This window comes from Gorilla gorilla, chromosome 17 (assembly GCF_029281585.2).
Source record: "Gorilla gorilla gorilla isolate KB3781 chromosome 17, NHGRI_mGorGor1-v2.1_pri, whole genome shotgun sequence".
In the NCBI taxonomy this organism is placed as follows: Eukaryota; Metazoa; Chordata; class Mammalia; order Primates; family Hominidae; genus Gorilla; species Gorilla gorilla.
This window is the reverse complement of record NC_073241.2, coordinates 17,454,736-17,526,824: the sequence shown is the minus strand read 5'-3', so window position 1 is coordinate 17,526,824 and position 72,089 is coordinate 17,454,736.

Below are 72,089 nucleotides of genomic sequence, written 5' to 3'. Positions count from 1 at the left end.
GGAATGGAATGGAATGGAATGGAATGGAATGGAATCGAAAGGAATGGAATGGAATGGAATGGAATGGAATGGAATGGAATGGAATGGAATGGAATCAACCCGAGTAGAATGGAATGGATTGGAATGGACTGGAATGGAATGGAATGGAATTGAATGGAATGGAATGGAATGGAATGGAATCAAATCAACCCGAGTAGAATGGAATGGATTGGAATGGAATGGAATAGAATGGAATGGAATGGAATGGAATGAAATGGAATGGAGTGGAATAGAATGGAATGGAATGGAATGGAATCAACCCGAGTAGAACGGAATGGATTGGAATGGAATGGAATGGAATGGAATGGAATGGAATGGAATCAACCCGAGTAGAATGGAATGGATTGGAATGGACTGGACTGGACTGGAATGGAATGGAATGGAATGGAATGGAATCAAATCAACCCGAGTAGAATGGAATGGATTGGAATGGAATGGAATGGAATCGAATGGAATGGAATGGAATGGAATGGAATGGAATGGAATGGAATGGAATGGAATGGAATGGAATGGAATGGAATGGAATGGAATGGAATCAACCCGAGTAGAATGGAATGGATTGGAATGGGATGGAATGGAATGGAATCGAATGGAATCGAATGGAATGGAATGGAATGGAATGGAATGGAATGGAATGGAATGGAATCAACGCGAGTAGAACGGAATGGAATGGAATGCAATGGAATGGAATTTAATGGAATGGAATGGAATGGAAGGGAATTTAAAGGAATGGAATGGAATGGAATGGAATGGAATGGAATGGAATGGAATGGAATGGAATGGAATGGAATGTAACGGAATGGAATGTAATGGAATAGATTAGAATCAACCCGAGTAGAACGGAATGGAATGTAATGGAATGGAATGCAATAGAATGGAATGGAATGGAATGGAATGGAATGGAATGGAATGGAATGGAATGGAATGGAATGGAATCGAAAGGAATGGAATGGAATGGAATGGAATGGAATGGAATGGAACAGAATGGAATCAACCCGAGTAGAATGGAATGGATAGGAATGGACTGGAATGGAATGGAATGGAATGGAATGGAATGGAATGGAATGGAATCAACCCGAGTAGAATGGAATGGATTGAAATGGAATGGAATGGAATGGAATGGAATGGAATGGAATGGAATGGAATCAACCCGAGTAGAACGGAATGGATTGGAATGGAATGGAATGGAATGGAATCGTATGGAATCGAAAGGAATGGAATGGAATGGAATGGAATGGAATGGAATGGAATGGAATGGAATGGAATGGAATGGAATGGAATGCTATCAACCCAAGTAGAATGGAATGGATTGGAATGGAATGTAATGGAATGGAATGGAATGGAATGGAATCAACCCGAGTAGAATGGAATGGATTGGAATGGACTGGAATGCAATGGAATGGAATGGAACGGAATGGAATGGAATGGAATGGAATGGAATGTAACGGAATAGAATGGAATGGAATAGATTGGAATCAACCCGAGTAGAACGGAATGGAATGGAATGGAATGGAATGCAATAGAATGGAATGGAATGGAATGGAACGGAATGGAATGGAATGGAATGGAATGGAATGGAATGGAATGGAATCGAAAGGAATGGAATGGAATGGAATGGAATGGAATGGAATGGAATGGAATCAACCCGAGTAGAATGGAATGGATTGGAATGGACTGGAATGGAATGGAATGGAATTGAATGGAATGGAATGGAATGGAATGGAATGGAATCAACCCGAGTAGAATGGAATGGATTGAAATGGAATGGAATGGAATCGAGTGGAATGGAATGGAATGGAATGGAATCAACCCGAGTAGAACGGAATTGATTGGAATGGAATGGAATGGAATGGAATCGTATGGAATCTAAAGGAATGGAATGGAATGGAATGGAATGGAATGGAATGGAATGGAATGGAATGGAATGGAATGAAATCAACCCGATTAGAACGTAATGGAATGGAATGGAATGGAAAGGAATGGAATGGAATGGAATGGAATAAAATTTAATGGAATGGAATGGAATGGAATGGAATTGAATGGAATCAACCCGAGTTGAATGGAATGGATTGGAACGGAATGGAATGGAATGGAATTGAATGGAATGGAATGGAATGGAATCAACCCGAGTAGAATGGAATGGATTGGAATGGAATGGAATGGAATGGAATGAAATGGAATGGAATCAACCCGAGTAGAATGGAATGGATTGGAATGGAACGGAATGGAATGGAATGGAATGGAATGGAATGGAATGGAATGGAATCAACCCGAGTAGAATGGAATGGATTGGATTGGAATGGAATGGAATGGAATCGAACGGAATGGAATGGAATGGAATGGAATGGAATGGAATGGAGTGGAATGAAATTTAATGGAATGGAATGGAATGGAATAGAATGGAATCGAATGGAATCGAATGGAATGGAATGGAATAGAATGGAATCAACCCGAGTAGAACGGAATGGAATGGAATGGAATGGAAAGGAATGGAATGGAATGGAATGGAATGGAATGGAATGGAATGGAATCCAATGGAATGGAAAGGAATGGAATGGAATGGAATGGAATGGAATGGATTGGAATGGAATGGAATCGAATCGAATGGAACGGAATGGAATGGAATGGAATGGAATGGAATCCAATGGAATGGAATGGAATCGAATGGAATCAACCCGAGTAGAATGGAATGCATTGGAATGGACTGGAATGGAATGGAATGGAATGGAATGGAATGGAATGGAATGGAATGGAATGGAATCAACCCGAGTAGAACGGAATTGATTGAAATGGAATGGAATGGAATCGAATGGCATAGAATGGAATGGAATGGAATGGAATTGAATGCAATGGAAAGGAATGAATTCAACCAGAGTAGAACGGAATGGAATGGAATGGAATGGAATGGAATGGAATGGAATCAACCCGAGAAGAATGGAATGGATTGGAATGGAATGTATTGTAATGGAATGGAATGGAATGGAATGGAATGGAATGGAATCAACCCGAGTAGAATGGAATGGATTGGAATGGAAAGTAATGGAATGGAATGGAATGGAATGGAATGGAATGGAATCAACCCGAGTAGAATGGAATGGATTGGAATGGACTGGAATGGAATGGAATGGAATGGAACGGAATGGAATGGAATGGAATGGAATGGAATGGAATGGAATGGAATGTAACGGAATGGAATGGAATGGAATAGATTGGAATCAACCCGAGTAGAACGGAATGGAATGGAATGGAATGGAATGCAATAGAATGGAAAGGAATGGAATGGAATGGAATGGAATGGAATGGAATGGAATGGAATGGAATGGAATCGAAAGGAATGGAATGGAATGGAATGGAATGGAATGGAATGGAACGGAATGGAATCAACCCGAGTAGAATGGAATGGATAGGAATGGACTGGAATGGAATGGAATGGAATGGAATGGAATGGAATGGAATGGAATGGAATGGAATGGAATGGAATGGAATGGAATCAACCCGAGTAGAATGGAATGGATTGAAATGGAATGGAATGGAATGGAATGGAATGGAATGGAATGGAATGGAATGGAATCAACCCGAGTAGAACGGAATGGATTGGAATGGAATGGAATGGAATGGAATCGTATGGAATCGAAAGGAATGGAATGGAATGGAATGGAATGGAATGGAATGGAATGAAATCAACCCGAGTAGAACGTAAAGGAATGGAATGGAATGGAAAGGAATGGAATGGAATGGAATGGAATAAAATTTAATGGAATGGAATGGAATGGAATGGAATCGAATGGAATGGAATGGAATGGAATGGAATGGAATGGAATGGAATGGAATGGAATGGTATCAACCCAAGTAGAATGGAATGGATTGGAATGGAATGTAATGGAATGGAATGGAATGGAATGGAATCAACCCGAGTAGAATGGAATGGATTGGAATGGACTGGAATGGAATGGAATGGAATGGAACGGAACGGAATGGAATGGAATGGAATGGAATGTAACGGAATAGAATGGAATGGAGTAGATTGGAATCAACCCGAGTAGAATGGAATGGAATGGAATGGAATGGAATGCAATAGAATGGAATGGAATGGAATGGAATGGAATGGAATGGAATGGAATGGAATGGAATGGAATGGAATGGAATCGAAAGGAATGGAATGGAATGGAATGGAATGGAATGGAATGGAATGGAATGGAATGGAATGGAATGGAATGGAAAGGAATGGAATCAACCCGAGTGGAATGGAAAGGATAGGAATGGACTGGAATGGAATGGAATGGAATTGAATGGAATGGAATGGAATGGAATGGAATGGAATCAACCCGAGTAGAATGGAATGGATTGAAATGGAATGGAATGGAATCGAGTGGAATGGAATGGAATGGAATGGAATCAACCCGAGTAGAACGGAATTGATTGGAATGGAATGGAATGGAATGGAATCGTATGGAATCGAAAGGAATGGAATGGAATGGAATGGAATGGAATGGAATGGAATGGAATGGAATGGAATGGAATGGAATGGAATGAAATCAACCCGAGTAGAACGTAATGGAATGGAATGGAATGGAAAGGAATGGAGTGGAATGGAATGGAATAAAATTTAATGGAATGGAATGGAATGGAATGGAATGGAATGGAATTGAATGGAATCAACCCGAGTTGAATGGAATGGAATGGAATGGAATGGAATGCAATAGAATGGAATGGAATGGAATGGAATGGAATGGAATGGAATGGAATGGAATGGAATGGAATGAAATGGAATGGAATGGAATGGAATGGAATGCAATGGAATGGAATGGAATGGAATGGAATCGAAAGGAATGGAATGGAATGGAATGGAATGGAATGGAATGGAATGGAATGGAATCAAACCGAGTAGAATGGAATGGATTGGAATGGACTGGAATCGAATGGAATGGAATGGAATGCAATGGAATGGAATGGAATGGAATGGAATGGAATAGAATCAACCCGAGTAGAACGGAATGGAATGGAATGGAATGGAATGGAATGGAATGGAATGGAATGGAATGGAATGGAATGGAATGGAATGGAATCAACCCGAGTAGAATGGAATGTATTGAAATGGAATGGAATGGAATCGAATAGAATGGAATGGAATGGAATGGAATGGAATGGAATGGAATGGAATGGAATCAACCCGAGTAGAACGGAATGGATTGGAATGGAATGGAATGGAATGGCATGGAATGAAATCAACCCGAGTAGAACGTAATGGAATGGAATGGAATCTAATGGAAAGGAAAGGAATGGAATGGAATGGAATGGAATAAAATTTAATGGAATGGAATGGAATGGAATCGAATGGAATGGAATGGAATGGAATGGAATGGAATGGAATGGAATGGTATCAACCCAAGTAGAATGGAATGGATTGGAATGGAATGTAATGAAATGGAATGGAATGGAATGGAATCAACCCGAGTAGAATGGAATGGATTGGAATGGACTGGAATGGAATGGAATGGAATGGAACGGAATGGAATGGAATGGAATGGAATGGAATGTAACGGAATAGAATGGAATGGAATAGATTGGAATCAACCCGAGTAGAACGGAATGGAATGGAATGGAATGGAATGCAATAGAATGGAATGGAATGGAATGGAATGGAATGGAATGGAATGGAATGGAATGGAATGGAATGGAATGGAATCGAAAGGAATGGAATGGAATGGAATGGAATGGAATGGAATGGAATGGAATGGAATGGAATCAACCCGAGTAGAATGGAATGGATTGGAATGGACTGGAATGGAATGGAATGGAATTGAATGGAATGGAATGGAATGGAATGGAATCAAATCAACCCGAGTAGAATGGAATGGATTGGAATGGAATGGAATGGAATGGAATGGAATGGAATGGAATGGAATGGAATGGAATGGAATGGAATGGAATGGAATCAACCCGAGTAGAATGGAATGGATTGGAATGGACTGGAATGGAATGGAGTGGAATAGAATGGAATGGAATGGAATGGAATCAACCCGAGTAGAATGGAATGGATTGGAATGGTATGGAATGGAATGGAATGGAATGGAATGGAATGGAATGGAATCAACCCGAGTAGAATGGAATGGATTGGAATGGACTGGACTGGACTGGAATGGAATGGAATGGAATGGAATGGAATCAAATGAACCCGAGTAGAATGGAATGGATTGGAATGGAATGGAATGGAATCGAATGGAATGGAATGGAATGGAATTGAATGGAATGGAATGGAATGGAATGGAATGGAATGGAATGGAATGGAATGGAATGGAATGGAATGGAATGGAATGGAATCGAAAGGAATGGAATGGAATGGAATGGAATGGAATGGAATGGAACGGAATGGAATCAACCCTAGTAGAATGGAATGGATAGGAATGGACTGGAATGGAATGGAATGGAATGGAATGGAATGGAATGGAATCAACCCGAGTAGAATGGAATGGATTGAAATGGAATGGAATGGAATGGAATGGAATGGAATGGAATGGAATGAAATCAACCCGAGTAGAACGGAATGGATTGGAATGGAATGGAATGGAATGGAATCGTATGGAATCGAAAGGAATGGAATGGAATGGAATGGAATGGAATGGAATGGAATGGAATGGAATGAAATCAACCCGAGTAGAACGTAATGGAATGCAATGGAATGGAATGGAATGGAAAGGAATGGAATGGAATGGAATGGAATAAAATTTAATGGAATGGAATGGAATGGAATGGAATCGAATGGAATGGAATGGAATGGAATGGAATGGAATGGAATGGAATGGAATGGAATGGAATGGTATCAACCCAAGTAGAATGGAATCGATTGGAATGGAATGTAATGTAATGGAATGGAATGGAATGGAATCAACCCGAGTAGAATGGAATGGATTGGAATGGACTGGAATGGAATGGAATGGAATGGAACGGAATGGAATGGAATGGAATGGAATGGAATGGAATGGAATGGAATGGAATGGAATCGAAAGGAATGGAATGGAATGGAATGGAATGGAATGGAATTGAATGGAATGGAATCAACCCGAGTAGAATGGAATGGATTGGAATGGACTGGAATGGAATGGAATGGAATTGAATGGAATGGAATGGAATGGAATGGAATCGAAAGGAATGGAATGGAATGGAATGGAATGGAATGGATTGGAATGGAATGGAATGGAATGGAAAGGAATGGAATCAACCCGAGTGGAATGGAAAGGATAGGAATGGACTGGAATGGAATGGAATGGAATTGAATGGAATGGAATGGAATGGAATGGAATGGAATCAACCCGAGTAGAATGGAATGGATTGAAATGGAATGGAATGGAATCGAGTGGAATGGAATGGAATGGAATGGAATCAACCCGAGTAGAACGGAATTGATTGGAATGGAATGGAATGGAATGGAATCGTATGGAATCGAAAGGAATGGAATGGAATGGAATGGAATGGAATGGAATGGAATGGAATGGAATGGAATGAAATCAACCCGAGTAGAACGTAATGGAATGGAATGGAATGGAAAGGAATGGAGTGGAATGGAATGGAATAAAATTTAATGGAATGGAATGGAATGGAATGGAATGGAATGGAATTGAATGGAATCAACCCGAGTTGAATGGAATGGAATGGAATGGAATGGAATGCAATAGAATGGAATGGAATGGAATGGAATGGAATGGAATGGAATGGAATGGAATGGAATGGAATGGAATGGAATGGAATGGAATGGAATGGAATGCAATGGAATGGAATGGAATGGAATGGAATGGAATCGAAAGGAATGGAATGGAATGGAATGGAATGGAATGGAATGGAATGGAATGGAATCAAACCGAGTAGAATGGAATGGATTGGAATGGACTGGAATCGAATGGAATGGAATGGAATGCAATGGAATGGAATGGAATGGAATGGAATGGAATAGAATCAACCCGAGTAGAACGGAATGGAATGGAATGGAATGGAATGGAATGGAATGGAATCAACCCGAGTAGAATGGAATGTATTGAAATGGAATGGAATGGAATCGAATGGAATGGAATGGAATGGAATGGAATGGAATGGAATGGAATCAACCCGAGTAGAACGGAATGGATTGGAATGGAATGGAATGGAATGGCATGGAATGAAATCAACCCGAGTAGAACGTAATGGAATGGAATGGAATCTAATGGAAAGGAAAGGAATGGAATGGAATGGAATGGAATAAAATTTAATGGAATGGAATGGAATGGAATCGAATGGAATGGAATGGAATGGAATGGAATGGAATGGAATGGAATGGAATGGTATCAACCCAAGTAGAATGGAATGGATTGGAATGGAATGTAATGAAATGGAATGGAATGGAATGGAATCAACCCGAGTAGAATGGAATGGATTGGAATGGACTGGAATGGAATGGAATGGAATGGAACGGAATGGAATGGAATGGAATGGAATGGAATGGAATGTAACGGAATAGAATGGAATGGAATAGATTGGAATCAACCCGAGTAGAACGGAATGGAATGGAATGGAATGGAATGCAATAGAATGGAATGGAATGGAATGGAATGGAATGGAATGGAATGGAATGGAATGGAATGGAATCGAAAGGAATGGAATGGAATGGAATGGAATGGAATGGAATGGAATGGAATGGAATGGAATGGAATGGAATCAACCCGAGTAGAATGGAATGGATTGGAATGGACTGGAATGGAATGGAATGGAATTGAATGGAATGGAATGGAATGGAATGGAATCAAATCAACCCGAGTAGAATGGAATGGATTGGAATGGAATGGAATGGAATGGAATGGAATGGAATGTAATGGAATGGAGTGGAATAGAATGGAATGGAATGGAATGGAATCAACCGGAGTAGAATGGAATGGATTGGAATGGACTGGACTGGACTGGAATGGAATGGAATGGAATGGAATGGAATCAAATGAACCCGAGTAGAATGGAATGGATTGGAATGGAATGGAATGGAATCGAATGGAATGGAATGGAATGGAATTGAATGGAATGGAATGGAATGGAATGGAATGGAATGGAATGGAATGGAATGGAATGGAATGGAATGGAATCGAAAGGAATGGAATGGAATGGAATGGAATGGAATGGAATGGAACGGAATGGAATCAACCCTAGTAGAATGCAATGGATAGGAATGGACTGGAATGGAATGGAATGGAATGGAATGGAATGGAATGGAATCAACCCGAGTAGAATGGAATGGATTGAAATGGAATGGAATGGAATGGAATGGAATGGAATGGAATGGAATGGAATGAAATCAACCCGAGTAGAACGGAATGGATTGGAATGGATTGGAATGGAATGGAATCGTATGGAATCGAAAGGAATGGAATGGAATGGAATGGAACGGAATGGAATGGAATGGAATGGAATGAAATCAACCCGAGTAGAACGTAATGGAATGCAATGGAATGGAATGGAATGGAAAGGAATGGAATGGAATGGAATGGAATAAAATTTAATGGAATGGAATGGAATGGAATGGAATCGAATGGAATGGAATGGAATGGAATGGAATGGAATGGAATGGAATGGAATGGAATGGAATGGTATCAACCCAAGTAGAATGGAATGGATTGGAATGGAATGTAATGGAATGGAATGGAATGGAATGGAATCAACCCGAGTAGAATGGAATGGATTGGAATGGACTGGAATGGAATGGAATGGAATGGAACGGAATGGAATGGAATGGAATGGAATGGAATAGAATGGAATGGAATAGAATGGAATGGAATAGATTGGAATCAACCCGAGTAGAACGGAATGGAATGGAATGGAATGGAATGGAATGCAATAGAATGGAATGGAATGGAATGGAATGGAATGGAATGGAATGGAATGGAATGGAATGGAATGGAATCGAAAGGAAAGGAATGGAATGGAATGGAATGGAATGGAATTGAATGGAATGGAATCAACCCGAGTAGAATGGAATGGATTGGAATGGACTGGAATGGAATGGAATGGAATTGAATGGAATGGAATGGAATGGAATGGAATGGAATCAACCCGAGTAGAATGGAATGGATTGAAATGGAATGGAATGGAATCGAGTGGAATGGAATGGAATGGAATGGAATCAACCCGAGTAGAACGGAATTGATTGGAATGGAATGGAATGGAATGGAATCGTATGGAATCGAAAGGAATGGAATGGAATGGAATGGAATGGAATGGAATCAAATCAACCCGAGTTGAATGGAATGGAATGGAATGGAATGGAATGGAATGGAATGGAATGGAATGGAATGGAATGGAATGGAATGGAATCGTATGGAATCGAATGGAATGGAATGGAATGGAATGGAATGGAATGGAATGGAATGGAATGGAATGGAATGGAATGAAATCAACCCGAGTAGAACGTAATGGAATGGAATGGAATGGAAAGGAATGGAATGGAATGGAATGGAATGGAATGGAAAGGAATTGAATTGAATGGAATCAACCCGAGTAGAATGGAATGGATTGGAATGGAATGGAATGGAATGGAATGGAATGGAATGGAATGGAATCAACCTGAGTAGAATGGAATGGATTGGAATGGAATGGAATGGAATGGAATGGAATGGAATGGAATCAACCCGACTAGAATGGAATGGATTGGAATGGAACGGAATGGAATGGAATGGAATGGAATGGAATGGAATGGAATGGAATGGAATGGAATCAACCCGAGTAGAACGGAATGGATTGGAATGGAATGGAATGGAATGGAATCGAATGGAATGGAATGGAATGGAATGGAATGGAATGGAAAGGAAAGGAAAGGAATGGAATCAACCCGAGTAGAATGGAATGGATTGGAATGGACTGGAATGGAATGAAATGGAATGGAACGGAATGGAATGGAATGGAATGGAATGGAATGGAATGGAATGGAATGTAACGGAATGGAATGGAATGGAATAGATTGGAATCAAGCCGAGTAGAACTGAATGGAATGGAATGGAATGGAATGCAATAGAATGGAATGGAATGGAATGGAATGGAATGGAATGGAATGGAGTGGAATGGAATGGAATGGAATCGAAAGGAATGGAATGGAATGGAATGGAATGGAATGGAATGGAACGGAATGGAATCAACCCGAGTAGAATGGAATGGATAGGAATGGACTGGAATGGAATGGAATGGAATGGAATGGAATGGAATGGAATGGAATCAACCCGAGTAGAATGGAATGGATTGAAATGGAATGGAATGGAATGGAATGGAATGGAATGGAATGGAATGAAATCAACCCGAGTAGAACGGAATGGATTGGAATGGAATGGAATGGAATGGAATCGTATGGAATCGAAAGGAATGGATTGGAATGGAATGGAATGGAATGGAATGGAATGGAATGAAATCAACCCGAGTAGAACGTAATGGAATGGAATGGAATGGAATGGAATGGAAAGGAATGGAATGGAATGGAATGGAATAAAATTTAATGGAATGGAATGGAATGGAATGGAATCGAATGGAATGGAATGGAATGGAATGGAATGGAATGGAATGGAATGGTATCAACCCAAGTAGAATGGAATGGATTGGAATGGAATGTAATGGAATGGAATGGAATGGAATGGAATCAACCCGAGTAGAATGGAATGGATTGCAATGGACTGGAATGGAATGGAATGGAATGGAACGGAATGGAATGGAATGGTATGGAATGGAATGGAATAGAATGGAATGGAATAGATTGGAATCAACCCGAGTAGAACGGAATGGAATGGAATGGAATGGAATGCAATAGAATGGAATGGAATGGAATGGAATGGAATGGAATGGAATGGAATGGAATGGAATGGAATAGAATCGAAAGGAATGGAATGGAATGGAATGGAATGGAATGGAATGGAATGGAATGGAATCAACCCGAGTAGAATGGAATGGATTGGAATGGACTGGAATGGAATGGAATGGAATTGAATGGAATGGAATGGAATGGAATGGAATGGAATCAACCCGAGTAGAATGGAATGGATTGAAATGGAATGGAATGGAATCGAGTGGAATGGAATGGAATGGAATGGAATCAACCCGAGTAGAACGGAATTGATTGGAATGGAATGGAATGGAATGGAATCGTATGGAATCGAAAGGAATGGAATGGAATGGAATGGAATGGAATGGAATGGAATGGAATGGAATGGAATGGAATGGAATGGAATGGAATGGAATGGAATGAAATCAACCCGAGTAGAACGTAATGGAATGGAATGGAATGGAATGGAATGGAATGGAATGGAATGGAATAAAATTTAATGGAATGGAATGGAATGGAATGGAATCGTATGGAATCGAAAGGAATGGAATGGAATGGAATGGAATGGAATGGAATGGAATGGAATGGAATGGAATGGAATGAAATCAACCCGAGTAGAACGTAATGGAATGGAATGGAATGGAAAGGAATGGAGTGGAATGGAATGGAATAAAATTTAATGGAATGGAATGGAATGGAATGGAATGGAATGGAATTGAATGGAATCAACCCGAGTTGAATGGAATGGAATGGAATGGAATGGAATGCAATAGAATGGAATGGAATGGAATGGAATGGAATGGAATGGAATGGAATGGAATGGAATGGAATGGAATGGAATGGAATGGAATGGAATGCAATGGAATGGAATGGAATGGAATGGAATGGAATCGAAAGGAATGGAATGGAATGGAATGGAATGGAATGGAATGGAATGGAATGGAATCAAACCGAGTAGAATGGAATGGATTGGAATGGACTGGAATCGAATGGAATGGAATGGAATGCAATGGAATGGAATGGAATGGAATGGAATGGAATAGAATCAACCCGAGTAGAACGGAATGGAATGGAATGGAATGGAATGGAATGGAATGGAATGGAATGGAATGGAATGGAATCAACCCGAGTAGAATGGAATGTATTGAAATGGAATGGAATGGAATCGAATGGAATGGAATGGAATGGAATGGAATGGAATGGAATGGAATCAACCCGAGTAGAACGGAATGGATTGGAATGGAATGGAATGGAATGGCATGGAATGAAATCAACCCGAGTAGAACGTAATGGAATGGAATGGAATCTAATGGAAAGGAAAGGAATGGAATGGAATGGAATGGAATAAAATTTAATGGAATGGAATGGAATGGAATCGAATGGAATGGAATGGAATGGAATGGAATGGAATGGAATGGAATGGAATGGTATCAACCCAAGTAGAATGGAATGGATTGGAATGGAATGTAATGAAATGGAATGGAATGGAATGGAATCAACCCGAGTAGAATGGAATGGATTGGAATGGACTGGAATGGAATGGAATGGAATGGAACGGAATGGAATGGAATGGAATGGAATGGAATGGAATGTAACGGAATAGAATGGAATGGAATAGATTGGAATCAACCCGAGTAGAACGGAATGGAATGGAATGGAATGGAATGCAATAGAATGGAATGGAATGGAATGGAATGGAATGGAATGGAATGGAATGGAATGGAATGGAATCGAAAGGAATGGAATGGAATGGAATGGAATGGAATGGAATGGAATGGAATGGAATGGAATGGAATCAACCCGAGTAGAATGGAATGGATTGGAATGGACTGGAATGGAATGGAATGGAATTGAATGGAATGGAATGGAATGGAATGGAATCAAATCAACCCGAGTAGAATGGAATGGATTGGAATGGAATGGAATGGAATGGAATGGAATGGAATGGAATGTAATGGAATGGAGTGGAATAGAATGGAATGGAATGGAATGGAATCAACCGGAGTAGAATGGAATGGATTGGAATGGAATGGAATGGAATGGAATGGAATGGAATGGAATGGAATGGAATCAACCCGAGTAGAATGGAATGGATTGGAATGGACTGGACTGGACTGGAATGGAATGAAATGGAATGGAATGGAATCAAATGAACCCGAGTAGAATGGAATGGATTGGAATGGAATGGAATGGAATCGAATGGAATGGAATGGAATGGAATTGAATGGAATGGAATGGAATGGAATGGAATGGAATGGAATGGAATGGAATGGAATGGAATGGAATGGAATCGAAAGGAATGGAATGGAATGGAATGGAATGGAATGGAATGGAACGGAATGGAATCAACCCTAGTAGAATGCAATGGATAGGAATGGACTGGAATGGAATGGAATGGAATGGAATGGAATGGAATGGAATCAACCCGAGTAGAATGGAATGGATTGAAATGGAATGGAATGGAATGGAATGGAATGGAATGGAATGAAATCAACCCGAGTAGAACGGAATGGATTGGAATGGAATGGAATGGAATGGAATCGTATGGAATCGAAAGGAATGGAATGGAATGGAATGGAACGGAATGGAATGGAATGGAATGGAATGAAATCAACCCGAGTAGAACGTAATGGAATGCAATGGAATGGAATGGAATGGAAAGGAATGGAATGGAATGGAATGGAATAAAATTTAATGGAATGGAATGGAATGGAATGGAATCGAATGGAATGGAATGGAATGGAATGGAATGGAATGGAATGGAATGGAATGGAATGGAATGGAATGGTATCAACCCAAGTAGAATGGAATGGATTGGAATGGAATGTAATGGAATGGAATGGAATGGAATGGAATCAACCCGAGTAGAATGGAATGGATTGGAATGGACTGGAATGGAATGGAATGGAATGGAACGGAATGGAATGGAATGGAATGGAATGGAATAGAATGGAATGGAATAGAATGGAATGGAATAGATTGGAATCAACCCGAGTAGAACGGAATGGAATGGAATGGAATGGAATGGAATGCAATAGAATGGAATGGAATGGAATGGAATGGAATGGAATGGAATGGAATGGAATGGAATGGAATCGAAAGGAATGGAATGGAATGGAATGGAATGGAATGGAATTGAATGGAATGGAATCAACCCGAGTAGAATGGAATGGATTGGAATGGACTGGAATGGAATGGAATGGAATTGAATGGAATGGAATGGAATGGAATGGAATGGAATGGAATCAACCCGAGTAGAATGGAATGGATTGAAATGGAATGGAATGGAATCGAGTGGAATGGAATGGAATGGAATGGAATCAACCCGAGTAGAACGGAATTGATTGGAATGGAATGGAATGGAATGGAATCGTATGGAATCGAAAGGAATGGAATGGAATGGAATGGAATGGAATGGAATCAAATCAACCCGAGTTGAATGGAATGGAATGGAATGGAATGGAATGGAATGGAATGGAATGGAATGGAATGGAATGGAATGGAATCGTATGGAATCGAATGGAATGGAATGGAATGGAATGGAATGGAATGGAATGGAATGGAATGGAATGGAATGGAATGAAATCAACCCGAGTAGAACGTAATGGAATGGAATGGAATGGAAAGGAATGGAATGGAATGGAATGGAATGGAATGGAAAGGAATTGAATTGAATGGAATCAACCCGAGTAGAATGGAATGGATTGGAATGGAATGGAATGGAATGGAATGGAATGGAATGGAATGGAATCAACCTGAGTAGAATGGAATGGATTGGAATGGAATGGAATGGAATGGAATGGAATGGAATGGAATCAACCCGACTAGAATGGAATGGATTGGAATGGAACGGAATGGAATGGAATGGAATGGAATGGAATGGAATGGAATGGAATGGAATGGAATCAACCCGAGTAGAACGGAATGGATTGGAATGGAATGGAATGGAATGGAATCGAATGGAATGGAATGGAATGGAATGGAATGGAATGGAAAGGAAAGGAAAGGAATGGAATCAACCCGAGTAGAATGGAATGGATTGGAATGGACTGGAATGGAATGAAATGGAATGGAACGGAATGGAATGGAATGGAATGGAATGGAATGGAATGGAATGTAACGGAATGGAATGGAATGGAATAGATTGGAATCAAGCCGAGTAGAACTGAATGGAATGGAATGGAATGGAATGCAATAGAATGGAATGGAATGGAATGGAATGGAATGGAATGGAATGGAATGGAATGGAATGGAATGGAATGGAATGGAATCGAAAGGAATGGAATGGAATGGAATGGAATGGAATGGAATGGAACGGAATGGAATCAACCCGAGTAGAATGGAATGGATAGGAATGGACTGGAATGGAATGGAATGGAATGGAATGGAATGGAATGGAATGGAATCAACCCGAGTAGAATGGAATGGATTGAAATGGAATGGAATGGAATGGAATGGAATGGAATGGAATGGAATGAAATCAACCCGAGTAGAACGGAATGGATTGGAATGGAATGGAATGGAATGGAATCGTATGGAATCGAAAGGAATGGATTGGAATGGAATGGAATGGAATGGAATGGAATGGAATGAAATCAACCCGAGTAGAACGTAATGGAATGGAATGGAATGGAATGGAATGGAAAGGAATGGAATGGAATGGAATGGAATAAAATTTAATGGAATGGAATGGAATGGAATGGAATCGAATGGAATGGAATGGAATGGAATGGAATGGAATGGAATGGAATGGTATCAACCCAAGTAGAATGGAATGGATTGGAATGGAATGTAATGGAATGGAATGGAATGGAATGGAATCAACCCGAGTAGAATGGAATGGATTGCAATGGACTGGAATGGAATGGAATGGAATGGAACGGAATGGAATGGAATGGTATGGAATGGAATGGAATAGAATGGAATGGAATAGATTGGAATCAACCCGAGTAGAACGGAATGGAATGGAATGGAATGGAATGCAATAGAATGGAATGGAATGGAATGGAATGGAATGGAATGGAATGGAATGGAATGGAATGGAATGGAATGGAATAGAATCGAAAGGAATGGAATGGAATGGAATGGAATGGAATGGAATGGAATGGAATGGAATCAACCCGAGTTGAATGGAATGGATTGGAATGGACTGGAATGGAATGGAATGGAATTGAATGGAATGGAATGGAATGGAATGGAATGGAATCAACCCGAGTAGAATGGAATGGATTGAAATGGAATGGAATGGAATCGAGTGGAATGGAATGGAATGGAATGGAATCAACCCGAGTAGAACGGAATTGATTGGAATGGAATGGAATGGAATGGAATCGTATGGAATCGAAAGGAATGGAATGGAATGGAATGGAATGGAATGGAATGGAATGGAATGGAATGGAATGGAATGGAATGGAATGGAATGGAATGGAATGAAATCAACCCGAGTAGAACGTAATGGAATGGAATGGAATGGAATGGAATGGAATGGAATGGAATGGAATGGAATAAAATTTAATGGAATGGAATGGAATGGAATGGAATTGAATGGAATCAACCCGAGTTGAATGGAATGGATTGGAACGGAATGGAATGGAATGGAATGGAATGGAATGGAATGGAATGGAATCAAATCAACCCGAGTTGAATGGAATGGATTGGAATGGAATGGAATGGAATGGAATGGAATGGAATGGAATGGAATGGAATGGAATGGAATCGTATGGAATCGAATGGAATGGAATGGAATGGAATGGAATGGAATGGAATGGAATGGAATGGAATGGAATGGAATGAAATCAACCCGAGTAGAACGTAATGGAATGGAATGGAATGGAAAGGAATGGAATGGAATGGAATGGAATAAAATTTAATGGAATGGAATGGAATGGAATGGAATGGAATGGAATTGAATGGAATGGAATCAACCCGAGTAGAATGGAATGGATTGGAATGGAATGGAATGGAATGGAATGGAATGGAATGGAATGGAATGGAATGGAATCAACCCGAGTAGAATGGAATGGATTGGAATGGAATGGAATGGAATGGAATGGAATGGAATGGAATCAACCCGACTAGAATGGAATGGATTGGAATGGAACGGAATGGAATGGAATGGAATGGAATGGAATGGAATGGAATGGAATCAACCCGAGTAGAATGGAATGGATTGGATTGGAATGGAATGGAATGGAATCGAACGGAATGGAATGGAATGGAATGGATTGGATTGGAATGGAATGGAATGGAATCGAATGGAATGGAATGGAATAGAACGGAATCAACCCGAGTAGAACGGAATGGAATGGAATGGAATGGAAAGGAATGGAATGGAATGGAATGGAATGGAATGGAATGGAATGGAATGGAATCCAATGGAATGGAAAGGAATGGAATGGAATGGAATGGAATGGAATGGAATGGAATGGAATGGAATGGAATGGAATGGAATCAACCCGAGTAGAATGGAATGGATTGGAATGGAATGGAATGGAATGGAATCGAATGGAATCAAATGGAATGGAATGGAATGGAATGGAATGGAATGGAATGGAATGGAATGGAATGGAATGGAATGGAATGGAATCTACCCGATTAGAATGGAATGGATTGGAATGGAATGGATTGGAATGGAATCGAATGGAATGGAATGGAATGGAATGGAATGGAATGGAATCAACCCGAGTAGAACGGAATGGAATGGAATGGAATGGAATGGAATGGAATGGAACGGAACGTAACGGAATGGAATGGAATGGAATGGAATGGAATGGAATGGAATGGAATGGAAAGGAATGGAATGGAATCAACCCGAGTAGAATGGAATGGATTGGAATGGAATGGAATGGAATGGAATGGAATGGAATGGAATGGAATGGAATCAACCCGAGTAGAATGGAATGGATTGAAATGGAATGGATTGGAATGGAATGGAATGGAATGGAATGGAATGGAATGGAATGAACCCGACTAGAATGGAATGGATTGGAATGGAACGGAATGGAATGGAATGGAATGGAATGGAATGGAATGGAATGGAATCAACCCGAGTAGAATGGAATGGATTGGATTGGAATGGAATGGAATGGAATCGAACGGAATGGAATGGAATGGAATGGATTGGATTGGAATGGAATGGAATGGAATCGAATGGAATGGAATGGAATAGAATGGAATCAACCCGAGTAGAACGGAATGGAATGGAATGGAATGGAAAGGAATGGAATGGAATGGAATGGAATGGAATGGAATGGAATGGAATCCAATGGAATGGAAAGGAATGGAATGGAATGGAATGGAATGGAATGGAATGGAATGGAATGGAATGGAATGTAATGTAATGGAATGGAATGGAATGGAATCAACCCGAGTAGAATGGAATGGATTGGAATGGAATGGAATGGAATGGAATCGAATGGAATCAAATGGAATGGAATGGAATGGAATGGAATGGAATGGAATGGAATGGAATGGAATGGAATGGAATGGAATCTACCCGATTAGAATGGAATGGATTGGAATGGAATGGATTGGAATGGAATCGAATGGAGTGGAATGGAATGGAATGGAATGGAATGGAATCAACCCGAGTAGAACGGAATGGAATGGAATGTAATGGAATGGAATGGAATGGAACGGAACGGAACAGAATGGAATGGAATGGAATGGAATGGAATGGAATGGAAAGGAATGGAATGGAATCAACCCGAGTAGAATGGAATGGATTGGAATGGAATGGAATGGAATGGAATGGAATGGAATGGAATGGAATGGAATGGAATGGAATCAACCCGAGTAGAATGGAATGGATTGAAATGCAATGAAATGGAATGGAATGGAAAGGAATGGAATGGAGTGGAACGGAATGGAATGGAATGGAATCAACCCGAGTAGAAAGGAATGGATTGGAATACAATGGAATGGAATGGAATGGAATGGAATTCAATAGAATAGAGTGGAATGGAATGGAATGGAATCGAATGGAAACCAATGGAATCGAATGGAATGGAGTGGAATAGAATGGAATCAACCCGAATAGAACGGAACGAACGAAACGGAACGGAACGGAAAGGAATGGAATGGAATGGATTGAAATGGAATGTAATCGAATGGAACCGAATGAAACCGAATGGAATGGAATGGAATGGAATGGAATGGAATGGAATGGAATGGAATGGAATGGAATGAACCCGAGTAGAATGGAGTGGATTGGAATGGAATGGAATGGAATGGAATGGAATCGAATGGAATGGAATGGAATGGAATGGAATGGAATGGAATGGAATGGAATGGAATGGAATGGAATCAACCCGAGTAGAACGGAATGGAATGGAATGGAATGGAATGGAATAGAAAGGAAGGGAATTCAATGGAATAGAATGCAATGGAATGGAATGGAATGGAATGAACCCCAGTAGAACGGAATGGAATGGAATGGAATGGAATGGAATGGAATGGAATGGAATGGAATGGAATGGAATGGAATCGAATAGAAAGGAATGGAACGGAATGGAATGGAATGGAATCGAATCGAATGGAATGGAATGGAATGGAATGAAATGGAATGGAATGGAATGGAAAGGATTGGAATGGAATGGAATCGAATGGAATGGAATGAAATGGAATGGAATGGAATGGAATGGAATCAAATCAACCCGAGTAGAATGGAATGGATTGGAATGCAATGGAATGGAATGGAATGGAATGGAAGGGAATGGAATGGAATGGAATAGAATGAAATCAACCCGAGTAGAACAGAATGGAATGGAATGGAATGGAATGGAATGGAATGGAATGGAATGGAATGGAATCAAATGGAATGGAATGGAATCAACCCGAGTAGAATGGAATGGATTGAAATGGAATGGAATGGAATCGAATGGAATGGAATGGAATGGAATGGAATGGAATGGAATGAAATCAACCCGAGTCGAACGTAATGGAATGGAATGGAATGGAATGGAAAGGAAAGGAATGGAATGGAATGGAATGGAATAAAATTTAATGGAATGGAATGGAATGGAATGGAATGGAATGGAAAGAATGGAATGGAATGGAATGGAATGGAATCAACCCGAGTAGAATGGAATGGATTGGAATGGAATGTAATGGAATCAACCCGAGTAGAATGGAATGGTTTGGAATGGACTGGAATGGAATGGAATGGAATGGAACGGAATGGAATGGAATGGAATGGAATGGAATGTAACGGAATGGAATGGAATGGAATACATTGGAATCAACCCGAGTAGAAGGGAATGGAATGGAATGGAATGGAATGCAATAGAATGGAATGGAATGGAATGGAATGGAATGGAATGGAATGGAATAAAATTTAATGGAATGGAATGGAATGGAATGGAATGGAATGGAATGGAATGGAATGGAATCGAATGGAATGGAATGGAATGGAATGGAATGGAATGGAATGGAATGGAATGGAATGGAATGGAATGGAATGGAATGGAATGGAATGGTATGGAATGGAATCAAACCGAGTAGAATGGAATGGATTGGAATGGAATGGAATGGAATGGAAAGGAAAGGAATGGAATGGAATGGAATGGAATAAAATTTAATGGAATGGAATGGAATGGAATGGAATGGAATGGAATGGAATGGAATCGAATGGAATGGAATGGAATGGAATGGAATGGAATGGAATGGAATGGAATGGAATGGATTGGAATGGAATCAACCCGAGTAGAATGGAATGGATTGGAATGGAATGTAATGGAATCAACCCGAGTAGAATGGAATGGATTGGAATGGACTGGATTGGAATGGAATGGAATGGAACGGAATGGAATGGAATGGAATGGAATGGAATGTAACGGAATGGTATGGAATGGAATAGATTGGAATCAACCCGAGTAGAACGGAATGGAATGGATTGGAATGGAATGCAATGGAATGGAATGGAATGGAATGGAATGGAATGGAATGGAATGGAATGGAATGGAATGCTATGGAATGGAATGGAATGGAATGGAATCGAAAGGAATGGAATGGAATGGAATGGAATGGAATGGAATGGAATGGAATGGAATGGAATCAAACCGAGTAGAATGGAATGGATTGGAATGGACTGGAATCGAATGGAATGGAATGGAATGCAATGGAATGGAATGGAATGGAATGGAATGGAATAGAATCAACCCGAGTAGAACGGAATGGAATGGAATGGAATGGAATGGAATGGAATGGAATGGAATGGAATGGAATGGAATGGAATGGAATGGAATGGAATGGAATCAACCCGAGTAGAATGGAATGTATTGAAATGGAATGGAATGGAATCGAATGGAATGGAATGGAATGGAATGGAATCAACCCGAGTAGAACGGAGTGGATTGGAATGGAATGGAATAGAATGGCATGGAATGAAATCAACCCGAGTAGAACGTAATGGAATGGAATGGAATCTAATGGAAAGGAAAGGAATGGAATGGAATGGAATGGAATAAAATTTAATGGAATGGAATGGAATGCAATCGAATGGAATGGAATGGAATGGAATGGAATGGAATGGAATGGAATGGAATGGAATGGTATCAACCCATGTAGAATGGAATGGATTGGAATGGAATGTAATGAAATGGAATGGAATGGAATGGAATCAACCAGAGTAGAATGGAATGCATTGGAATGGACTGGAATGGAATGGAATGGAATGGAACGGAATGGAATGGAATGGAATGGAATGGAATATAACGGAATAGAATGGAATGGAATAGATTGGAATCAACCCGAGTAGAACGGAATGGAATGGAATGGAATGGAATGCAATAGAATGGAATGGAATGGAATGGAATGGAATGGAATGGAATGGAATGGAATGGAATGGAATGGAATGGAATGGAATGGAATGGAATGGAATCGAAAGGAATGGAATGGAATGGAATGGAATGGAATGGAATGGAATGGAATGGAATGGAATGGAATCAACCCGAGTAGAATGGAATGGATTGGAATGGACTGGAATGGAATGGAATGGAATTGAATGGAATGGAATGGAATGGAATGGAATCAAATCAACCCGAGTAGAATGGAATGGATTGGAATGGAATGGAATGGAATGGAATGGAATGGAATGGAATGGAATGAAATGGAATGGAGTGGAATAGAATGGAATGGAATGGAATGGAATCAACCCGAGTAGAATGGAATGGATTGGAATGGAATGGAATGGAATGGAATGGAATGGAATGGAATCAACCCGAGTAGAATGGAATGGATTGGAATGGACTGGACTGGACTGGAATGGAATGGAATGGAATGGAATTGAATCAAATCAACCCGAGTAGAATGGAATGGATTGGAATGGAATGGAATGGAATCGAATGGAATGGAATGGAATGGAATGGAATGGAATGGAATGGAATGGAATGGAATGGAATGGAATGGAATGGAATGGAATGGAATCAACCCGAGTAGAATGGAATGGATTGGAATGGAATGGAATGGAATGGAATCGAATGGAATCGAATGGAATGGAATGGAATGGAATGGAATGGAATGGAATGGAATGGAATGGAATGGAATGGAATGCAATGGAATGGAATGGAATGCAATGGAATGGAATGGAATGGAATGGAATCGAAAGGAATGGAATGGAATGGAATGGAATGGAATGGAATGGAATGGAATGGTATGGAATGGAATCAAACCGAGTAGAATGGAATGGATTGGAATGGAATGGAATGGAATGGAAAGGAAAGGAATGGAATGGAATGGAATGGAATAAAATTTAATGGAATGGAATGGAATGGAATGGATTGGAATGGAATGGAATGGAATGGAATCGAATGGAATGGAATGGAATGGAATGGAATGGAATGGAATGGATTGGAATGGAATCAACCCGAGTAGAATGGAATGGATTGGAATGGAATGTAATGGAATCAACCCGAGTAGAATGGAATGGATTGGAATGGACTGGACTGGAATGGAATGGAATAGAACGGAATGGAATGGAATGGAATGGAATGGAATGTAACGGAATGGTATGGAATGGAATAGATTGGAATCAACCCGAGTAGAACGGAATGGAATGGAATGGAATGGAATGCAATGCAATGGAATGGAATGGAATGGAATGGAATGGAATGGAATGGAATGGAATGGAATGCTATGGAATGGAATGGAATGGAATGGAATCGAAAGGAATGGAATGGAATGGAATGGAATGGAATGGAATGGAATGGAATGGAATGGAATGGAATCAAACCGAGTAGAATGGAATGGATTGGAATGGACTGGAATCGAATGGAATGGAATGGAATGCAATGGAATGGAATGGAATGGAATGGAATGGAATAGAATCAACCCGAGTAGAACGGAATGGAATGGAATCGAATGGAATGGAATGGAATGGAATGGAATGGAATGGAATGGAATGGAATGGAATGGAATGGAATCAACCCGAGTAGAATGGAATGTATTGAAATGGAATGGAATGGAATCGAATGGAATGGAATGGAATGGAATGGAATCAACCCGAGTAGAACGGAGTGGATTGGAATGGAATGGAATAGAATGGCATGGAATGAAATCAACCCGAGTAGAACGTAATGGAATGGAATGGAATCTAATGGAAAGGAAAGGAATGGAATGGAATGGAATGGAATAAAATTTAATGGAATGGAATGGAATGCAATCGAATGGAATGGAATGGAATGGAATGGAATGGAATGGAATGGAATGGAATGGAATGGTATCAACCCATGTAGAATGGAATGGATTGGAATGGAATGTAATGAAATGGAATGGAATGGAATGGAATCAACCAGAGTAGAATGGAATGCATTGGAATGGACTGGAATGGAATGGAATGGAATGGAACGGAATGGAATGGAATGGAATGGAATGGAATATAACGGAATAGAATGGAATGGAATAGATTGGAATCAACCCGAGTAGAACGGAATGGAATGGAATGGAATGGAATGCAATAGAATGGGATGGAATGGAATGGAATGGAATGGAATGGAATGGAATGGAATGGAATGGAATGGAATGGAATGGAATGGAATGGAATGGAATGGAATGGAATCGAAAGGAATGGAATGGAATGGAATGGAATGGAATGGAATGGAATGGAATGGAATGGAATGGAATCAACCCGAGTAGAATGGAATGGATTGGAATGGACTGGAATGGAATGGAATGGAATTGAATGGAATGGAATGGAATGGAATGGAATCAAATCAACCCGAGTAGAATGGAATGGATTGGAATGGAATGGAATGGAATGGAATGGAATGGAATGGAATGGAATGAAATGGAATGGAGTGGAATAGAATGGAATGGAATGGAATGGAATCAACCCGAGTAGAATGGAATGGATTGGAATGGAATGGAATGGAATGGAATGGAATAGAATGGAATCAACCCGAGTAGAATGGAATGGATTGGAATGGACTGGACTGGACTGGAATGGAATGGAATGGAATGGAATTGAATCAAATCAACCCGAGTAGAATGGAATGGATTGGAATGGAATGGAATGGAATCGAATGGAATGGAATGGAATGGAATGGCATGGAATGGAATGGAATGGAATGGAATGGAATGGAATGGAATGGAATCAACCCGAGTAGAATGGAATGGATTGGAATGGACTGGAATGGAATGGAATGGAATGGAACGGAATGGAACGGAATGGAATGGAATGGAATGGAATGGAATGTAACGGAATGGAATGGAATGGAATAGATTGGAATCAACCCGAGTAGAACGGAATGGAATGGAATGGAATGGAATGCAATAGAATGGAATGGAATGGAATGGAATGGAATGGAATGGAATGGAATGGAATGGAATGGAATTGAAAGGAATGGAATGGAATGGAATGGAATGGAATGGAATGGAATCAACCCGAGTAGAATGGAATGGATTGGAATGGACTGGAATGGAATGGAATGGAATTGAATGGAATGGAATGGAATGGAATGGAATGGAATCGAATGGAATCGAATGGAATCGAATGGAATGGAATGGAATGGAATGGAATGGAATGGAATCAACGCGAGTAGAACGGAATGGAATGGAATGCAATGGAATGGAATTTAATGGAATGGAATGGAATGGAAGGGAATTTAAAGGAATGGAATGGAATGGAATGGAATGGAATGGAATGGAATGGAATGGAATGGAATCAACCCGAGTAGAACGGAATGGATTGGAATAGAATGGAATGGAATGGAATCGAAAGGAATGGAATGGAATGGAATGGAATGGAATGGAATGGAATGGAAAGGAAAGGAATGGAATGGAATCAACCCGAGTAGAATGGAATGGATTGGAATGGACTGGAATGGAATGGAATGGAATGGAACGGAATGGAACGGAATGGAATGGAATGGAATGGAATGGAATGTAACGGAATGGAATGGAATGGAATAGATTGGAATCAACCCGAGTAGAACGGAATGGAATGTAATGGAATGGAATGCAATAGAATGGAATGGAATGGAATGGAATGGAATGGAATGGAATGGAATGGAATGGAATGGAATGGAATGGAACGGAATGGAATCAACCCGAGTAGAATGGAATGGATAGGAATGGACTGGAATGGAATGGAATGGAATGGAATGGAATGGAATGGAATGGAATGGAATCAACCCGAGTAGAATGGAATGGATTGAAATGGAATGGAATGGAATGGAATGGAATGGAATGGAATGGAATGGAATGGAATCAACCCGAGTAGAATGGAATGGATTGGAATGGACTGGAATGGAATGGAATGGAATGGAACGGAATGGAATGGAATGGAATGGAATGGAATGTAACGGAATAGAATGGAATGGAATAGATTGGAATCAACACGAGTAGAACGGAATGGAATGGAATGGAATGGAATGCAATAGAATGGAATGGAATGGAATGGAATGGAATGGAATGGAATGGAATGGAATGGAATGGAATGGAATTGAAAGGAATGGAATGGAATGGAATGGAATGGAATGGAATGGAATCAACCCGAGTAGAATGGAATGGATTGGAATGGACTGGAATGGAATGGAATGGAATTGAATGGAATGGAATGGAATGGAATGGAATGGAATCAACCCGAGTAGAATGGAATGGATTGAAATGGAATGGAATGGAATCGAGTGGAATGGAATGGAATGGAATGGAATCAACCCGAGTAGAACGGAATTGATTGGAATGGAATGGAATGGAATGGAATCGTATGGAATCGAAAGGAATGGAATGGAATGGAATGGAATGGAATGGAATGGAATGGAATGGAATGGAATGGAATGGAATGGAATGGAATGAAATCAACCCGAGTAGAACGTAATGGAATGGAATGGAATGGAAAGGAATGGAATGGAATGGAATGGAATAAAATTTAATGGAATGGAATGGAATGGAATGGAATTGAATGGAATCAACCCGAGTTGAATGGAATGGATTGGAACGGAATGGAATGGAATGGAATTGAATGGAATGGAATGGAATGGAATCAACCCGAGTAGAATGGAATGGATTGGAATGGAATGGAATGGAATGGAATGAAATGGAATGGAATCAACCCGAGTAGAATGGAATGGATTGGAATGGAACGGAATGGAATGGAATGGAATGGAATGGAATGGAATGGAATCAACCCGAGTAGAATGGAATGGATTGGATTGGAATGGAATGGAATGGAATCGAACGGAATGGAATGGAATGGAATGGAATGGAATGGAATGGAATGGAATGAAATTTAATGGAATGGAATGGAATGGAATAGAATGGAATCGAATGGAATCGAATGGAATGGAATGGAATAGAATGGAATCAACCCGAGTAGAACGGAATGGAATGGAATGGAATGGAAAGGAATGGAATGGAATGGAATGGAATGGAATGGAATGGAATGGAATCCAATGGAATGGAAAGGAATGGAATGGAATGGAATGGAATGGAATGGATTGGAATGGAATGGAATCGAATCGAATGGAACGGAATGGAATGGAATGGAATGGAATGGAATCCAATGGAATGGAATGGAATCGAATGGAATCAACCCGAGTAGAATGGAATGCATTGGAATGGACTGGAATGGAATGGAATGGAATGGAATGGAATGGAATGGAATGGAATGGAATGGAATGGAATGGAATCAACCCGAGTAGAACGGAATTGATTTAAATGGAATGGAATGGAATCGAATGGCATAGAATGGAATGGAATGGAATGGAATGCAATGGAAAGGAATGAATTCAACCAGAGTAGAACGGAATGGAATGGAATGGAATGGAATGGAATGGAATGGAATCAACCCGAGAAGAATGGAATGGATTGGAATGGAATGTAATGTAATGGAATGGAATGGAATGGAATGGAATGGAATGGAATCAACCCGAGTAGAATGGAATGGATTGGAATGGAAAGTAATGGAATGGAATGGAATGGAATGGAATGGAATGGAATGGAATCAACCCGAGTAGAATGGAATGGATTGGAATGGACTGGAATGGAATGGAATGGAATGGAACGGAATGGAATGGAATGGAATGGAATGGAATGTAATGGAATGGAATGTAACGGAATGGAATGGAATGGAATAGATTGGAATCAACCCGAGTAGAACGGAATGGAATGGAATGGAATGGAATGCAATAGAATGGTAAGGAATGGAATGGAATGGAATGGAATGGAATGGAATGGAATGGAATGGAATGGAATGGAATCGAAAGGAATGGAATGGAATGGAATGGAATGGAACGGAATGGAATCAACCCGAGTAGAATGGAATGGATAGGAATGGACTGGAATGGAATGGAATGGAATGGAATGGAATGGAATGGAATGGAATGGAATGGAATGGAATCAACCCGAGTAGAATGGAATGGATTGAAATGGAATGGAATGGAATGGAATGGAATGGAATGGAATGGAATGGAATGGAATCAACCCGAGTAGAACGGAATGGATTGGAATGGAATGGAATGGAATGGAATCGTATGGAATCGAAAGGAATGGAATGGAATGGAATGGAATGGAATGGAATGGAATGAAATCAACCCGAGTAGAACGTAATGGAATGGAATGGAATGGAAAGGAATGGAATGGAATGGAATGGAATAAAATTTAATGGAATGGAATGGAATGGAATGGAATCGAATGGAATGGAATGGAATGGAATGGAATGGAATGGAATGGAATGGAATGGTATCAACCCAAGTAGAATGGAATGGATTGGAATGGAATGTAATGGAATGGAATGGAATGGAATGGAATCAACCCGAGTAGAATGGAATGGATTGGAATGGACTGGAATGGAATGGAATGGAATGGAACGGAATGGAATGGAATGGAATGGAATGGAATGTAACGGAATAGAATGGAATGGAGTAGATTGGAATCAACCCGAGTAGAATGGAATGGAATGGAATGGAATGGAATGCAATAGAATGGAATGGAATGGAATGGAATGGAATGGAATGGAATGGAATGGAATGGAATGGAATGGAATCGAAAGGAATGGAATGGAATGGAATGGAATGGAATGGAATGGAATGGAATGGAATGGAATGGAATGGAATGGAAAGGAATGGAATCAACCCGAGTGGAATGGAAAGGATTGGAATGGACTGGAATGGAATGGAATGGAATTGAATGGAATGGAATGGAATGGAATGGAATGGAATCAACCCGAGTAGAATGGAATGGATTGAAATGGAATGGAATGGAATCGAGTGGAATGGAATGGAATGGAATGGAATTAACCCGAGTAGAACGGAATTGATTGGAATGGAATGGAATGGAATGGAATCGTATGGAATCGAAAGGAATGGAATGGAATGGAATGGAATGGAATGGAATGGAATGGAATGGAATGGAATGAAATCAACCCGAGTAGAACGTAATGGAATGGAATGGAATGGAAAGGAATGGAGTGGAATGGAATGGAATAAAATTTAATGGAATGGAATGGAATGGAATGGAATGGAATGGAATGGAATGGAATTGAATGGAATCAACCCGAGTTGAATGGAATGGATTGGAACGGAATGGAATGGAATGGAATGGAATGGAATGGAATGGAATGGAATGGAATGGAATGGAATCAACCCGAGTAGAATGGAATGGATTGGAATGGAATGGAATGGAATGGAATGAAATGGAATGGAATCAACCCGAGTAGAATGGAATGGATTGGAATGGAACGGAATGGAATGGAATGGAATGGAATGGAATGGAATGGAATCAACCCGAGTAGAATGGAATGGATTGGATTGGAATGGAATGGAATGGAATCGAACGGAATGGAATGGAATGGAATGGAATGGAATGGAATGGAATGGAATCAACCCGAGTAGAACGGAATTGATTGAAATGGAATGGAATGGAATCGAATGGCATAGAATGGAATGGAATGGAATGGAATGCAATGGAAAGGAATGAATTCAACCAGAGTAGAACGGAATGGAATGGAATGGAATGGAATGGAATGGAATGGAATCAACCCGAGAAGAATGGAATGGATTGGAATGGAATGTAATGCAATGGAATGGAATGGAATGGAATGGAATGGAATGGAATCAACCCGAGTAGAATGGAATGGATTGGAATGGAAAGTAATGGAATGGAATGGAATGGAATGGAATGGAATGGAATGGAATGGAATCTACCCGAGTAGAATGGAATGGATTGGAATGGACTGGAATGGAATGGAATGGAATGGAACGGAATGGAATGGAATGGAATGGAATGGAATGGAATGGAATGGAATGTAACGGAATGGAATGGAATGGAATAGATTGGAATCAACCCGAGTAGAACGGAATGGAATGGAATGGAATGGAATGCAATAGAATGGAAAGGAATGGAATGGAATGGAATGGAATGGAATGGAATGGAATGGAATGGAATCGAAAGGAATGGAATGGAATGGAATGGAATGGAACGGAATGGAATCAACCCGAGTAGAATGGAATGGATAGGAATGGACTGGAATGGAATGGAATGGAATGGAATGGAATGGAATGGAATGGAATGGAATGGAATGGAATGGAATGGAATGGAATCAACCCGAGTAGAATGGAATGGATTGAAATGGAATGGAATGGAATGGAATGGAATGGAATGGAATGGAATGGAATGGAATCAACCCGAGTAGAACGGAATGGATTGGAATGGAATGGAATGGAATGGAATCGTATGGAATCGAAAGGAATGGAATGGAATGGAATGGAATGGAATGGAATGGAATGGAATGAAATCAACCCGAGTAGAACGTAATGGAATGGAATGGAATGGAAAGGAATGGAATGGAATGGAATGGAATAAAATTTAATGGAATGGAATGGAATGGAATGGAATCGAATGGAATGGAATGGAATGGAATGGAATGGAATGGAATGGAATGGAATGGTATCAACCCAAGTAGAATGGAATGGATTGGAATGGAATGTAATGGAATGGAATGGAATGGAATGGAATCAACCCGAGTAGAATGGAATGGATTGGAATGGACTGGAATGGAATGGAATGGAATGGAACGGAATGGAATGGAATGGAATGGAATGGAATGTAACGGAATAGAATGGAATGGAGTAGATTGGAATCAACCCGAGTAGAATGGAATGGAATGGAATGGAATGGAATGCAATAGAATGGAATGGAATGGAATGGAATGGAATGGAATGGAATGGAATGGAATGGAATGGAATGGAATGGAATGGAATGGAATGGAATGGAATGGAATCGAAAGGAATGGAATGGAATGGAATGGAATGGAATGGAATGGAATGGAATGGAAAGGAATGGAATCAACCCGAGTGGAATGGAAAGGATTGGAATGGACTGGAATGGAATGGAATGGAATTGAATGGAATGGAATGGAATGGAATGGAATGGAATCAACCCGAGTAGAATGGAATGGATTGAAATGGAATGGAATGGAATCGAGTGGAATGGAATGGAATGGAATGGAATCAACCCGAGTAGAACGGAATTGATTGGAATGGAATGGAATGGAATGGAATCGTATGGAATCGAAAGGAATGGAATGGAATGGAATGGAATGGAATGGAATGGAATGGAATGAAATCAACCCGAGTAGAACGTAATGGAATGGAATGGAATGGAAAGGAATGGAGTGGAATGGAATGGAATAAAGTTTAATGGAATGGAATGGAATGGAATGGAATGGAATGGAATGGAATTGAATGGAATCAACCCGAGTTGAATGGAATGGATTGGAACGGAATGGAATGGAATGGAATGGAATGGAATGGAATGGAATGGAATGGAATGGAATGGAATCAACCCGAGTAGAATGGAATGGATTAGAATGGAATGGAATGGAATGGAATGAAATGGAATGGAATCAACCCGAGTAGAATGGAATGGATTGGAATGGAACGGAATGGAATGGAATGGAATGGAATGGAATGGAATGGAATCAACCCGAGTAGAATGGAATGGATTGGATTGGAATGGAATGGAATGGAATCGAACGGAATGGAATGGAATGGAATGGAATGGAATGGAATGAAATTTAATGGAATGGAATGGAATGGAATAGAATGGAATCGAATGGAATCGAATGGAATGGAATGGAATAGAATGGAATCAACCCGAGTAGAACGGAATGGAATGGAATGGAATGGAAAGGAATGGAATGGAATGGAATGGAATGGAATGGAATGGAATGGAATCCAATGGAATGGAAAGGAATGGAATGGAATGGAATGGAATGGAATGGAATGGATTGGAATGGAATGGAATCGAATCGAATGGAACGGAATGGAATGGAATGGAATGGAATGGAATCCAATGGAAAGGAATGGAATCGAATGGAATCAACCCGAGTAGAATGGAATGGATTGGAATGGACTGGAATGGAATGGAATGGAATGGAATGGAATGGAATGGAATGGAATCAACCCGAATAGAACGGAATTGATTGAAATGGAATGGAATGGAATCGAATGGCATAGAATGGAATGGAATGGAATGGAATGCAATGGAAAGGAATGAATTCAACCAGAGTAGAACGGAATGGAATGGAATGGAATGGAATGGAATCAACCCGAGTAGAATGGAATGGATTTGAATGGAATGGAATGGAATGGAATGGAATGGAATGGAATCAACCCGAGTATAATGGAATTGATTGGAATGGACTGGACTGGACTGGAATGGAATGGAATGGAATGGAATGGAATCAAATCAACCCGAGTAGAATGGAATGGATTGGAATGGAATGGAATGGAATCGAATGGAATGGAAAGGAATGGAATGGAATGGAATGGAATGGAATGGAATGGAATGGAATGGAATGGAATGGAAACAACCCGAGTAGAACGGAATGGAATGGAATGGAATGGAATGGAATGGAATGGAATGGAATGGAATGGAATGGTATCAACACAAGTAGAATGGAATGGATTGGAATGGAATGTAATGGAATGGAATGGAATGGAATGGAATCAACCCGAGTAGAATGGAATGGATTGGAATGGACTGGAATGGAATGGAATGGAATGGAACGGAATGGAATGGAATGGAATGGAATGGAATGTAACGGAATAGAATGGAATGGAATAGATTGGAATCAACCCGAGTAGAACGGAATGGAATGGAATGGAATGGAATGCAATAGAATGGAATGGAATGGAATGGAATGGAATGGAATGGAATGGAATGGAATCGAAAGGAATGGAATGGAATGGAATGGAATGGAATGGAATGGAATCAACCCGAGTAGAATGGAATGGATTGGAATGGACTGGAATGGAATGGAATGGAATTGAATGGAATGGAATGGAATGGAATGGAATGGAATGGAATGGAATGGAATGGAATGAAATCAACCCGAGTAGAACGTAATGGAATGGAATGGAATGGAAAGGAATGGAATGGAATGGAATGGAATAAAATTTAATGGAATGGAATGGAATGGAATGGAATGGAATGGAATGGAATCAACCCGAGTTGAATGGAATGGATTGGAATGGAATGGAATGAAATGGAATGGAATGGAATGGAATGGAATGGAATGGAATGGAATGGAATGGAATGGAATGGAATGGAATGGAATGGAATGGAATGGAATGGAATGGAATGGAATGGAATGGAATCAACACGAGTAGAATGGAATGGATTGGAATGGAATGGAATGGAATGGAATGGAATGGAATGGAATGGAATGGAATGGAATCAACCCGAGTAGAATGGAATGGATTGAAATGGAATGCAATGGAATCGAATGGAATGGAATGGAATGGAATGGAATCAACCCGAGTAGAACGGAATGGATTGGAATGTAATGGAATGGAATGGAATCGAATGGAATGGAATGGAATGGAATCGAATGGAACGGAATGGAATGGAATGGAATGGAATGGAATGGAATGGAATGGAATGAAATCAACCCGAGTACAACGTAATGGAATGGAATGGAATGGAATGGAAAGGAAAGGAATGGAATGGAATGGAATGGAATAAAATTTAATGGAATGGAATGGAATGGATTGGAATGGAATGGAACCGAATGGAATGGAATGGAATGGAATGGAATGGAATGGAATGGAATGGAATGGAATGGAATCAACACAAGTAGAATGGAATGGATTGGAATGGAATGTAATGGAATGGAATGGAATGGAATGGAATCAACCCGAGTAGAATGGAATGGATTGGAATGGACTGGAATGGAATGGAATGGAATGGAACGGAATGGAATGGAATGGACTGGAATGGTATGGAATGGAATGGAATGGAATGGAATGGAATGTAATGGAATCAACCCGAGGAGAAGGGAATGGATTGAAATGGAATGGAATGGAATGGAATGGAATGGAATGGAATGGAATGGAATGGGATGGAATGGAATGGAATGGAATGGAATGGAATGGAATCGAAAGGAATGGAATGGAATGGAATGGAATGTAACGGAATAGAATGGAATGGAATAGATTGGAATCAACCCGAGTAGAACGGAATGGAATGGAATGGAATGGAATGCAATAGAATGGAATGGAATGGAATGGAATGGAATGGAATGGAATGGAATGGAATGGAATGGAATGGAATGGAATGGAATGGAATGGAATCGAAAGGAATGGAATGGAATGGAATGGAATGGAATGGAATGGAATCAACCCGAGTAGAATGGAATGGATTGGAATGGACTGGAATGGAATGGAATGGAATTGAATGGAATGGAATGGAATGGAATGGAATGGAATCAACCCGAGTAGAATGGAATGGATTGAAATGGAATGGAATGGAATCGAGTGGAATGGAATGGAATGGAATGGAATCAACCCGAGTAGAACGGAATTGATTGGAATGGAATGGAATGGAATGGAATCGTATGGAATCGAAAGGAATGGAATGGAATGGAATGGAATGGAAAGGAATGGAATGGAATGGAATGGAATAAAATTTAATGGAATGGAATGGAATTGAATGGAATCAACCCGAGTTGAATGGAATGGATTGGAACGGAATGGAATGGAATGGAATGGAACGGAATGGAATGGAATGGAATGGAATAAACCCGAGTAGAATGGAATGGATTGGAATGGAATGGAATGGAATGGAATGAAATGGAATGGAATCAACCCGAGTAGAATGGAATGGATTGGAATGGAACGGAATGGAATGGAATGGAATGGAATGGAATGGAATGGAATGGAATCAACCCGAGTAGAATGGAATGGATTGGATTGGAATGGAATGGAATGGAATCAAACGGAATGGAATGGAATGGAATGGAATGGACTGGAATGGAATGGAATGAAATTTAATGGAATGGAATGGAATGGAATAGAATGGAATCGAATGGAATGGAATGGAATGGAATGGAATGGAATGGAATGGAATGGAATGGAATGGAATCAACCCGAGTAGAATGGAATGGATTGAAATGGAATGGAATGGAATGGAATGGAATGGAATGGAATGGAATGGAATCAACCCGAGTAGAACGGAATGGATTGGAATGGAATGGAATGGAATGGAATCGTATGGAATCGAAAGGAATGGAATGGAATGGAATGGAATGGAATGGAATGGAATGGAATGGAATGGTATCAACACAAGTAGAATGGAATGGATTGGAATGGAATGTAATGGAATGGAATGGAATGGAATGGAATCAACCCGAGTAGAATGGAATGGATTGGAATGGACTGGAATGGAATGGAATGGAATGGAACGGAATGGAATGGAATGGAATGGAATGGAATGTAACGGAATAGAATGGAATGGAATAGATTGGAATCAACCCGAGTAGAACGGAATGGAATGGAATGGAATGGAATGCAATAGAATGGAATGGAATGGAATGGAATGGAATGGAATGGAATGGAATGGAATCGAAAGGAATGGAATGGAATGGAATGGAATGGAATGGAATGGAATCAACCCGAGTAGAATGGAATGGATTGGAATGGACTGGAATGGAATGGAATGGAATTGAATGGAATGGAATGGAATGGAATGGAATGGAATGGAATGGAATGGAATGAAATCAACCCGAGTAGAACGTAATGGAATGGAATGGAATGGAAAGGAATGGAATGGAATGGAATGGAATAAAATTTAATGGAATGGAATGGAATGGAATGGAATTGAATGGAATCAACCCGAGTTGAATGGAATGGATTGGAACGGAATGGAATGGAATGGAATTGAATGGAATGGAATGGAATGGAATCAACCCGAGTAGAATGGAATGGATTGGAATGGAATGGAATGGAATGGAATGAAATGGAATGGAATCAACCCGAGTAGAATGGAATGGATTGGAATGGAACGGAATGGAATGGAATGGAATGGAATGGAATGGAATGGAATCAACCCGAGTAGAATGGAATGGATTGGATTGGAATGGAATGGAATGGAATCGAACGGAATGGAATGGAATGGAATGGAATGGAATGGAATGAAATTTAATGGAATGGAATGGAATGGAATAGAATGGAATCGAATGGAATCGAATGGAATGGAATGGAATAGAATGGAATCAACCCGAGTTGAACGGAATGGAATGGAATGGAATGGAAAGGAATGGAATGGAATGGAATGGAATGGAATGGAATGGAATGGAATCCAATGGAATGGAAAGGAATGGAATGGAATGGAATGGAATGGAATGGATTGGAATGGAATGGAATCGAATCGAATGGAACGGAATGGAATGGAATGGAATGGAATGGAATCCAATGGAATGGAATGGAATCGAATGGAATCAACCCGAGTAGAATGGAATGCATTGGAATGGACTGGAATGGAATGGAATGGAATGGAATGGAATGGAATGGAATGGAATGGAATGGAATGGAATCAACCCGAGTAGAACGGAATTGATTGAAATGGAATGGAATGGAATCGAATGGCATAGAATGGAATGGAATGGAATGGAATGCAATGGAAAGGAATGAATTCAACCAGAGTAGAACGGAATGGAATGGAATGGAATGGAATGGAATGGAATCAACCCGAGAAGAATGGAATGGATTGGAATGGAATGTAATGTAATGGAATGGAATGGAATGGAATGGAATGGAATGGAATCAACCCGAGTAGAATGGAATGGATTGGAATGGAAAGTAATGGAATGGAATGGAATGGAATGGAATGGAATGGAATGGAATCAACCCGAGTAGAATGGAATGGATTGGAATGGACTGGAATGGAATGGAATGGAATGGAACGGAATGGAATGGAATGGAATGGAATGGAATGGAATGGAATGGAATGGAATGGAATGGAATGTAACGGAATGGAATGGAATGGAATAGATTGGAATCAACCCGAGTAGAACGGAATGGAATGGAATGGAATGGAATGCAATAGAATGGAATGGAATGGAATGGAATGGAATGGAATGGAATGGAATGGAATGGAATGGAATGGAATCGAAAGGAATGGAATGGAATGGAATGGAATGGAATGGAATGGAATGGAACGGAATGGAATCAACCCGAGTAGAATGGAATGGATAGGAATGGACTTGAATGGAATGGAATGGAATGGAATGGAATGGAATGGAATGGAATCAACCCGAGTAGAATGGAATGGATTGAAATGGAATGGAATGGAATGGAATGGAATGGAATGGAATGGAATGGAATGGAATGGAATGGAATGGAATCAACCCGAGTAGAACGGAATGGATTGGAATGGAATGGAATGGAATGGAATCGTATGGAATCGAAAGGAATGGAATGGAATGGAATGGAATGGAATGGAATGAAATCAACCCGAGTAGAACGTAATGGAATGGAATGGAATGGAATGGAATGGAATGGAAAGGAATGGAATGGAATGGAATGGAATAAAATTTAATGGAATGGAATGGAATGGAATGGAATCGAATGGAATGGAATGGAATGGAATGGAATGGAATGGAATGGAATGGAATGGTATAAACCCAAGTAGAATGGAATGGATTGGAATGGAATGTAATGGAATGGAATGTAATGGAATGGAATCAACCCGAGTAGAATGGAATGGATTGGAATGGACTGGAATGGAATGGAATGGAATGGAACGGAATGGAATGGAATGGAATGGAATGGAATGTAACGGAATAGAATGGAATGGAGTAGATTGGAATCAACCCAAGTAGAATGGAATGGAATGGAATGGAATGGAATGCAATAGAATGGAATGGAATGGAATGGAATGGAATGGAATGGAATGGAATGGAATGGAATCGAAAGGAATGGAATGGAATGGAATGGAATGGAATGGAATGGAATGGAATGGAATGGAATGGAATGGAATGGAATGGAAAGGAATGGAATCAACCCGAGTGGAATGGAAAGGATTGGAATGGACTGGAATGGAATGGAATGGAATTGAATGGAATGGAATGGAATGGAATGGAATGGAATCAACCCGAGTAGAATGGAATGGATTGAAATGGAATGGAATGGAATCGAGTGGAATGGAATGGAATGGAATGGAATCAACCCGAGTAGAACGGAATTGATTGGAATGGAATGGAATGGAATGGAATCGTATGGAATCGAAAGGAATGGAATGGAATGGAATGGAAAGGAATGGAATGGAATGGAATGGAATGGAATGGAATGAAATCAACCCGAGTAGAACGTAATGGAATGGAATGGAATGGAAAGGAATGGAATGGAATGGAATGGAATAAAATTTAATGGAATGGAATGGAATGGAATGGAATGGAATGGAATTGAATGGAATCAACCCGAGTTGAATGGAATGGATTGGAACGGAATGGAATGGAATGGAATGGAATGGAATGGAATGGAATGGAATGGAATGGAATCAACCCGAGTTGAATGGAATGGATTGGAACGGAATGGAATGGAATGGAATGGAATGGAATGGAATGGAATGGAATGGAATGGAATGGAATCAACCCGAGTAGAATGGAATGGATTGGATTGGAATGGAATGGAATGGAATCGAACGGAATGGAATGGAATGGAATGGAATGGAATGGAATGGAATGGAATGGAATCCAATGGAATGGAAAGGAATGGAATGGAATGGAATGGAATGGAATGGATTGGAATGGAATGGAATCGAATCGAATGGAACGGAATGGAATGGAATGGAATGGAATGGAATCCAATGGAATGGAATGGAATCGAATGGAATCAACCCGAGTAGAATGGAATGGATTGGAATGGACTGGAATGGAATGGAATGGAATGGAATGGAATGGAATGGAATGGAATGGAATCAACCCGAGTAGAACGGAATTCATTGAAATGGAATGGAATGGAATCGAATGGCATAGAATGGAATGGAATGGAATGGAATGCAATGGAAAGGAATGAATTCAACCAGAGTAGAACGGAATGGAATGGAATGGAATGGAATGGAATGGAATGGAATCAACCCGAGAAGAATGGAATGGATTGGAATGGACTGGAATGGAATGGAATGGAATGGAATGGAATCAAATCAAGCCGAGTAGAATGGAATGGATTGGAATGGAATGGAATGGAATGGAATGGAATGGAATGGAATGGAATCAAATCAACCCGAGTAGAATGGAATGGATTGGAATGGAATGGAATGGAATGGAATAGAATGGAATGAAATGGAATGGAGTGGAATAGAATGGAATGGAATGGAATGGAATCAACCCGAGTAGAATGGAATGGATTTGAATGGAATGGAATGGAATGGAATGGAATGGAATGGAATGGAATGGAATGGAATGGAATGGAATGGAAACAACCCGAGTAGAATGGAATGGATTGGAATGGAATGGAATGGAATGGAATCGAATGGAATGGAATGGAATGGAATGGAATGGAATCGAATGGAATGGAATGGAATGGAATGGAATGGAATGGAATGGAATGGAATCAACCCAAGTAGAACGGAATGGAATGGAATGGAATTTAATGGAATGGAATGGAATGGAAGGGAATTTAAAGGAATGGAATGGAATGGAATCGAATGCAATGGAATGGAATGGAATGGAATGGAATGGAATGGAATGGAATGGAATGGAATCAACCCGAGTAGAACGGAATGGATTGGAATGGAATGGAATGGAATGGAATCGAATGGAATGGAATGGAATGGAATGGAATGGAATTAAAAGGAAAGGAATGGAATGGAATGGAATGGAATAAAATTTAATGGAATGGAATGGAATGGAATGGAATGGAATGGAATCGAATGGAATGGAATGGAATCGAATGGAATGGAATGGAATGGAATGGAATCAACCCGAGTAGAATGGAATGGATTGGAATGGAATGTAATGTAATGGAATGGAATGGAATGGAATCAACCCGAGTAGAATGGAATGGATTGGAATGGAATGTAATGTAATGGAATGGAATGGAATGGAATCAACCCGAGTAGAATGGAATGGACTGGAATGGACTAGAATGGAATGGAATGGAATGGAAAGGAATGGAATGGAATGGAATGGAATGGAATGTAACGGAATGGAATGGAATGGAATAGATTGGAATCAACCCGAGTAGAACGGATTGGAATGGAATGGAATGGAATGCAATAGAATGGAATGGAATGGAATGGAATGGAATGGAATGGAATGGAATGGAATGGAATCGAAAGGAATGGAATGGAATGGAATGGAATGGAATGGAATGGAACGGAATGGAATCAACCCGAGTAGAATGGAATGGATAGGAATGGACTGGAATGGAATGGAATGGAATGGAATGGAATGGAATGGAATGGAATCAACCCGAGTAGAATGGAATGGATTGAAATGGAATGGAATGGAATCGAATGGAATGGAATGGAATGGAATGGAATCAACCCGAGTAGAACGGACTGGATTGGAATGGAATGGAATGGAATGGAATCGTATGGAATCGAAAGGAATGGAATGGAATGGAATGGAATGGAATGGAATGGAATGGAATGGAATAAAATTTAATGGAATGGAATGGAATGGAATGGAATTGAATGGAATCAACCCGAGTTGAATGGAATGGATTGGAATGGAATGGAATGGAATGGAATGGAATGGAATGGAATGGAATGGAAAGGAATGGAATGGAATGGAATGGAATAAAATTTAATGGAATGGAATGGAATGGAATGGAATGGAATGGAATCAACCCGAGTTGAATGGAATGGATTGGAATGGAATGGAATGGAATGAAATGGAATGGAATGGAATGGAATGGAATGGAATGGAATGGAATGGAATGGAATCAACACGAGTAGAATGGAATGGATTGGAATGGAATGGAATGGAATGGAATGGAATGGAATGGAATGGAATGGAATCAACCCGAGTAGAGTGGAATGGATTGAAATGGAATGCAATGGAATCGAATGGAATGGAATGTAATGGAATGGAATCAACCCGAGTAGAACGGAATGGATTGGAATGGAATGGAATGGAATGGAATCGAATGGAATGGAATGGAATGGAATCGAATGGAACGGAATGGAATGGAATGGAATGGAATGGAATGGAATGGAATGGAATGAAATCAACCCGAGTACAACGTAATGGAATGGAATGGAATGGAATGGAAAGGAAAGGAATGGAATGGAATGGAATGGAATAAAATTTAATGGAATGGAATGGAATGGATTGGAATGGAATGGAACCAAATGGAATGGAATGGAATGGAATGGAATGGAATGGAATGGAATGGAATCAACACAAGTAGAATGGAATGGATTGGAATGGAATGTAATGGAATGGAATGGAATGGAATGGAATCAACCCGAGTAGAATGGAATGGATTGGAATGGACTGGAATGGAATGGAATGGAATGGAACGGAATGGAATGGAATGGACTGGAATGGTATGGAATGGAATGGAATGGAATGGAATTGAATGGAATGTAATGGAATCAACCCGAGGAGAAGGGAATGGATTGAAATGGAATGGAATGGAATGGAATGGAATGGAATGGAATGGAATGGAATGGAATGGGATGGAATGGAATGGAATGGAATGGAATCGAAAGGAATGGAATGGAATGGAATGGAATGTAACGGAATAGAATGGAATGGAATAGATTGGAATCAACCCGAGTAGAACGGAATGGAATGGAATGGAATGGAATGCAATAGAATGGAATGGAATGGAATGGAATGGAATGGAATGGAATGGAATGTAATGGAATGGAATGGAATGGAATGGAATGGAATGGAATGGAATGGAATGGAATCGAAAGGAATGGAATGGAATGGAATGGAATGGAATGGAATGGAATCAACCAGAGTAGAATGGAATGGACTGGAATGGACTGGAATGGAATGGAATGGAATTGAATGGAATGGAATGGAATGGAATGGAATGGAATCAACCCAAGTAGAATGGAATGGATTGAAATGGAATGGAATGGAATCGAGTGGAATGGAATGGAATGGAATGGAATCAACCCGAGTAGAACGGAATTGATTGGAATGGAATGGAATGGAATGGAATCGTATGGAATCGAAAGGAATGGAATGGAATGGAATGGAATGGAATGGAATGGAATGGAATGGAATGGAATGAAATCAACCCGAGTAGAACGTAATGGAATGGAATGGAATGGAAAGGAATGGAATGGAATGGAATGGAATAAAATTTAATGGAATGGAATGGAATGGAATGGAATGGAATGGAATTGAATGGAATCAACCCGAGTTGAATGGAATGGATTGGAACGGAATGGAATGGAATGGAATGGAATGGAATGGAATGGAATGGAATGGAATGGAATGGAATCAACCCGAGTAGAATGGAATGGATTGGAATGGAATGGAATGGAATGGAATGAAATGGATTGGAATCAACCCGAGTAGAATGGAATGGATTGGAATGGAACGGAATGGAATGGAATGGAATGGAATGGAATGGAATGGAATCAACCCGAGTAGAATGGAATGGATTGGATTGGAATGGAATGGAATGGAATCGAACGGAATGGAATGGAATGGAATGGAATGGAATGGAATGGAATGAAATTTAATGGAATGGAATGCAATGGAATAGAATGGAATCGAATGGAATCGAATGGAATGGAATGGAATAGAATGGAATCAACCCGAGTAGAACGGAATGGAATGGAATGGAATGGAAAGGAATGGAATGGAATGGAATGGAATGGAATGGAATGGAATGGAATGGAATGGAATCCAATGGAATGGAAAGGAATGGAATGGAATGGAATGGAATGGAATGGATTGGAATGGAATGGAATCGAATCGAATGGAACGGAATGGAATGGAATGGAATGGAATGGAATCCAATGGAATGGAATGGAATGGAATGGAATCACCCCGAGTAGAACGGAATTGATTGAAATGGAATGGAATGGAATCGAATGGCATAGAATGGAATGGAATGGAATGGAATGCAATGGAAAGGAATGAATTTAACCAGAGTAGAACGGAATGGAATGGAATGGAATGGAATGGAATGGAATGGAATCAACCCGAGAAGAATGGAATGGATTGGAATGGACAGGAATGGAATGGAATGGAATGGAATGGAATCAAATCAAGCCGAGTAGAATGGAATGGATTGGAATGGAATGGAATGGAATGGAATGGAATGGAATGGAATGGAATCAAATCAACCCGAGCAGAATGGAATGGATTGGAATGGAATGGAATGGAATGGAATGGAATGGAATGAAATGGAATGGAGTGGAATAGAATGGAATGGAATGGAATGGAATCAACCCGAGTAGAATGGAATGGATTGGAATGGAATGGAATGGAATGGAATGGAATGGAATGGAATGGAATGGAATGGAATCAACCCGAGTAGAATGGAATGGATTGGAATGGACTGGACTGGACTGGAATGGAATGGAATGGAATGGAATGGAATCAACCCGAGTAGAATGGAATGGAATGGAATGGAATGGAATGGAATGGAATGGAATGGAATGGAATGGAATGGAATGGAATGGAATGGAAACAACCCGAGTAGAATGGAATGGATTGGAATGGAATGGAATGGAATGGAATCGAATGGAATGGAATGGAATGGAATGGAATGGAATGGAATGGAATGGAATGGAATGGAATGGAATGGAATGGAATGGAATGGAATCAACCCGAGTAGAACGGAATGGAATGGAATGGAATGGAATGGAATTTAATGGAATGGAATGGAATGGAAGGGAATTTAAAGGAATGGAATGGAATGGAATCGAATGGAATGGAATGGAATGGAATGGAATGGAATGGAATGGAATGGAATGGAATGGAATGGAATGGAATCAACCCGAGTAGAACGGAATGGATTGGAATGGAATGGAATGGAATGGAATCGAATGGAATGGAATGGAATGGAATGGAATGGAATTAAAAGGAAAGGAATGGAATGGAATGGAATGGAATGGAATAAAATTTAATGGAATGGAATGGAATGGAATGGAATGGAATGGAATGGAATCGAATGGAATGGAATGGAATGGAATGGAATGGAATGGAATGGAATCAACCCGAGTAGAATGGAATGGATTGGAATGTAATGTAATGTAATGGAATGGAATGGAATGGAATCAACCCGAGTAGAATGGAATGGATTGGAATGGACTGGAATGGAATGGAATGGAATGGAACGGAATGGAATGGAATGGAATGGAATGGAATGTAACGGAATGGAATGGAATGGAATAGATTGGAATCAACCCGAGTAGAACGGATTGGAATGGAATGGAATGGAATGCAATAGAATGGAATGGAATGGAATGGAATGGAATGGAATGGAATGGAATGGAATGGAATGGAATGGAATCGAAAGGAATGGAATGGAATGGAATGGAATGGAATGGAATGGAACGGAATGGAATCAACCCGAGTAGAATGGAATGGATAGGAATGGACTGGAATGGAATGGAATGGAATGGAATGGAATGGAATGGAATGGAATCAACCCGAGTAGAATGGAATGGATTGAAATGGAATGGAATGGAATGGAAAGGAATGGAATGGAATGGAATGGAATCAACCCGAGTAGAACGGACTGGATTGGAATGGAATGGAATGGAAAGGAATCGTATGGAATCGAAAGGAATGGAATGGAATGGAATGGAATGGAATGGAATGGAATGGAATGGAATAAAATTTAATGGAATGGAATGGAATGGAATGGAATTGAATGGAATCAACCCGAGTTGAATGGAATGGATTGGAATGGAATGGAATGGAATGGAATGGAATGGAATGGAATGGAATGGAATGGAATGGAATGGAATGGAATGGAATAAAATTTAATGGAATGGAATGGAATGGAATGGAATTGAATGGAATCAACCCGAGTTGAATGGAATGGATTGGAATGGAATGGAATGGAATGAAATGGAATGGAATGGAATGGAATGGAATGGAATGGAATGGAATGGAATGGAATGGAATGGAATGGAATGGAATCAACACGAGTAGAATGGAATGGATTGGAATGGAATGGAATGGAATGGAATCGAATGGAATGGAATGGAATGGAATCGAATGGAACGGAATGGAATGGAATGGAATGGAATGGAATGGAATGGAATGGAATGAAATCAACCCGAGTACAACGTAATGGAATGGAATGGAATGGAATGGAAAGGAAAGGAATGGAATGGAATGGAATGGAATAAAATTTAATGGAATGGAATGGAATGGATTGGAATGGAATGGAACCGAATGGAATGGAATGGAATGGAATGGAATGGAATGGAATGGAATGGAATGGAATAAACCCGAGTAGAATGGAATGGATTGGAATGGAATGGAATGGAATGGAATGAAATGGAATGGAATCAACCCGAGTAGAATGGAATGGATTGGAATGGAACGGAATGGAATGGAATGGAATGGAATGGAATGGAATGGAATCAACCCGTGTAGAATGGAATGGATTGGATTGGAATGGAATGGAATGGAATCAAACGGAATGGAATGGAATGGAATGGAATGGACTGGAATGGAATGGAATGAAATTTAATGGAATGGAATGGAATGGAATAGAATGGAATCGAATGGAATCGAATGGAATGGAATGGAATAGAATGGAATCAACCCGAGTAGAACGGAATGGAATGGAATGGAATGGAAAGGAATGGAATGGAAAGGAATGGAATGGAATGGAATGGAATGGAATCCAATGGAATGGAAAGGAATGGAATGGAATGGAATGGAATGGAATGGATTGGAATGGAATGGAATCGAATCGAATGGAACGGAATGGAATGGAATGGAATGGAATGGAATGGAATGGAATGGAATGGAATTGAATCCAATGGAATGGAATGGAATCGAATGGAATCAACCCGAGTAGAATGGAATGCATTGGAATGGACTGGAATGGAATGGAATGGAATGGAATGGAATGGAATGGAATTGAATGGAATGGAATCAACCCGAGTAGAACGGAATTGATTGAAATGTAATGGAATGGAATCGAATGGCATAGAATGGAATGGAATGGAATGGAATGCAATGGAAAGGAATGAATTCAACCAGAGTAGAACGGAATGGAATGGAATGGAATGGAATGGAATGGAATCAACCCGAGAAGAATGGAATGGATTGGAATGGAATGTATTGTAATGTAATGGAATGGAATGGAATGGAATGGAATGGAATCAACCCGAGTAGAATGGAATGGATTGGAATGGAAAGTAATGGAATGGAATGGAATGGAATGGAATGGAATGGAATGGAATCAACCCGAGTAGAATGGAATGGATTGGAATGGACTGGAATGGAATGGAATGGAATGGAACGGAATGGAATGGAATGGAATGGAATGGAATGGAATGGAATGGAATTTAACGGAATGGAATGGAATGGAATCGAATGGAATCGAATGGAATGGAATGGAATGGAATGGAATCAAATCAACCCGAGTTGAATGGAATGGATTGGAATGGAATGGAGTGGAATCGAATGGAATGGAATGGAATGGAATGGAATGGAATGGAATGGAATGGAATGGAATGGAATGGAATGGAATCAAATCAACCCGAGTAGAATGGACTGGATTGGAATGGAATGGAATGGAATGGAATGGAATGGAATGGAATGGAATGGAATGGAATGGAATGGAATGGAATGGAATGGAATGGAATGGAATGGAATGGAATCAACCCGAGTAGAACGGAATGGAATGGAATGGAATGGAATGGAATGGAATGGAATGGAATGGAATGGAATGGAATGGAATGGAATGGAATGGAATTTAATGGAATGGAATGGAATGGAATCGAATGGAATCGAATGGAATCGAATGGAATGGAATGGTATAGAATGGAATGGAATGGAATGGAATGGAATGGAATTGAATGGAATGGAATGGAATGGAATGGAATGGAATGGAATGGAATGGAATGGAATGGAATGGAATCAACCCGAGTAGAATGGAATGGATTGGAATGGAATGGAATGGAATGGAATCGAATGGAATCAAACGGAATTTAATGGAATGGAATGGAATGGAATGGAATGGAATGGAATGGAATGGAATGGAATGGAATGGAATGGAATGGAATGGAATGGAATGGAATCTACCAGAGTAGAATGGAATGGATTGGAATGGAATGGATTGGAATGGAATCGAATGGAATGGAATGGAATGGAATGGAATGGAATGGAATGGAATGGAATCAACCCGAGTACAACGGAATGGAATGGAATGGAATGGAATAGAATGGAATGGAACGGAACGGAATGGAATGGAATGGAAAGGAATGGAATGGAATGGAATGGAATGGAATCTACCAGAGTAGAATGGAATGGATTGGAATGGAATGGATTGGAATGGAATCGAATGGAATGGAATGGAATGGAATGGAATGGAATGGAATGGAATGGAATGGAATCAACCCGAGTACAACGGAATGGAATGGAATGGAATGGAATAGAATGGAATGGAACGGAACGGAATGGAATGGAATGGAAAGGAATGGAATGGAATGGAATGGAAAGGAATGGAATGGAATCAACCCGAGTAGAATGGAAAGGATTGGAATGGAATGGAATGGAATGGAATGGAATGGAATCAACCCGAGTAGTATGGAATGGATTGAAATGCAATGAAATGGAATGGAATGGAAAGGAATGGAATGGAGTGGAACGGAATGGAATGGAAAGGAATCAACCCGAGTAGAAAGGAATTGATTGGAATACAATGGAATGGAATGGAATGGAATGGAATTCAATAGAATAGAATGGAATGGAATGGAATGGAATCGAATGGAAACCAATGGAATCGAATGGAATGGAGTGGAATAGAATGGAATCAACCCGAATAGAACGGAACGAACGAAACGGAACGGAACGGAACGGAATGGAATGGAATGGATTGAAATGGAATGGAATCGAATGGAACCGAATGGAACCGAATGGAATGGAATGGAATGGAATGGAATGGAATGGAATGGAATGGAATGGAACGGAATGGAATGGAATGAACCCGAGTAGAATGGAATGGATTGGAATGGAATGGAATGGAATGGAATGGAATCGAATGGAATCGAATGGAATGGAATGGAATGGAATGGAATGGAATGGAATGGAATGGAATGGAATGGAATGGAATCAACCCGAGTAGAACGGAATGGAATGGAATGGAATGGAATGGAATAGAAAGGAAGGGAATTCAATGGAATAGAATGCAATGGAATGGAATGGAATGGAATGAACCCGAGTAGAACGGAATGGAATGGAATGGAATGGAATGGAATGGAATGGAATGGAATGGAATGGAATGGAATCGAATAGAAAGGAATGGAACGGAATGGAATGGAATGGAATCGAATGGAATGGAATGGAATGGAATGGAATGAAATGGAATGGAATGGATTGGAATGGAATGGAATCGAATGGAATGGAATGAAATGGAATGGAATGGAATGGAATGGAATCAAATCAACCCGAGTAGAATGGAATGGATTGGAATGCAATGGAATGGAATGGAATGGAATGGTATGGAATTGAATGGAATGGAATGGAATGGAATGGAATGGAATGGAATCAACCCGAGTAGAATGGAATGGAATGGAATGGAATGGAATGGAATGGAATGGAATGGAATGGAATGGAATGGAATGGAATTTAATGGAATGGAATGGAATGGAATCGAATGGAATCGAATGGAATGGAATGGAATGGAATGGAATGGAATGGAATGGAAAGGAATGTAATGGAATGGAATCTACCCGAGTAGAATGGAATGGATTGGAATGGAATGGATTGGAATGGAATGGAATGGAATGGAATCGAATGGAATGGAATGGAATGGAATGGAATGGAATGGAATGGAATCAACCCGAGTAGAACGGAATGGAAGGGAATGGAATGGAATGGAATTGAATGGAATGGAATGGAATGGAATGGAATGGAATGGAATTTAATGGAATGGAATGGATTGGAATCGAATGGAATTGAATGGAATGGAATGGAAGGGAATGGAATGGAATGGAATAGAATGAAATCAACACGAGTAGGACAGAATGGAATGGAATGGAATGGAATGGAATGGAATGGAATCAAATGGAATGGAATGGAATCAACCCGAGTAGAATGGAATGGATTGAAATGGAATGGAATGGAATGGAATAAACCCGAGTAGAATGGAATGGATTGGAATGGAATGGAATGGAATGGAATGAAATGGAATGGAATCAACCCGAGTAGAATGGAATGGATTGGAATGGAACGGAATGGAATGGAATGGAATGGAATGGAATGGAATGGAATCAACCCGTGTAGAATGGAATGGATTGGATTGGAATGGAATGGAATGGAATCAAACGGAATGGAATGGAATGGAATGGAATGGACTGGAATGGAATGGAATGAAATTTAATGGAATGGAATGGAATGGAATGGAATGGAATCGAATGGAATCGAATGGAATGGAATGGAATAGAATGGAATCAACCCGAGTAGAACGGAATGGAATGGAATGGAATGGAAAGGAATGGAATGGAATGGAATGGAATGGAATGGAATGGAATGGAATCCAATGGAATGGAAAGGAATGGAATGGAATGGAATGGAATGGAATGGATTGGAATGGAATGGAATCGAATCGAATGGAACGGAATGGAATGGAATGGAATGGAATGGAATGGAATGGAATGGAATGGAATTGAATCCAGTGGAATGGAATGGAATCGAATGGAATCAACCCGAGTAGAATGGAATGCATTGGAATGGACTGGAATGGAATGGAATGGAATGGAATGGAATGGAATGGAATGGAATGGAATGGAATCAACCCGAGTAGAACGGAATTGATTGAAATGGAATGGAATGGAATCGAATGGCATAGAATGGAATGGAATGGAATGGAATGCAATGGAAAGGAATGAATTCAACCAGAGTAGAACGGAATGGAATGGAATGGAATGGAATGGAATGGAATGGAATGGAATGGAATGGAATCAACCCGAGAAGAATGGAATGGATTGGAATGGAATGTATTGTAATGGAATGGAATGGAATGGAATGGAATGGAATGGAATCAACCCGAGTAGAATGGAATGGATTGGAATGGAAAGTAATGGAATGGAATGGAACGGAATGGAATGGAATGGAATGGAATCAACCCGAGTAGAATGGAATGGATTGGAATGGACTGGAATGGAATGGAATGGAATGGAACGGAATGGAATGGAATGGAATGGAATGGAATGGAATGGAATGGAATTTAACGGAATGGAATGGAATGGAATCGAATGGAATCGAATGGAATGGAATGGAATGGAATGGAATCAAATCAACCCGAGTTGAATGGAATGGATTGGAATGGAATGGAGTGGAATCGAATGGAATGGAATGGAATGGAATGGAATGGAATGGAATGGAATGGAATGGAATGGAATGGAATGGAATGGAATGGAATGGAATCAAATCAACCCGAGTAGAATGGACTGGATTGGAATGGAATGGAATGGAATGGAATGGAATGGAATCGAATGGAATGGAATGGAATGGAATGGAATGGAATGGAATGGAATGGAATGGAATGGAATGGAATGGAATCAACCCGAGTAGAACGGAATGGAATGGAATGGAATGGAATGGAATGGAATGGAATGGAATGGAATGGAATGGAATGGAATGGAATGGAATTTAATGGAATGGAATGGAATGGAATCGAATGGAATCGAATGGAATCGAATGGAATGGAATGGTATAGAATGGAATGGAATGGAATGGAATGGAATTGAATGGAATGGAATGGAATGGAATGGAATGGAATGGAATGGAATGGAATGGAATGGAATGGAATCAACCCGAGTAGAATGGAATGGATTGGAATGGAATGGAATGGAATGGAATCGAATGGAATCAAATGGAATTTAATGGAATGGAATGGAATGGAATGGAATGGAATGGAATGGAATGGAATGGAATCTACCAGAGTAGAATGGAATGGATTGGAATGGAATGGATTGGAATGGAATCGAATGGAATGGAATGGAATGGAATGGAATGGAATGGAATGGAATGGAATCAACCCGAGTACAACGGAATGGAATGGAATGGAATGGAATAGAATGGAATGGAACGGAACGGAATGGAATGGAATGGAAAGGAATGGAATGGAATGGAATGGAAAGGAATGGAATGGAATCAACCCGAGTAGAATGGAAAGGATTGGAATGGAATGGAATGGAATGGAATGGAATGGAATCAACCCGAGTAGTATGGAATGGATTGAAATGCAATGAAATGGAACGGATTGGAAAGGAATGGAATGGAGTGGAACGGAATGGAATGGAAAGGAATCAACCCGAGTAGAAAGGAATGGATTGGAATACAATGGAATGGAATGGAATGGAATGGAATTCAATAGAATAGAATGGAATGGAATGGAATGGAATCGAATGGAAACCAATGGAATCGAATGGAATGGAGTGGAATAGAATGGAATCAACCCGAATAGAACGGAACGAACGAAACGGAACGGAACGGAACGGAATGGAATGGAATGGATTGAAATGGAATGGAATCGAATGGAACCGAATGGAACCGAATGGAATGGAATGGAATGGAATGGAATGGAATGGAATGGAATGGAATGGAACGGAATGGAATGGAATGAACCCGAGTAGAATGGAATGGATTGGAATGGAATGGAATGGAATGGAATGGAATCGAATGGAATCGAATGGAATGGAATGGAATGGAATGGAATGGAATGGAATGGAATGGAATGGAATCAACCCGAGTAGAACGGAATGGAATGGAATGGAATGGAATGGAATAGAAAGGAGGGGAATTCAATGGAATAGAATGCAATGGAATGGAATGGAATGGAATGAACCCGAGTAGAACGGAATGGAATGGAATGGAATGGAATGGAATGGAATGGAATGGAATGGAATGGAATCGAATAGAAAGGAATGGAACGGAATGGAATGGAATGGAATCGAATGGAATGGAATGGAATGGAATGGAATGAAATGGAATGGAATGGATTGGAATGGAATGGAATCGAATGGAATGGAATGAAATGGAATGGAATGGAATGGAATGGAATGGAATCAAATCAACCCGAGTAGAATGGAATGGATTGGAATGCAATGGAATGGAATGGAATGGAATGGTATGGAATTGAATGGAATGGAATGGAATGGAATGGAATGGAATGGAATCAACCCGAGTAGAATGGAATGGAATGGAATGGAATGGAATGGAATGGAATGGAATGGAATGGAATGGAATGGAATGGAATGGAATGGAATTTAATGGAATGGAATGGAATGGAATCGAATGGAATCGAATGGAATGGAATGGAATGGAATGAAATGGAATGGAATGGAATGGAAAGGAATGTAATGGAATGGAATCTACCCGAGTAGAATGGAATGGATTGGAATGGAATGGATTGGAATGGAATGGAATGGAATGGAATTGAATGGAATGGAATGGAATGGAATGGAATGGAATGGAATGGAATCAACCCGAGTAGAACGGAATGGAAGGGAATGGAATGGAATGGAATTGAATGGAATGGAATGGAATGGAATGGAATGGAATGGAATTTAATGGAATGGAATGGATTGGAATCGAATGGAATTGAATGGAATGGAATGGAAGGGAATGGAATGGAATGGAATAGAATGAAATCAACACGAGTAGGACAGAATGGAATGGAATGGAATGGAATGGAATGGAATGGAATCAAATGGAATGGAATGGAATCAACCCGAGTAGAATGGAATGGATTGAAATGGAATGGAATGGAATCGAATGGAATGGTATGGAATGGAATGGAATGGAATGGAATGGAATGAAATCAACCCGAGTAGAACGGAATGGAATGGAATGGAATGGAATGGAAAGCAAAGGAATGGAATGGAATGGAATGGAATAAAATTTAATGGAATGGAATGGAATGGAATGGAATGGAATGGAATGGAATGGAATGGAATGGATTCAACCCGAGTAGAATGGAATGGATTGGAATGTAATGTAATGGAATGGAATGGAATCAACCCGAGTAGAATGGAATGGATTGGAATGGACTGGAATGGAATGGAATGGAATGGAACGGAATGGAATGGAATCAACCCGAGTAGAATGGAATGGACTGGAATGGAATGGAATGAAATGGAATGGAATGGAATCGAATGGAATGGAATGAAATGGAATGGAATGGAATGGAATGGAATGGAATGGAATGGAATGGAATGGAATGGAATGGAATGGAATGGAATGGAATGGAATGGAATGGAATGGAATAAACCCGAGTAGAATGGAATGGATTGGAATGGAACGGAATGGAATGGAATGGAATTGAATGGAATCGAATGGAATGGAATGGAATGGAATGGAATGGAATGGAATGGAATGGAATGGAATGGAATGGAATGGAATCAACCCGAGTAGAACGGAATGGAATGGAATGGAATGGAATGGAATGGAATGGAATGGAATGGAATGGAATGGAATGGAATGGAATTTAATGGAATGGAATGGAATGGAATCGCATGGAATTGAATGGAATGGAATGGAATGGAATGGAATGGAATGGAATCAAATCAACCCGAGTTGAATGGAATGGATTGGAATGGAATGGAATGGAATCGAATGCAATGGAATGGAATGGAATGGAATGGAATGGAATGGAATGGAATGGAATGGAATGGAATGGAATCAAATCAACCCGAGTAGAATGGACTGGATTGGAATGGAATGGAATGGAATGGAATTGAATGGAATCGAATGGAATGGAATGGAATGGAATGGAATGGAATGGAATGGAATGGAATGGAATCAACCCGAGTAGAACGGAATGGAATGGAATGGAATGGAATGGAATGGAATGGAATGGAATGGAATGGAATGGAATGGAATGTAATGGAATGGAATGGAATTTAATGGAATGGAATAGAATGGAATCGAATGGAATCGAATGGAATCGAATGGAATGGAATGGTATAGAATGGAATGGAATGGAATGGAACGGAATTGAATGGAATGGAATGGAATGGAATGGAATGGAATGGAATGGAATGGAATGGAATGGAATGGAATCAACCCGAGTAGAATGGAATGGATTGGAATGGAATGGAATGGAATGGAATGGAATGGAATGGAATGGAATGGAATGGAATGGAATCAACCCGAGTAGAATGGAATGGATTGGAATGGAATGGAATGGAATGGAATCGAATGGAATCAAATGGAATGGAATGGAATGGAATGGAATGGAATGGAATGGAATGGAATGGAATGGAATGGAATGGATTGGAATGGAATCTACCCGAGTAGAATGGAATGGATTGGAATGGAACGGAATGGAATGGAATGGAATTGAATGGAATCGAATGGAATGGAATGGAATGGAATGGAATGGAATGGAATGGAATGGAATGGAATGGAATGGAATGGAATCAACCCGAGTAGAACGGAATGGAATGGAATGGAATGGAATGGAATGGAATGGAATGGAATGGAATGGAATGGAATGGAATGGAATTTAATGGAATGGAATGGAATGGAATCGCATGGAATTGAATGGAATGGAATGGAATGGAATGGAATGGAATGGAATGGAATCAAATCAACCCGAGTTGAATGGAATGGATTGGAATGGAATGGAATGGAATCGAATGGAATGGAATGGAATGGAATGGAATGGAATGGAATGGAATGGAATGGAATGGAATGGAATCAAATCAACCCGAGTAGAATGGACTGGATTGGAATGGAATGGAATGGAATGGAATTGAATGGAATCGAATGGAATGGAATGGAATGGAATGGAATGGAATGGAATGGAATGGAATGGAATGGAATCAACCCGAGTAGAACGGAATGGAATGGAATGGAATGGAATGGAATGGAATGGAATGGAATGGAATGGAATGGAATGGAATTTAATGGAATGGAATAGAATGGAATCGAATGGAATCGAATGGAATCGAATGGAATGGAATGGTATAGAATGGAATGGAATGGAATGGAACGGAATTGAATGGAATGGAATGGAATGGAATGGAATGGAATGGAATGGAATGGAATGGAATGGAATGGAATCAACCCGAGTAGAATGGAATGGATTGGAATGGAATGGAATGGAATGGAATGGAATGGAATGGAATGGAATGGAATGGAATGGAATCAACCCGAGTAGAATGGAATGGATTGGAATGGAATGGAATGGAATGGAATCGAATGGAATCAAATGGAATGGAATGGAATGGAATGGAATGGAATGGAATGGAATGGAATGGAATGGAATGGAATGGAATGGATTGGAATGGAATCTACCCGAGTAGAATGGAATGGATTGGAATGGAATGGATTGGAATGGAATCGAATGGAATGGAATGGAATGGAATGGAATGGAATGGAATGGAATGGAATGGAATCAACCCGAGTAGAATGGAATGGATTGAAATGGAATGGAATGGAATGGAATGGAATGGAATGGAATCAACCCGAGTAGAACGGAATGGATTGGAATGGAATGGAATGGAATGGAATGGAATGGAATGGAATGGAATCGAGTGGAATGGAATGTAATGTAATGGAATGGAATGGAATGGAATGGAATGGAATGAAATCAACCAGAGTACAACGTAATGGAATGGAATGGAATGGAATGGAAAGGAAAGGAATGGAATGGAATGGAATGGAATAAAATTTAATGGAATGGAATGGAATGGAATGGAATGGAATGGAACCGAATGGAATGGAATGGAATGGAATGGAATGGAATGGAATGGAATGGAATGGAATGGAATGGAATCAACACAAGTAGAATGGAATGGATTGGAATGGAATGGAATGGAATGGAATGGAATGGAATCAACCCGAGTAGAATGGAATGGATTGGAATGGACTGGAATGGAATGGAATGGAATGGAACGGAATGGAATGGAATGGAATGGAATGGAATGTAACGGAATGGAATGGAATGGAATAGATTGGAATCAACCCGAGTAGAACAGAATGGAATGGAATGGAATGGAATGCAATAGAATGGAATGGAATGGAATGGAATGGAATGGAATGGAATGGAATGGAATGGAATGGAATCGAAAGGAATGGAATGGAATGGAATGGAATGGAATGGAATGGAATGGAATGGAATGGAATGGAATCAACCCGAGTAGAATGGAATGGATTGGAATGGACTGGAATGGAATGGAATGGAATGGAATGGAATGGAATGGAATGGAATGGAATGGAATGGAATGGAATGGAATCAACTTGAGGAGAATGGAATGGATTGAAATGGAATGGAATGGAATGGAATGGAATGGAATGGGATGGAATGGAATCAACCCGAGTAGAACGGAATGGATTGGAATGGAATGGAATGGAATGGAATCGTACGGAATCAAAAGGAATGGAATGGAATGGAATGGAATGGAATGGAATGGAATGGAATGGAATGGAATGAAATCAACCCGAGTAGAACGTAATGGAATGGAATGGAATGGAAAGGAATGGAATGGAATGGAATGGAATAAAATTTAATGGAATGGAATGGAATGGAATGGAATTGAATGGAATCAACCCGAGTTGAATGGAATTGATTGGAATGGAATGGAATGGAATGGAATGGAATGGAATGGAATGGAATGGAATCACCCCGAGTAGAATGGAATGGATTGGAATGGAATGGAATGGAATGGAATGGAATGGAATGGAATGGAATCAACCCGAGTAGAATGGAATGGATTGGAATGGAACGGAATGGAATGGAATGGAATGGAATGGAATGGAATGGAATGGAATCAACCCGAGTAGAATGGAATGGATTGGAATGGAATGGAATGGAATGGAATGTAATGGAATGAAATGGAATGGAATAAACCCGAGTAGAATGGAATGGATTGGAATGGAACGGAATGGAATGGAATGGAATTGAATGGAATCGAATGGAATGGAATGGAATGGAATGGAATGGAATGGAATGGAATGGAATGGAATCAACCCGAGTAGAACGGAATGGAATGGAATGGAATGGAATGGAATGGAATGGAATGGAATGGAATTTAATGGAATGGAATGGAATGGAATCGAATGGAATCGAATGGAATGGAATGGAATGGAATGGAATCAAATCAACCCGAGTTGAATGGAATGGATTGGAATGGAATGGAATGGAATGGAATGGAATGGAATGGAATGGAATGGAATGGAATGGAATGGAATGGAATGGAATGGAATGGAATCAAATCAACCCGAGTAGAATGGACTGGATTGGAATGGAATGGAATGGAATGGAATGGAATGGAATCGAATGGAATGGAATGGAATGGAATGGAATGGAATGGAATGGAATGGAATCAACCCGAGTAGAACGGAATGGAATGGAATGGAATGGAATGGAATGGAATGGAATGGAATGGAATGGAATGGAATGGAATGGAATGGAATGGAATTTAATGGAATGGAATGGAATGGAATCGAATGGAATCGAATGGAATCGAATGGAATGGAATGGTATAGAATGGAATGGAATGGAATGGAATGGAATTGAATGGAATGGAATGGAATGGAATGGAATGGAATGGAATGGAATGGAATGGAATGGAATGGAATGGAATCAACCCGAGTAGAATGGAATGGAATGGAATGGAATGGAATGGAATGGAATGGAATGGAATGGATTGGAGTGGAATGGAATGGAATGGAATGGAATCAACACGAGTAGAATGGAATGGATTGGAATGGAATGGAATGGAATGGAATCGAATGGAATCAAATGGAATTTAATGGAATGGAATGGAATGGAATGGAATGGAATGGAATGGAATGGAATGGAATCTACCAGAGTAGAATGGAATGGATTGGAATGGAATGGATTGGAATGGAATCGAATGGAATGGAATTGAACGGAATGGAATGGAATGGAATGGAATGGAATCAACCCGAGTAGAACGGAATGGAATGGAATGGAATGGAATAGAATGGAATGGAACGGAACGGAATGGAATGGAATGGAATGGAATGGAATGGAATGGAATGGAAAGGAATGGAATGGAATCAACCCGAGTAGAATGGAAAGGATTGGAATGGAATGGAATGGAATGGAATGGAATGGAATCAACCCGAGTAGTATGGAATGGATTGAAATGCAATGAAATGGAATGGAATGGAAAGGAATGGAATGGAGTGGAACGGAATGGAATGGAAAGGAATCAACCCGAGTAGAAAGGAATGGATTGGAATACAATTGAATGGAATGGAATGGAATGGAATTCAATAGAATAGAATGGAATGGAATGGAATGGAATCGAATGGAAACCAATAGAATCGAATGGAATGGAGTGGAATAGAATGGAATCAACCCGAATAGAACGGAACGAACGAAACGGAACGGAACGGAACGGAATGGAATGGAATGGATTGAAATGGAATGGAATCGAATGGAACCGAATGGAACCGAATGGAATGGAATGGAATGGAATGGAATGGAATGGAATGGAATGGAATGGAACGGAATGGAATGGAATGAACCCGAGTAGAATGGAATGGATTGGAATGGAATGGAATGGAATGGAATGGAATCGAATGGAATCGAATGGAATGGAATGGAATGGAATGGAATGGAATGGAATGGAATGGAATGGAATGGAATGGAATCAACCCGAGTAGAACGGAATGGAATGGAATGGAATGGAATGGAATAGAAAGGAAGGGAATTCAATGGAATAGAATGCAATGGAATGGAATGGAATGGAATGAACCCGAGTAGAACGGAATGGAATGGAATGGAATGGAATGGAATGGAATGGAATGGAATGGAATGGAATGGAATGGAATCGAATAGAAAGGAATGGAACGGAATGGAATGGAATGGAATCGAATCGAATGGAATGGAATGGAATGGAATGAAATGGAATGGAATGGATTGGAATGGAATGGAATCGAATGGAATGGAATGAAATGGAATGGAATGGAATGGAATGGAATCAAATCAACCCGAGTAGAATGGAATGGATTGGAATGCAATGGAATGGAATGGAATGGAATGGTATGGAATTGAATGGAATGGAATGGAATGGAATGGAATGGAATGGAATCAACCCGAGTAGAATGGAATGGAATGGAATGGAATGGAATGGAATGGAATGGAATGGAATGGAATGGAATGGAATGGAATGGAATGGAATTTAATGGAATGGAATGGAATGGAATCGAATGGAATGGAATGGAATGGAATGGAATGGAATGGAATGGAAAGGAATGTAATGGAATGGAATCTACCCGAGTAGAATGGAATGGATTGGAATGGAATGGATTGGAATGGAATGGAATGGAATGGAATCGAATGGAATGGAATGGAATGGAATGGAATGGAATGGAATCAACCCGAGTAGAACGGAATGGAAGGGAATGGAATGGAATGGAATTGAATGGAATGGAATGGAATGGAATGGAATTTAATGGAATGGAATGGATTGGAATCGAATGGAATTGAATGGAATGGAATGGAAGGGAATGGAATGGAATGGAATAGAATGAAATCAACACGAGTAGGACAGAATGGAATGGAATGGAATGGAATGGAATGGAATGGAATCAAATGGAATGGAATGGAATCAACCCGAGTAGAATGGAATGGATTGAAATGGAATGGAATGGAATCGAATGGAATGGTATGGAATGGAATGGAATGGAATGGAATGGAATGAAATCAACCCGAGTAGAACGTAATGGAATGGAATGGAATGGAATGGAAAGGAAAGGAATGGAATGGAATGGAATGGAATAAAATTTAATGGAATGGAATGGAATGGAATGGAATGGAATGGAATGGAATGGAATGGAATGGAATGGAATGGAATGGAATCAACCCGAGTAGAATGGAATGGATTGGAATGTAATGTAATGGAATGGAATGGAATCAACCCGAGTAGAATGGAATGGATTGGAATGGACTGGAATGGAATGGAATGGAATGGAACGGAATGGAATGGAATCAACCCGAGTAGAATGGAATGGATTGGAATGGAACGGAATGGAATGGAATGGAATGGAATGGAATGGAATCGAATGGAATGGAATGAAATGGAATGGAATGGAATGGAATGGAATGGAATGGAATGGAATGGAATGGAATGGAATGGAATGGAATGGAATAAACCCGAGTAGAATGGAATGGATTGGAATGGAACGGAATGGAATGGAATGGAATTGAATGGAATCGAATGGAATGGAATGGAATGGAATGGAATGGAATGGAATGGAATGGAATGGAATGGAATGGAATCAACCCGAGTAGAACGGAATGGAATGGAATGGAATGGAATGGAATGGAATGGAATGGAATGGAATGGAATGGAATGGAATGGAATTTTATGGAATGGAATGGAATGGAATCGAATGGAATTGAATGGAATGGAATGGAATGGAATGGAATGGAATGGAATGGAATCAAATCAACCCGAGTTGAATGGAATGGATTGGAATGGAATGGAATGGAATCGAATGGAATGGAATGGAATGGAATGGAATGGAATCGAATGGAATGGAATGGAATGGAATGGAATGGAATGGAATGGAATCAAATCAACCCGAGTAGAATGGACTGGATTGGAATGGAATGGAATGGAATGGAATGGAATTGAATGGAATCGAATGGAATGGAATGGAATGGAATGGAATGGAATGGAATGGAATGGAATGGAATCAACCCGAGTAGAACGGAATGGAATGGAATGGAATGGAAAGGAATGGAATGGAATGGAATGGAATGGAATGGAATGGAATGGAATTTAATGGAATGGAATTGAATGGAATCGAATGGAATCGAATGGAATCGAATGGAATGGAATGGTATAGAATGGAATGGAATGGAATGGAACGGAATTGAATGGAATGGAATGGAATGGAATGGAATGGAATGGAATGGAATGGAATGGAATGGAATCAACCCGAGTAGAATGGAATGGATTGGAATGGAATGGAATGGAATGGAATGGAATGGAATGGAATGGAATGGAATGGAATGGAATCAACCCGAGTAGAATGGAATGGATTGGAATGGAATGGAATGGAATGGAATCGAATGGAATCAAATGGAATGGAATGGAATGGAATGGAATGGAATGGAATGGAATGGAATGGAATGGAATGGAATGGAATGGAATGGAATGGATTGGAATGGAATCTACCCGAGTAGAATGGAATGGATTGGAATGGAATGGATTGGAATGGAATCGAATGGAATGGAATGGAATGGAATGGAATGGAATGGAATGGAATGGAATCAACCCGAGTAGAACGTAATGGAATGGAATGGAATGGAAAGGAATGGAATGGAATGGAATGGAATAAAATTTAATGGAATGGAATGGAATGGAATGGAATTGAATGGAATCAACCCGAGTTGAATGGAATGGATTGGAATGGAATGGAATGGAATGGAATGGAATGGAATGGAATGGAATGGAGTCAACGCGAGTAGAATGGAATGGATTGGAATGGAATGGAATGGAATGGAATGGAATGGAATGGAATGGAATGGAATGGAATGGAATCAACCCGAGTAGAATGGAATGGATTGGAATGGAACGGAATGGAATGGAATGGAATGGAATGGAATGGAATGGAATGGAATGGAATGGAATCAACTCGAGTAGAATGGAATGGATTGGAATGGAATGGAATGGAATGGAATGGAATGGAATGGAATGGAATGAAATGGAATGGAATAAACCCGAGTAGAATGGAATGGAATGGAATGGAATTTAATGGAATGGAATGGAATGGAATCGAATGGAATCGAATGGAATCGAATGGAATGGAATGGTATAGAATGGAATGGAATGGAATGGAATGGAATGGAATCAACCCGAGTAGAACGGAATGGATTGGAATGGAATGGAATGGAATGGAATCGTATGGAATCGAAAGGAATGGAATGGAATGGAATGGAATTGAATGGAATGGAATGGAATGGAATGAAATCAACCCGAGTAGAACGTAATGGAATGGAATGGAATGGAATGGAATGGAATGGAAAGGAATGGAATGGAATGGAATGGAATAAAATTTAATGGAATGGAATGGAATGGAATGGAATGGAATTGAATGGAATCAACCCGAGTTGAATGGAATGGATTGGAATGGAATGGAATGGAATGGAATGGAATGGAATGGAATTGAATGGAATGGAATGGAATCAACCCGAGTAGAATGGAATGGATTGGAATGGAATGGAATGGAATGGAATGGAATGGAATGGAATGGAATGGAATGGAATCAACCCGAGTAGAATGGAATGGATTGAAATGGAATGGAATGGAATGGAATGGAATGGAATGGAATGGAATCAACCCGAGTAGAACGGAATGGATTGGAATGGAATGGAATGGAATGGAATGGAATGGAATGGAATGGAATGGAATCGAGTGGAATGGAATGTAATGTAATGGAATGGAATGGAATGGAATGGAATGGAATGAAATCAACCAGAGTACAACGTAATGGAATGGAATGGAATGGAATGGAAAGGAAAGGAATGGAATGGAATGGAATGGAATAAAATTTAATGGAATGGAATGGAATGGAATGGAATGGAATGGAACCGAATGGAATGGAATGGAATGGAATGGAATGGAATGGAATGGAATGGAATGGAGTGGAATGGAAAGGAATGGAATCAACACAAGTAGAATGGAATGGATTGGAATGGAATGGAATGGAATGGAATGGAATGGAATGGAATCAACCCGAGTAGAATGGAATGGATTGGAATGGACTGGAATGGAATGGAATGGAATGGAACGGAATGGAATGGAATTGAATGGAATCGAATGGAATGGAATGGAATGGAATGGAATGGAATGGAATGGAATGGAATGGAATGGAATGGAATGGAATGGAATCAACCCGAGTAGAACGGAATGGAATGGAATGGAATGGAATGGAATGGAATGGAATGGAATGGAATGGAATGGAATTTAATGGAATGGAATGGAATGGAATCGAATGGAATCGAATGGAATGGAATGGAATGGAATGGAATCAAATCAACCCGAGTTGAATGGAATGGATTGGAATGGAATGGAATGGAATGGAATGGAATGGAATGGAATGGAATGGAATGGAATGGAATGGAATGGAATGGAATGGAATGGAATGGAATCAAATCAACCCGAGTAGAATGGACTGGATTGGAATGGAATGGAATGGAATGGAATGGAATGGAATCGAATGGAATGGAATGGAGTGGAATGGAATGGAATGGAATGGAATGGAATGGAATCAACCCGAGTAGAACGGAATGGAATGGAATGGAATGGAATGGAATGGAATGGAATGGAATGGAATGGAATGGAATGGAATGGAATTTAATGGAATGGAATGGAATGGAATCGAATGGAATCGAATGGAATCGAATGGAATGGAATGGTATAGAATGGAATGGAATGGAATGGTATGGAATTGAATGGAATGGAATGGAATGGAATGGAATGGAATGGAATGGAATGGAATGGAATGGAATGGAATGGAATCAACCCGAGTAGAATGGAATGGAATGGAATGGAATGGAATGGAATGGAATGGAATGGAATGGAATGGATTGGAGTGGAATGGAATGGAATGGAATGGAATCAACCCGAGTATAATGGAATGGATTGGAATGGAATGGAATGGAATGGAATCGAATGGAATCAAATGGAATTTAATGGAATGGAATGGAATGGAATGGAATGGAATGGAATGGAATGGAATGGAATCTACCAGAGTAGAATGGAATGGATTGGAATGGAATGGATTGGAATGGAATCGAATGGAATGGAATGGAATGGAATGGAATGGAATGGAATGGAATGGAATCAACCCGAGTAGAACGGAATGGAATGGAATGGAATGGAATAGAATGGAATGGAACGGAACGGAATGGAATGGAATGGAATGGAATGGAATGGAATGGAATGGAAAGGAATGGAATGGAATCAACCCGAGTAGAATGGAAAGGATTGGAATGGAATGGAATGGAATGGAATGGAATGGAATCAACCCGAGTAGTATGGAATGGATTGAAATGCAATGAAATGGAATGGAATGGAAAGGAATGGAATGGAGTGGAACGGAATGGAATGGAAAGGAATCAACCCGAGTAGAAAGGAATGGATTGGAATACAATTGAATGGAATGGAATGGAATGGATTTCAATAGAATAGAATGGAATGGAATGGAATGGAATCGAATGGAAACCAATAGAATCGAATGGAATGGAGTGGAATAGAATGGAATCAACCCGAATAGAACGGAACGAACGAAACGGAACGGAACGGAACGGAATGGAATGGAATGGATTGAAATGGAATGGAATCGAATGGAACCGAATGGAACCGAATGGAATGGAATGGAATGGAATGGAATGGAATGGAATGGAATGGAATGGAATGGAACGGAATGGAATGGAATGAACCCGAGTAGAATGGAATGGATTGGAATGGAATGGAATGGAATGGAATGGAATCGAATGGAATCGAATGGAATGGAATGGAATGGAATGGAATGGAATGGAATGGAATGGAATGGAATGGAATGGAATCAACCCGAGTAGAACGGAATGGAATGGAATGGAATGGAATGGAATGGAATAGAAAGGAAGGGAATTCAATGGAATAGAATGCAATGGAATGGAATGGAATGGAATGAACCCGAGTAGAACGGAATGGAATGGAATGGAATGGAATGGAATGGAATGGAATGGAATGGAATCGAATAGAAAGGAATGGAACGGAATGGAATGGAATGGAATCGAATCGAATGGAATGGAATGGAATGGAATGAAATGGAATGGAATGGATTGGAATGGAATGGAATCGAATGGAATGGAATGAAATGGAATGGAATGGAATGGAATGGAATCAAATCAACCCGAGTAGAATGGAATGGATTGGAATGCAATGGAATGGAATGGAATGGAATGGTATGGAATTGAATGGAATGGAATGGAATGGAATGGAATGGAATGGAATCAACCCGAGTAGAATGGAATGGAATGGAATGGAATGGAATGGAATGGAATGGAATGGAATGGAATGGAATGGAATGGAATTTAATGGAATGGAATGGAATGGAATCGAATGGAATCGAATGGAATGGAATGGAATGGAATGGAATGGAATGGAATGGAATGGAAAGGAATGTAATGGAATGGAATCTACCCGAGTAGAATGGAATGGATTGGAATGGAATGGATTGGAATGGAATGGAATGGAATGGAATCGAATGGAATGGAATGGAATGGAATGGAATGGAATGGAATCAACCCGAGTAGAACGGAATGGAAGGGAATGGAATGGAATGGAATTGAATGGAATGGAATGGAATGGAATGGAATGGAATGGAATTTAATGGAATGGAATGGATTGGAATCGAATGGAGTTGAATGGAATGGAATGGAAGGGAATGGAATGGAATGGAATAGAATGAAATCAACACGAGTAGGACAGAATGGAATGGAATGGAATGGAATGGAATGGAATGGAATCAAATGGAATGGAATGGAATCAACCCGAGTAGAATGGAATGGATTGAAATGGAATGGAATGGAATCGAATGGAATGGTATGGAATGGAATGGAATGGAATGGAATGGAATGAAATCAACCCGAGTAGAACGTAATGGAATGGAATGGAATGGAATGGAAAGGAAAGGAATGGAATGGAATGGAATGGAATAAAATTTAATGGAATGGAATGGAATGGAATGGAATGGAATGGAATGGAATGGAATGGAATGGAATGGAATGGAATGGAATCAACCCGAGTAGAATGGAATGGATTGGAATGTAATGTAATGGAATGGAATGGAATCAACCCGAGTAGAATGGAATGGATTGGAATGGACTGGAATGGAATGGAATGGAATGGAACGGAATGGAATGGAATCAACCCGAGTAGAATGGAATGGACTGGAATGGAATGGAATGAAATGGAATGGAATGGAATCGAATGGAATGGAATGAAATGGAATGGAATGGAATGGAATGGAATGGAATGGAATGGAATGGAATGGAATGGAATGGAATGGAATAAACCCGAGTAGAATGGAATGGATTGGAATGGAACGGAATGGAATGGAATGGAATTGAATGGAATCGAATGGAATGGAATGGAATGGAATGGAATGGAATGGAATGGAATGGAATGGAATGGAATGGAATCAACCCGAGTAGAACGGAATGGAATGGAATGGAATGGAATGGAATGGAATGGAATGGAATGGAATGGAATGGAATGGAATGGAATTTAATGGAATGGAATGGAATGGAATCGAATGGAATTGAATGGAATGGAATGGAATGGAATGGAATGGAATGGAATCAAATCAACCCGAGTTGAATGGAATGGATTGGAATGGAATGGAATGGAATCGAATGGAATGGAATGGAATGGAATGGAATGGAATCGAATGGAATGGAATGGAATGGAATGGAATGGAATGGAATGGAATCAAATCAACCCGAGTAGAATGGACTGGATTGGGATGGAATGGAATGGAATGGAATTGAATGGAATCGAATGGAATGGAATGGAATGGAATGGAATGGAATGGAATGGAATGGAATCAACCCGAGTAGAACGGAATGGAATGGAATGGAATGGAATGGAATGGAATGGAATGGAATGGAATGGAATTTAATGGAATGGAATTGAATGGAATCGAATGGAATCGAATGGAATCGAATGGAATGGAATGGTATAGAATGGAATGGAATGGAATGGAACGGAATTGAATGGAATGGAATGGAATGGAATGGAATGGAATGGAATGGAATGGAATCAACCCGAGTAGAATGGAATGGATTGGAATGGAATGGAATGGAATGGAATGGAATGGAATGGAATGGAATGGAATGGAATGGAATGGAATGGAATCAACCCGAGTAGAATGGAATGGATTGGAATGGAATGGAATGGAATGGAATCGAATGGAATCAAATGGAATGGAATGGAATGGAATGGAATGGAATGGAATGGAATGGAATGGAATGGAATGGAATGGAATGGAATGGATTGGAATGGAATCTACCCGAGTAGAATGGAATGGATTGGAATGGAATGGATTGGAATGGAATCGAATGGAATGGAATGGAATGGAATGGAATGGAATGGAATGGAATCAACCCGAGTAGAACGGAATGGAATGGAATGGAATGGAATGGAATGGAATGGAATGGAACGGAACGGAATGGAATGTAATGGAATGGAATGGAATGGAATGGAATTGAATGGTATGGAACGGAAAGGAATGGAGTGGAATCAACCCGAGTAGAATGGAATGGATTGGAATGGAATGGAATGGAATAGAATGGAATGGAATGGAATGGAATGGAATGGAATGGAATGGAATGGAATGGAATGGAATGGAATCAACCCGAGTAGAATGGAATGGATTGAAATGCAATGAAATGGAATGGAATGGAAAGGAATGGAATGGAGTGGAACGGAATGGAATGGAATTGAATCAACCCGAGTAGAAAGGAATGGATTGGAATACAATGGAATGGAATGGAATGGAATGGAATTCAATAGAATAGAATGGAATGGAATGGAATGGAATCGAATGGAAACCAATGGAATCGAATGGAATGGAGTGGAATAGAATGGAATCAACCCGAATAGAACGGAACGAACGAAACGGAACGGAACGGAACGGAATGGAATGGAATGGATTGAAATGGAATGGAATCGAATGGAACCGAATGGAACCGAATGGATTGGAATGGAATGGAATGGAATGGAATGGAATGGAATGGAATGGAATGGAATGGAATGGAATGAACCCGAGTAGAATGGAATGGATTGGAATGGAATGGAATGGAATGGAATGGAATCGAATGGAATGGAATGGAATGGAATGGAATGGAATGGAATGGAATGGAATGGAATCAACCCGAGTAGAACGGAATGGAATGGAATGGAATGGAATGGAATAGAAAGGAAGGGAATTCAATGGAATAGAATGCAATGGAATGGAATGGAATGGAATGAACCCGAGTAGAACGGAATGGAATGGAATGGAATGGAATGGAATGGAATGGAATGGAATGGAATCGAATAGAAAGGAATGGAACGGAATGGAATGGAATGGAATCGAATCGAATGGAATGGAATGGAATGGAATGAAATGGAATGGAATGGAATGGAATGGATTGGAATGGAATGGAATCGAATGGAATGGAATGAAATGGAATGGAATGGAATGGAATGGAATGGAATCAAATCAACCCGAGTAGAATGGAATGGATTGGAATGCAATGGAATGGAATGGAATGGAATGGAATGGAATTGAATGGAATGGAATGGAATGGAATGGAATTGAATGGAATGGAATGGAATGGAATGGAATGGAATGGAATGGAATGGAATCAACCCGAGTAGAATGGAATGGAATGGAATGGAATGGAATGGAATGGAATGGAATGGAATGGAATGGAATGGAATGGAATGGAATGGAATTTAATGGAATGGAATGGAATGGAATCGAATGGAATCGAATGGAATGGAATGGAATGGAACGGAATGGAATGGAATGGAATGGAAAGGAATGTAATGGAATGGAATCTACCCGAGTAGAATGGAATGGATTGGAATGGAATGGAATGGATTGGAATGGAATGGAATGGAATGGAATCGAATGGAATGGAATGGATTGGAATGGAATGGAATGGAATCAACCCGAGTAGAACGGAATGGAATGGAATGGAATGGAATGGAATGGAATGGAATGGAATGGAATTTAATGGAATGGAATGGATTGGAATCGAATGGAATTGAATGGAATGGAATGGAAGGGAATGGAATGGAATGGAATAGAATGAAATCAACCCGAGTAGAACAGAATGGAATGGAATGGAATGGAATGGAATGGAATGGAATCAAATGGAATGGAATGGAATCAACCCGAGTAGAATGGAATGGATTGAAATGGAATGGAATGGAATTGAATGGAATGGAATGGAATGGAATGGAATGGAATGGAATGGAATGGAATGAAATCAACCCGAGTAGAACGTAATGGAATGGAATGGAATGGAATGGAAAGGAAAGGAATGGAATGGAATGGAATGGAATAAAATTTAATGGAATGGAATGGAATGGAATGGAATGGAATGGAATGGAATGGAATGGAATGGAATGGAATGGAATCAACCCGAGTAGAATGGAATGGATTGGAATGGACTGGAATGGAATGGAATGGAATGGAACGGAATGGAATGGAATGGAATGGAATGGAATGTAACGGAATGGAATGGAATGGAATAGATTGGAATCAACCCGAGTAGAACGGAATGGAATGGAATGGAATGGAATGGAATGGAATGGAATGGAATGGAATCGAAAGGAATGGAATGGAATGGAATGGAATGGAATGGAATGGAATGGAATGGAATGGAATGGAATCAAACCGAGTAGAATGGAATGGATTGGAATGGACTGGAATGGAATGGAATGGAATGGAATGGAATGGAATGGAATGGAATGGAATAGAATCAACCCGAGTAGAACGGAATGGAATGGAATCGAATGGAATGGAATGGAATGGAATGGAATGGAATGGAATGGAATGGAATGGAATGGAATGGAATGGAATCAACCCGAGTAGAATGGAATGGATTGAAATGGAATGGAATGGAATGGAATGGAATGGAATGGAATGGAATGGAATCAACCCGAGTAGAACGGAATGGATTGGATTGGAATGGAATGGAATGGCATGGAATGAAATCAACCCGAGTAGAACGTAATGGAATGGAATGGAATGGAATGGAAAGGAAAGTAATGGAATGGAATGGAATGGTATGGAATGGAATGGAATGGAATGGAATGGAATGGAATGGAATGGAATCAACCCGAGTAGAATGGAATGGATTGAAATGGAATGGAATGGAATCGAATGGAATGGAATGGAATGGAATGGAATCAACCCGAGTAGAACGGAATGGATTGGAATGGAATGGAATGGAATGGAATCGTATGGAATCGAAAGGAATGGAATGGAATGGAATGGAATGGAATGGAATGGAATGAAATGGAATGGAATGGAATGAAATCAACCCGAGTAGAACGTAATGGAATGGAATGGAATGGAAAGGAATGGAATGGAATGGAATGGAATAAAATTTAATGGAATGGAATGGAATGGAATGGAATGGAATGGAATGGAATTGAATGGAATGGAATCAACCCGAGTAGAATGGAATGGATTGGAATGGAATGGAATGGAATGGAATGGAATGGAATGGAATGGAATCAACCCGAGTAGAATGGAATGGATTGGAATGGAATGGAATGGAATGGAATGGAATGGAATGGAATCAACCCGACTAGAATGGAATGGATTGGAATGGAACGGAATGGAATGGAATGGAATGGAATGGAATGGAATGGAATGGAATGGAATCAACCGGAGTAGAATGGAATGGATTGGATTGGAATGGAATGGAATGGAATCGAACGGAATGGAATGGAATGGAATGGATTGGATTGGAATGGAATGGAATGGAATCGAATGGAATGGAATGGAATAGAATGGAATCAACCCGAGTAGAACGGAATGGCATGGAATGGAATGGAAAGGAATGGAATGGAATGGAATGGAATGGAATGGAATGGAATGGAATCCAATGGAATGGAAAGGAATGGAATGGAAAGGAATGGAATGGAATGGAATGGATTGGAATGGAATGGAATCGAATCGAATGGAACGGAATGGAATGGAATGGAATGGAATGGAATCCAATGGAATGGAATGGAATCGAATGGAATCAACCCGAGTAGAATGGAATGGATTGGAATGGACTGGAATGGAATGGAATGGAATGGAATAGAATGGAAAGGAATGGAATCAACCCGAGTAGAACGGAATGGATTGAAATGGAATGGAATGGAATCGAATGGCATAGAATGGAATGGAATGGAATGGAATGCAATGGAAAGGAATGAATTCAACCAGAGTAGAACGGAATGGAATTGAATGGAATGGAATGGGATGGAATGGAATGGAATCAACCCGAGAAGAATGGAATGGATTGGAATGGACTGGAATGGAATGGAATGGAATGGAATGGAATCAAATCAAGCCGAGTAGAATGGAATGGATTGGAATGGACTGGAATGGAATGGAATGGAATGGAATGGAATAGAATGGAATGGAATGGAATGGAATGGAATCAAATCAACCCGAGTAGAATGGAATGGATTGGAATGGAATGGAATGGAATGGAATCGAATGGAATGGAATGGAATGGAATGGAATGGAAAGGAATGAAATGGAATGGAGTGGAATAGAATGGAATGGAATGGAATGGAATCAACCCGAGTA